Genomic DNA, 72,089 nt, shown 5'->3' on the forward strand with positions numbered 1-72,089 from the left:
CTATAACAGAAATACCGACACATAATCGTTATGAATAACAGCAGTAGATTGAAAAACATAACACAGTCATATTGTACTACATTACAGTAAGGAATTCCGGTTAGGAAACACACCAACAATTACAACAATTTCAATATGATTTGGTTTTTTATTGTGGGGGGGGGGGGGGGGGGGGAGATGATTTAAAGAAAAGCACTGTTAGACAACTACAATATCTACAAAGCAAAATTATCAGGATCTGTTTATATAAAAATACCTTAGTAGGATAACCTAAAGAAAGTTATTAGATGTGTTAACAGTTGAAAGTTTATATGTATAAGAAAATAACCAGTACTCAAACTCGACTCAAATTTCTTTTCAAAATCGAGTACTTGCTCAGCTTTAGAATACAGAATATGATCTGTAAAACATTCATACAAAATTGTTAAAATATTATTATTCTTCTTGTAATTACTTTTCTAAACAATTCTATTTTAATGCAGGTTTGTTTTTTGTTTTTGTTCATCAATACTCTTAATTTTATCATAATATATTAAAATATGTAACCATCTATCACCAACACAGCATTGCGCTTAAGAGAGGTGGATATAATATTGCGATCATTTTAACATACATCATGTCAAATTATATTTCGTCTAATTAATTACAAGTATAATGATAAAGTAACAAGTAAGCATAAATCATTACCTGGTTTAGCTGTAGGAGTACTATCATCTTCATTATCTTCAGCAACCTTTTCTACGATTGTCAGATCATTGTCGGCATTGACAGCTTCTTCTACAACATTATCCAAAGGTTTATTGTTGTCACTAATTCTGACACCATTGTCTTGAACTATAATAACAAACCATAACTTTCAGTAATATCCATTTATATAAACCTAACTACCATCTAACACAGTAATACCCAATTTTTTTCTTAGATGGGAAAGATTAGTGATGTATTGCCTTCACGGACGCCACGAAAAAAATTAAAAAATATATTCAATATTTTATTAGGTCTTATATTGTACCAAATTTGTACTATATTTATAGAAAATTCTATATTATATTCTAATATTATTAAGATCTTATCTTAGATTTACCAGAATTAAGATATTTGTAAACTTCAATAGGGACATAAAAGTTATTATTTAGTATGACTAATACAGTTGAGAAGCTGAAATTATATTTTACTGAAAAATTTTGGATAAAAAAACAAAAATATAATAGAGATTGTCGACATTTCTACTTTTTATATAGAGCAAAAATAATTTTTTTATTGAATAAAGTAGAAAATATGTTTTCTCCTGTGTTGAGAAATAGTCCTTGTTGTTTAAAGAGTTCAACATTATAAGGTACTATGAATCAAAGCACCAAGGAAAATTTGCAAATTAAAAAGCACCTTGGTTTTACAATATTTACATAATAATAGTTTATTAGTTATAACTTATAACTTACCTAATGTGTCATCATCGTCTTCTTCCAAATCAAAATCTTTCTTTTTTCTTTTGTTCTTTTTTGAAATTTTTCCTGTTGAAATTTTTGTCAGTTTATCATTAGTGACTTCTTCAATGGGTGGTATTGAAACCATACTAGGCAAGGTGTTAACGTCTTCATCATCATTTAATATTTTCAATCTTCATTAACGTCTTCATCATCATTATCAATATCAATATCATCAATATCAATATCATTATCATCATCGACTAAAAAATTATTATAAAAATTATGAAATAATTAACTAAACGAATATGAATTACAATTTTAAATATGCTTAACTTAATTTAAAAAATATTTTGTTTTGTTTTTTTTTAAATAATAAAAACATAACAGTATTCAATTACATAATCATAAGCAGTTTCATAATTTTTGATAGAAATTATAAATAAAAAGTAGTTCTAATACCTAAATATTAAAAATAACATAAAAAGGTATTAAAACCATATAGCTAAATGTCACTTAATATTACTTCAGTGTTTAGATTAACTTACTAATGGATATAAATCTTTCAAAAAATGATCCTATAGTAAACTTCCAACTCTAATTTGAATTTATATTCAAATGTTTTAAATGCTACTGGTGTTTTAAATGATTTTGATACTGTGACTTTTAAGACTAGTATATGATTTCTATAGTATATTTAAAAAAAAAAAATTTTCTAACTAATATTTTATAAAATATTTTTTTTACACTGCTCCTCTATACATTATGCTTATTTAACCAACATTGTCTACAACTAGTTATTTTTCATTAACTTAAAAACTAAGATTTGTTATTTATGTACTAATATTGATGAAGTTTGTTTATCAGTTTCTGTCAACGGTGATAAAGTTAACTAATCGCTAATACACAATCACATAATATATGTGTACTGATCATAAATAAAACACAATATTTTTTATTTCCTGTGATATTTTACGCAATAAATATAGTTCTCAATAACCCAAAAATTAATAGAATAGTTAAACTATTAAATAATACTACAGGCTAAAATTTATTAATTTTAATAATACCTAAGATTTTTAAGTTCATTTTAAAACATATAAAAAGATCGCACCACTGTTAACATCATTACGAGGACGTGGCACCCAAATGTGATATCTGTGTGTTATGAGTGCATAACATACATGGTAGTACGATCAAATTGTAGAAAATAATCAAAATATTTTAAATAAATCAATTTTTTTTTTAGAAGAATTAATTTTTTAATCTTTGTCAGAGACATGGTTATCTAAGTGGGTTTAACAACGGGTTTAAGTGCCATTTGAGTATTTAACAGTTTCCAAAGGCAAACCATTCCATTAAGATTATAATTAATACAATGAACCAATGTACGATACTATAACCATAATGTACATGTGCTATGACGTAATGTTTCATTTATATTGTAATAATATCTTATATAAGAGCACAGACAGACCAGACGTCAAAATAAATTGAAATTTGTAATTTTATTTATAATTTTTATTAATTTATTTGTATTGTGTAATTCATTTTAAAATTATAATTAGTTTAATAATCTGATAGTGTTTGATACCTTTAATATCAACAACACTTCAATTTTGTACGCGGAAAAAAGTGTATCTAAATGTATTGATACAAATGATACTGATACCATTGTTAATATACCCGCACAAAGCAATGGGTTTCTAAAATTAAAAAAATAGTAGCTACAAATAGTTCAATTATTTATGTACTTATTACATATTCATACTTGGTGCCTCAGCTAGAATAAAGTAGGAGTATCAAAAGGGTTGAAGTGTCTGAAAATGTGTGTCTACGCTAATGGATAAGGTAAAAATTTCTCTCTCAACTCAACGGATGCCGCCTATGGTAACATAGCAAATTGTACCCTCAATAAATCATGTTTATCTCCTACTCAAATATGTTGAGTGTGATATTGCATTTAAATACATCATTTAAAAATTAATTAAAATGATGAACTAGGTGTTATAGATCTTAATTATTTCTTAATGTGTTTCTATCAGCAGCACTATTGAGTAGCAATGTGTGAAAAGGCCCTAGAGAAATGATATCAAGTAATATAATAACAACAATTAGGCCCTTATACCTGCAGAGTCTTCTTCCAAATCTTGTTGTTGATTCTTATTCTTTTTCTTGTTCTTTTTGGATATCTTATTTCCACGAATTGGTTGTGGAATTTCTTCAACATTGTCATCATCATCATCATTTAATTTTGTGTCCGCCAAAAGATCAACTAAATCTATACATTAACAACAACAAAAGTACTATTATAAATCAATGTATTATATATTATAATAGATACCACCTATTCATTATAAAATAAATACATTTTTGTAATTTGTTAATTCAAAAATTATTCAACACAAATTGAGCTAAATCGAGTTTCTTAAATTATTAAAAAATATCATAGTTGGCGAATTTTGATTTAGTACACAACTATAGAATCAATTTCATTTTAACATTGATTTTAAAAATCTAAACTTATTAATGTAACCTTTACTCAAAAAAAAAAACTTTTCAGTTACACTGTTTGTGTTATTTAAAGTTTTTTTATATGAACAGTTTTAGATAATATATTATTAATCTTGTAAACTAAATGAAAAAAAATACATAAGCAATAGTAATTATTTGGTCGATAAAACCGCATTTAGTTCACTGATAGGCTTTAAATTACTATATCTTTAAGTAAAACTGTAATAAGTTGATTACTTAATCAATATATTTACCTTCTGATTCATCATCCCAATCTTGGTTTTTATTTTTCTTTTTGTTTTTTTTAGAAACTTTATTCCCACGGTTAGGTTGTGAAGGTTCATTAACAGTTGCTACATCATTTACTGCTGAGGCGGCTACAATATCTACCAAATCTAAAAATGTAAGAATAATATAATGACTTTAGTAACATTTTATTAACTACAAATATACGACTAGGTACATATATGTAAACATAGACAAGACTTCAGGCAAAGTATCAAACTACATATTAAAACATATTATTTACATTCTAGACAAAATGTATCATCAGGGCAAGGATGTTGTTGCGTTCGCAACTATTCTTCTACTGTTTTAACTTAATTGATAGTTTTAAATGCATTTTTTGTAAATACAAATTAAAATAGTACAGTATTTTTAGTTGAATTTAATGAATTTTGTTGAATTTACTCATTCATAAATCTATTTTTCAAATTTGTTCACATGATTTTTCATTGGTTTTTACTTAATGGCTGCAAATTGAGAAAAATAAAAAATATGAAACAAACACTTTTGAGGTCCTATTTAATTATGTTAAGGTAATTTAGAATTAAGATTGTAAAATCAAATCAAATTTTAATTTAGAAATATGAAAAAAGAAAATAGTTGAAAAATTATTTTTATTAAATATTTATTTTATTAAGTATAGTGTGAATTGTGGGATAAGTAAAAAAGAATTAATTGATTAATAACCATGAATTAAATTTTTAAGTGCAATTTTCGGTATTTTTTTGTGCAATCCTGCAATCAATTTCAGTTTTTTACTACTAGGTACAACATCTGTTCCATATTATATACAAACACAGCCCCTACATTTATTTAAAATAAACTTTTAATAGTGATGAACCATATAGGTGCTTTGTGCCTAAACTAGAATACGCCTACAGATATATTTAATAAATGTATGAGCTTTAAAATATAAGGTATAAAATTAGGTTACATGAAGTAGTCTTAGAAATATTTGGGTAGTCAAGATAACCCAGAAAGATCCCATTTTGTAGTGTTCCAAACATTATAACATAAAATATTGTACCTTCAGATTCATCTTCCCAATCTTGATTTTTGTTCTTTTTCTTGTTTTTTTTAGAAGTTTTATTTCCACGGTTAGGTTGCACAGGTTCTTCAGCTGTTACATCATCATTTGCTTTGACAGCAGCCAATATATCCACTAAATCCAAACATCAATAAAAATTGTTGATAATTTGTAAAAGAAAATTTTTTAAATAAATTACACAAACATTTTAATTTCAATCTAGTAATTTTACAAGTGGGTAGGTATAGGCACACTTGTAACTTGGTAATTAATTACTTTCAATTGGAGGCGTAAAGTGTGAATTAATTTTAAATTATAATTAGTTCAATAGTTCAATAATCGCTAATGTTTGATGTCTTTAATATAAACAACACCTCAACTTTGTACATAGAAAAAATTGTATCTAAATATATTGATACAAACGATACCAATACCATCATCAATATATTTGAACAAAGCAATGAATTTATAATATAAAAATAAAAATAATTTTGTAGCTATTATTTATATTCCTATCACTTATACATAATTGGTGCCTCAGCTAGAATAAAGTGGGAGTAGCCACTAGCTAAGGGGTTGAAGTGCCTAAAAATGTGTGTTTACCCTAATGGATAAAGTAAAAATGTTAAGCCCCTCCACGAATGTGAATAATTATCACTATGAAAAAAATATACAATATACAAGATAAAAAGTCATTCATGAAGAAACATACAAGATAGAAGTTGAAAATAAAAGTAATTACATTAACCCTAATAAATGTAATATCTATAAAATACTAAAATATCTAATATACCAAAATCAATGAAATAAATTAGTTTTCTGTTTAATATTATATACCATAATAACAGTAGAAACAATTCAACATATTAATAGGATGTTGTTGAACTATATGTTTTCTCTCTCTGGTCCACACGCAACATAGAAAAGTGAAATTTGGCAATGCCAATCTTGTGTTGTTAGCATTAATATTAGAGTGAATATTGACTTATTAAAAACTAAAATAAGAATATGTTCAAGTGCACCTCATAGGTGTTTATTGATATTTTACTTTTAAAGTAAGTTCCAAAGCAACTATGTAACATATAACGATCCCTGGCATCATCTTATATAGCAATAATATAGGTATTCAATATAACATTTGAATGAAAAAGTTATTATTTTGAACTGAACTTTCACTCCATAATACATCGTAGAGGGGCATATACTCGCAACTTAAATAAATATAGTTAAATATTTGCTACCTACTAATTATAACACGAGTTATAAAACTACTTAGGTATTTGTATTTTTTGCAGGACATTATGTGTTTTGAAAAATGTACTTATATACATTACACAGATAGTAAATTCTACAATAATTGGCAAGTGCTTCAAAATTCAATTTTATTGAAAACAAAAAAAAATTAGTGCCATTGAACGCATACAACGTTCAGAGCAAAAGTGATCCTCTACGCAGTATGTAATGGATCGACCCTCATACCATAGTCCCTAACTGTTTTGGCCATACTGACTCAGTGACGGGCAGCGTCTACGGTGATATTGTTTCAGAACATAGCTGTGGGAAACACAAAAGGTATGCGAATGCGACTGACTCACCAACCGAATCGTCGTCGTCGCCGGCCCAATCCTGGTTGTTCTTGTTTGATTTCTTCGATTTCTTTGGCGGCATGACTAGGTACGAATAGAAACGACTGCCAGGAACGGACGAAAAGTCGGAAACTCGACAGGAATCACCACGGCAACCGGAGAAGTCGCGCACAGCGGAGTAGCGAAAGCTTTCCACTCTAATCGGCACGTGAAATCGAAAACACGTTACGTCGTCGCCCGAGATAAGGTGACAAGTGATAACGCCGACGAGAGATTACAACTAGTGATGGGAATAATCGAATGATTTCGATAATCGAGTAATTAGTAATCGAGATATTACTATAATCGAGATATTCACTCGATTAAAATAATCGAAATATTATTTCGTCATGGTCGAGATATTCATTCGATTAAAATAATCAAAACATTAAACATTATTGATTAAAAATCAACCAATATTCAACTTATTAATACAAAATTAAAAACATGGTTAATACGAATTCATTATTACACTTATTTTTTTTTTTTTTTTATTGATCAAGAAAAAAACTCGGCAGTTACATGGCCATTAGTTAGGGTATGGTTACAGGATTTAAGATTTTAACAGCATTTTTTCTTTTTTAAGATATTACAATATTAGAGATATTAATATGGTTTCTAAGCATTAACTGATGAGTAGAATAAAATAATACTCGAATTACTAGTATTTTATTAGTAACTAGTAACTACTAATAAATAGTAATTATTAATTAGTAATTACTGTTATCATTCGATTATTTTTCCTAATAATCGAGTTACTCGATTATTTTCTCTCGATTATTCCCATCACTAATTACAACGGTGGTGACTGATAATATGGTGCTACCGCCGCGGCCTGTCCGTCGGCGAAATATTCAGTGCGTCATCGGCGTAGGTGGTTGTCACACACTCACACTGCAGCGGTTGCATCGCACCATAACCGCCATGTTATTGTTGTTTCCATTATCTATTATCAACTTATCACCGCGACGCAGCCTCCTACTCGCACACACAAACTCTGTTTATCATCATCATAACAATCCGGACAGTCGCAATTATTAAGACCGGGAATTGCGTTTCCGTTGGTGAAACTTGAGGAATATAATATTACAAAAGTTTGACCGTCGAGTGCAGCGCAAACAGCCCTTCGTACGCGGTCGTCACCGTCAACGTACGTAACGATGTCGTCGCGTTCAGGCTCATCCCTGGGAGGTGGCGGTGGCGGCGGTCTATCCGCCGGCCATCACAAGCTAGCCGAGAAGCTGAGCTTGATCAACGACCGGGGCGTGGGCATGCTCACGCGCATCTACAATATCAAAAAGGTACGTTGCCGTTGTTTGTGTTCGGCCCTGTGGGTTTGCTGTTGTTTTGATTTTGCAATTACCGCCTCGTTCGACATAGATTCATCCTTCTAATGAAGGCGGTGGCTGTGTAGCTATGATGGCAGTGTTGGTCCCAGGGTAGTTAGGGATGCCTTAATATCATGATGACGATAAAAGAATAGGTAGTGTTTTTGTGGATAGTATGTCCGATTACAAAAAAAAAGTAGGCTTTCTACAGTTCTCAAAATATGTGTTTATTTCCATACACTTATTATCTTGTCATCTTGTCAAATACATAAACTAAAAAACATTTATTGGTAGGTATTCTTTTGAACTGAGAAATTAAAATTGTGAGCTTAGAGATGTGTCAAATTTAATAGATATTTTAGGTGATAGATATAATGTTTTTTTTTTTATTGCTTTAAATAATAACATGGTACTTAATAACAAAATAAGTTCCTATTAGAAGTAGTTTAAATGTTAAAACCACTCTAACAATATTATTATTTTTTATATTAAAAAAAACTTCTCTTACAAATTTTTTAATTAATGCAATTTAAACACAAAAATAACTACTTATTTTTCAAATATCTTAGACCATAGGTAGATAGCTCGGTAGGTAGCATATTTTTACCTTCTATTTATTTAGAACTTGTTGATAGATTATTATTTTGAAATATTTCTATAAGTATATACCTACCTATATATTAAATTTGCTTTTATTAACAAAAAAAAAAAAATTCTTCTCTGTACATTATAGTTAATCCTCAAACATTTTATTTGAAACTTATCATTTGTGTAGATCAAATACAAATATTTTTAATCAAAATTTTTGTCTAAACATTGATAATGTAAATGCAAAATTTTTATGTTTAGCTCAAAAGAGTAGCTATACTTACCTTAGTAATATAAATGGTAATCCTAAGACAAATAATATACTTATTTGTAGTAGAATAATATTAAGTATAATTTATACAACTATTTTATTGACAGGCATGTGGTGATGCTAAATCCAAGCCAGCGTTCCTGTCTGACAAAACACTTGAGTCTGCAATCAAATATATTGTGCGCAGGTTTCCTAATGTAGACATCAAAGGTGTAAGTACTTTTAATTTATTATAATAATATAGGTACTACTGAATAAGTACACATATTTGTTGTTTTAATATTGACTTTTTTTGTTGGGATTTTTCAAACATAAACAGCTTCAGGCCATAACACCCATTCGTAGTGATATTATAAAATCACTGTCTTTATACTATTACACGTTTGTCGATCTTCTTGATTTCAAAGATCAGGTGTGTGAACTATTAACTACCATGGACGCATGTCAAGTTAATCTGGATATTGTAAGTTGCTTAATTTAATTTTTGATTTTACAATACATTTTTACTACTATTGCTTGCATTACTAATGGTTTTTGATTATCCTTATTGTTTTAATAGACTGTAAATTATGAGCTAACGCGAGCCTACCTAGACTTAGTGGCCACATACGTAGCTCTCATGGTTTTACTATCACGTGTGGAAGATCGCAAAGCCGTGTTAGGTCTATTTAATGCTGCACATGAGATGGTACATAATCAAAGGTAATATATTTCTACTATGTATAAAAATAGAATAAATAATATTATACTCTCTCAATTCAGTAATCTAAAAGCTTCAGTATCTTTTTATAAATCTTTTAGATAAACTTTTAAATTACAATCAATTAGATAAATATCATCACAGATAATGCAGTATGTTTTTTTGAAAATTGTTGGATACGTATGTGTATTTTTGTAAATTTGTTTTTATAACTTAATTTTTGTGATTATTTTAGTTACTATTGCTGAAGAACTTAAGTCCATTTAATTAAACACAGGCCCCCCATCTGAAATATTATTAATTTTATTTTATATTTTCTAATATTTCTTATAAAACCACAACACCATTTCTGCTTATTATAAAAATACAATACTTTATAGATTGTTCAAATACTAGGTAAAAACTATAAAGATTAAGCTAAAATAAATCATCACAGTACTTATATTTCTACACCAGTCCTATTTCATAGTTCTCCACTTTTGGTTTGTTGATTTTTCCCAATATAAAAATAATTAAATAATAATATGACAGCCAATTAAAAGAGGAGAGCTACAATATAGGCTAGATTATAAAGTCAAAAATTATTTCAGCGAGGTGTGTGTATTGAAAACCCTGTGTTCATACCTTTTTTTTGTGTCATGTTTTAACATAGATAAAATATTTTCTGTGAAATTGATTTATGGTATTTTTACTGTTCTTTTTATTTCCCACTATCAGCTTACTAATAATTTGTTTTACAGTGATCTGAGCTTCCCACGTCTTGGCCAAATGATTGTAGATTATGAGCAACCAGTCCGTCGGTTAGCTGATGAATTTGTGCCACATACAAAACTTTTATCTGGAGCTCTACGTTCTCTTTGGCCAGTGTATGTGCAGCGCAACCTGACAGCAGATAAATGGAGGTGAGGATTAATTTTTTATTTTTAAATAATCTTTTTTGGCAATGCTGTCTTACCTTTTCCACCTAGACTTAAGAAGATGTTATATCTGCATGTGTTGCCTACGTCTTACATACCGTCATAACATACCAAATTTTACTCTCAGAAAATACAAACAATTTACAATTTTAAAATTCTCATAACTCACTTTAAAATTAAAATATAAAAAAAAGCACATAAGAAGTCCTCCATAATAATCTTACTTTTAATTTTAATAAGCAGTCAATTCACTCTAATTTTTAAGCTAACAGAGCTAAACATGATCTGATATATGTAAAATTTGTTATGTTACTAATATTATATTGAAGATTAATTAAATTATCATCCTAGGTCTGACCAGAAACTCAGTCTAGTAGGTAATCCTGCCCAACTACTTAAACCTTCATCTACAGATACTGTTTCTTGTGAATATCTATCCTTAGAAACAATGGAGCGTTGGATTATATGTAAGTAGACATTTTTGGTTTTCATTCTTTTGTTTCTCATTGATAAATCTAGTTCTTACTGGGAACTCCACATTTTAAATAAAAATTGACTAATGTTTTTGTTGTTTTTTTCTCCTGAACAGTTGGCTTTTTGCTGTGCCATCAAACATTGCAACAACCACCAAACCAGCAGCAACACAACCAAGACGGCAATGTAGCTCATAAATTGTGGATAGCTGCACTAGAGTCAAATTGGTCAATTGCCCTGTTTAGGGATGAGACAGTACCCATTCACTCATTTGTTCAGTCATTTTTTGATACATTGAAGGGTTATGGAAAGAGAGTATCTGAAGTTAAAGAGGCACATACACATGCTACACAAAAAGCGTTAGTATTACTACTATTTAAAATATTTTTGAATGTGTGTAATAATTTATGCAATTCTTTTTATCACATTTTAGGGTGTACCGACACCGTGAGCGTCGGAAGTACCTACGTACGGCACTTAAAGAATTGGCACTGATTCTAACCGATCAGCCAGGGTTGTTAGGACCGAAAGTCCTGTTGGTATTTATTGGACTAAGCTTAGCTCGAGACGAAGTATGCTGGTTGCTGCGACATGGTGCCCCTAATTCTGGAGGTGGTAACAGTCAAAAGGGAACGGGAACAGGTACGGGAGGTACTGGAAAATCCAGTTCTAGTGGAAAATCATCCGGTGTAGAAGACCTCTTAGTTGACAGGCAACTTCCTGAGTTACTGTTTCATATGGAGGAGCTTCGAAGTGAGTTACCAACTGTGTTATACACAGATTATTTTTTAAATGTCTGGAAAGGGTAAAAGATAATTGTTCGAATTAGTTATCTAGATGAAGATCAAATATATATAATACTTTAATTATTTAGATAAAGATAAAAAAAGATATTTTTCAATAAGTGCATTTAATACTTTAAAAGTCAAATAAATGTTTTTTCCATGGAAAATGTTGATGTTTTTTTTAAATTTAAGTTAAGCTAAGGGCAATTTTTAAAAGACCATACTATTGGTGTCAATTTGCTGTTAAAAAACAAGTTAAAAATTATTTAGAATTGAAATTATTTTTGTACATTTATATAATTTTATGATTTTCACTTGTACTTCACTGCTGAATTTTTAAATAGTAAACTGAAATAAAATCCTTATATAAGTACCTAATTAATAAGTATGGAACCTATAGTAAACATAACTGCTTACGGTATAGTATGTATTATTAGAATATAGAATATATATTTATATTATATATTTTATAATATGTCTACATCATTCACGAAGATGTTCTTTCCATGTTAAAATTAATGTAAGAATTTTTAAATGCTGATACGTGTTTTACCCAAAACCTATTTACCTATTTATTTCCAAGAAAATTTAACTTATAAACTTCATAACTCTAATAATTGAAGGAATGAAAAATATATTTAGATGTATACATCATTTATAGTACCAATATTACATGCAGGTCTTTATTAGACTAATTATTTCTAGTATTATGTACTCCTAAAACTAAATTGATTATTTTGTAATCGTAGTAAAGTATAAAATACTTAAATTAACATTTATAATAGATCTATAAATATTAAAAAATATAATTTAACTTAGTTGATTTAATTATTTATCTTAGACAGCGGCTCAGATAACATATTTTCTAATTATCTGGATAGGATAAAAGATAAAAATATATCTACACTGGTTTATCAATACATTTATTGTAACAACTTAAATAATTGGTTTTTGTCAACAGTTGTGTTTTAATTAATTTTTTATCATTATAATATTGTTCTTTTTCATAACTTTTTAGTGCTAGTGCGCAAGTACAGTCAGGTTGTACAACGTTACTATGTTCAATACCTGGTAGGGTTTGATGCTGTCCAATTAGCGCAGTCTATACAATCTGTTTATGGAAATCAGCAAGATCAACAACATTATCAGCAGGATCCTTCTTTTGTAATCCTCCAGTCTATTGTGCATACTGTGTCTGCATTGTCAGTCAAGCAAGGTACTTATCATATGATTTTTTTTATAATTATGTTAATGTTTTTATTTATTTGATACATTTTAACTAACTAAATAGTGGAGGACAATGAGCTATTTGACTTGCGTGCTCTGCGTCTTGACTGGTTCCGCGTTCAAGCTTACTGTTCGTCTGCTGGATCCAGCGGTGGTGGTGGTGGATACAACAGCAACAATTCAAAACTGAACCTTTTTGACCATCGTCAGCTAGCTTCCCAACTGGACACTGCAGCACACCATACACGCATGGTGGACTATCTCGATGAAATGCTTGTTGACACTTCCGATCTGTCACTATTTTGGTATATTATTTATAATATGTGTAATGCTCATGCTTGGCTGCTGTTCAGATTAGCCGACTAACTAACCTACAGTTAAGAGGACATTGTACCCGCATGTGTTGTGTCTGTCTTTTAACATACGATACAGCAAGTGCTTCTTTGCTAGTTTCAATAGTGTGCTGTTAGTTTTGATATTAGAGTAAATTGACCTATTATCAAACTTTTAGGTAAACATTATCTGTGTTCTCTTGTTAGGTTTTTACGATATTTTAATGTTTAAGCGAGTTATGAATATAGAAAGTATTAATATTTTTAAATGATCATGATTCACTTAAAAATTAAAATATTTTAAAGAACTAATGAGAGAACACAGATAAAGTTCTTACCTAAAAGTTTAATATTCACTTCAATATTCAAACGAACTACACACCATAATAAACTGGTGAACAAAAATGTATTATGCCATATGTGTGTAAGATGGAAACATATGCAGGTGTGACGACCTCTTAAATTACAGATTTTATCTTATTAATAAAATATAATAATACTTACATCATAAATATTAATAATTTAATCATCGATTAACTAAGTTATCTAAGTTAACTTATTCTAGTTTAACGGAAATTGTGTTTTGCTCATTAGTCAACAGTGGTTAAATGATGCAAATTTTATCGACTCGTGTTTATATTATTCGCTACCATTGGTGGCTTATGTCCAAAATGTTGTTATTGTATTAAAGCCGTGGTTAAACTGTACATTAGCCAGTTACTCGTACTAATTAAATATTACTCATAATATATAAATGTATTTGCTTTTATCTATCTTAATATTATTTGCCTTTTGTTCCTACCCTAAACAGAGGACTCACACAAAATTTTGGAGGGGTTCACCTCAAATTTAAATATCTAATTTTATTATTAACTTCTAACATGTTTTTTTTTTGTATATGTATCTTGGCAGCTTCTACAATAAAACTTTTGAGGATCAGTTCCATATGTGTCTTGAGTTTCCAGCTCAGAATCGGTACATTATTGCATTTCCATTAGTCTGCGGGCATTTTCAGTCATGTGCCCATGAACTCTGTCCTGAAGAGGTAATGTTATAAAATATTCATTTCACTCCCATATACTAAAATTCTTGAAACATTATTGATGTTATCCAATTATTGATTGTTTTTAGCGCCACCACATTCGCGAGCGCAGTCTATCAGTGGTTAATATGTTTCTAGACGATATGGCTAAGGAAGCTAAGAACATTTTGACAACCGTGTGTGATGAACAGTGCACAATGAGTGATCGGCTTCTGCCCAAGCACTGTGCACTGCTGATTGCACAAGCAGTAAACCGAAAGAAAAAAGACAAATCTACATCTAGCAAAGGAAAAAATGCAGGAGCTTCTATGTTACTTGGGGGAGCAGGTGATGACAATGATAGACCGGGATCAGAGAGTTACCGTAAGACACGGGAGGAGTTGACCACGTTAGTTATTTACTCATTGCTATAAATAGATAATATAATTCTAAAATATTGAATAAAAATGTACTGCATTATATTATATTAAATTAGTTCTGTTTAATTCAAAATTTGAGAATAAAAAAAATAAAAAATAATGTAGTTACATTGTTACAACTTTTGATAAATTTTATTGAACATGCTTTATTCATTAATCTTTTACATGACAGGATGGACAAGCTGCATATGGCCCTTACCGAATTATGCTATGCACTGAATTACTGTTCCACAATAAATGTATGGGAATATACCTTTGCACCACGTGAATACTTGCACCAACATCTGGAAACTCGGTTCGGTCGGGCTCTGGTGGGCATGGCTATGTTTAATGCTGATACCGGTGACATTGCCAAACCGTCAGAGCTACTGGCCAGTGTTCGAGCCTACATGAGCGTTCTACAAACTGTCGAAAACTATGGTAATACACAATCACAACCAATAAATTACCACTATGTAGATTTATCTAGTTTTTTTGAAAATTAAATGTAGTCCACATCGACGTGACAAGAGTTTTCAACAATGCGTTACTGCAACAAACGCAGCATGCTGACAGCCATGGTGACAAAACTATCGCATCATCATACACTCAGTGGTAATTGGTTTTGACTTTTTAAAAATATAAGCTATAGTTGTTTCTTTTTATTTTTGGAAATATGGGTTCTTATATTTTACTGCTACAAAAATATTAGTGCTGTACATTTTAGTGCTGGTTACTGTTTGCAGGTACTCGGAAGTCTTACTACGTCGGGTGAGTGCTGGCAACATTTGTTATTCACCAAATCAACGAGCATTTGTCAGTCTTACCGCAGATGGTGCAGTCCCATTCAATGCAGAGGAGTTTAGTGACATTGGTGAGTTGCGGGCCCTTGCTGAACTTGTAGGTCCCTATGGAATGAAATTGCTCAATGAGACACTGACGTGGCATGTAGCCAGTCAGGTGCAAGAATTAAAAGTAAGTTGTAATAGCTTGTATTAACAAATAACGGGTCAGAGATGTTAGCATGTGTTATAATCAAGGAATTTATTAACTTTTTAACTTCTAGAAACTAGTAGCTGCTAATCGTGAAGTTTTGTTGGCACTTCGCACAAATTTTGACAAACCAGACGTTATGAAAACCGAATTCAAGAAGCTGCAGCGTGAGTCATCTTTCATTACAAGCTATACACATTAATAGCCGTTCTTGATTATTCAGTTAACTTTGGTTTAATTATTTTAAGATGTGGACAATGTGCTTCAGCGGATGACTATTGTGGGTGTGATCTTGAGTTTCCGACAGCTAGCACAGTCAGCGCTTCGTGATGTCCTTGAAGACCGTGTCCCCTTCTTGTTGGCCAGTGTCCAGGATTATCACCAGCAGCACCAGCTGCGTGTTGGTGGTGTGATGGGTAATGGTGGCGTCAATGGAGTTGGAGGAGTAGTGGTAGGAGGTACTGGAAGTGTCAATGGAGTGGGCGCAACTGCTGATACTATGGTGACTAATGAAAAAAAAACACACTAACATATGTATTACATATGGATATTTTTAATTTTAAAACTAATGTGTATACCATTTTGTTGCAGCTTGTCAACGAAATGGCTTCGGCTGCAGGCTTGGAATGTGCTGTAGATCCAGCGCTGGCAGCTGCTCTGCGCAATCAAAAAACAGGTATGTTATGACTTATAACTTAAGATGTACTCAGGGCCAAACTTAGAGTCTCAATATCCCTAGGCAGTTACCAAAATAAGGCATAATAAATGTTAATTTATTAAAAAAAAAACAATTATATTTATTTCTATATTTATTTAGTAAAATAAATAAACTTATAATTACATTATTAATAATCAGTAAAAACTTTTATAGCAATCTAAAGAGCTTTCTCTTGTGCAAATAATAATAATAATAATAATAACTTTGCTGTAGTCCACGAATTGTATTTCCAATTATGTTAAGCACGTACAGTGAATTAAGCCTGTTTCCTTCTGTGGTAGTCCTTGAACAATTTTTAACTCTTAAGTTCCAAAAAATACTGTTCTGCTGATTAGTTGATATTGATGCACTGAAGTGCTATTCCCATATATGAATAAATATCTATAAAACCTTTTTTCAATTTGTATTCATATTGTTCCATTGATGACATTTACTCTCCTATAAAAACCCTATAGGTGATTGACCATATTAGGTTAATTCTGGCTCAATTATTTTTTTTTATCAATGTAGTTGGACATGATGTAGAGGACTTGTCCTCGTTTAAATTGTAATTTTACTTCATTCTTTGACCTGCGTCTTTGCAGTCATTGTATCCTTTGTCGCTAGATACAAGACCCAACATTTTAAACTTCTCGCAAGGTTAAATTGTGGGTTTCACCATTAGGTAATAATTGACTGATGATGCAAGGGACAGACATCTGGCCGTGTCTATGTCATATTCGTTACACTCTATATATATATATATATATTATACACCAAACACACACTATAGAATTGACCAATACAAAATATACACACTCAACACTTCCACTCGTCCAAATTATTACCTTTTATTAAAAATGACTCACGGCAGTTAGTGTGACAGGAACCATCAACAAGAGTAAACCTCCTATATACTTATTCACAGCAATCTTCTAAGACAGTAAAGTAGTACTTTAAGTATAATAATAACTATGTATTTATAAAGCAAAAGTGCCTTTTTATTGACAAAAACATACACAGTGCGCTAACCCTCAGCTATGGAAAACTTATCCATAAAGAATAGAAAACCTTTGCTAAATAACTAATATTGTAACAAAGTTGGAGATACTATGACGTTGCATCTGCATACATTTTTTTATGATTAAAAACTAAATTTGTTAATTTTGAGTTTTCTATCAGAAGACCCCTCGAAATTTGAGGCACTACTTTGTTTGCCTGGATGGAAATCCAATCCTGAATGTGCTAGTAATTAGTACTTGAAAACAATGTATTTCATTTTTACAGCTGACGAGCATGATGAACATCTAACCGCATGTTTGCTAATGGTTTTTGTTGCTGTCTCGGTGCCCAAGTTGGCGCGGTCTGAACATTCATTTTACCGTGCTTCACTGGAAGGACATGCCAACAATGTACACTGTGTAGCAGCTGCTGTGAATGCTGTGTTTGGGGCACTATTTACTGTTTGTTCTGCTGGTGCAGGATCGGGGGCTGGTGCTGGAGCTGATCCAACTTCAGTTGCCGCAGCAGGAAGCGATATTGAAGATCGTATGAAAGAGTTCCTGGCTGTAAGTTGTATAAATCCAACAACCTTACCTTTCTATCTATTATAATAATTGTGTTATCTACCTCCATCACCCACACTAACCAACGGTGAAAGTGCTAAATATATTTTACCGGAAAAATGTAATTTAAAATGTATGTGCTTTGTGAAATTTAGCTTGCCTCATCCAGTCTTCTACGTCTTGGCCAAGAAGCTGACCGTGACACCGTGCGTAACCGCGAGTCTGTTTACCTTTTACTAGATCAGGTACATATCAGGATCCGATTCATCATTGCTAATCTTCATGTTATTATACGATTTTAATACCGAGACCATTACACATTTATTGTTTGTATTGACAGATTGTTCAAGAATCACCATTTCTCACCATGGATCTCCTAGAGTCATGTTTCCCGTATGCCCTGATAAGAAATGCGTACCACGCTGTCTACAAGATTGAGCATCATCAGCATGGTGGTCATTCATCGTCTTCGCATCAAATATAATCAGTTACTTTCACTGAATCACTCATATCTCATGTATTATGATTATGATTTCTTTGTCGATTATTTATCTGATTGCTTCAGTAATTTTTTATCATAAATAATATGTAAAATGTGTCATCTCACATTCCCACCTAGAACAGTTATAATAATGACAATAGCAAGGCAAGCACTATTTAATAATTTATATTATGTTATATTATTACTCTTATCGTTTAATCTCAATATTTGTATCATTATCGTATTATTTAATCCTTTAGTTTTATTTTTTTATTTATTTATTATAATTATAAAAGTGATTTTTATCTTTAAAGTTATGTGTGCCAGCCTCAGAATAATTTACGCAATGAAAATTCTTATATCATAGCAATTACTAGTGTTCGTTATTGAGTTATACACCTGAGCTATTGCCAATTAATATTTAATATTAACTATTTATCTTATTTTGTAGAATTTTCTGGACATAATTATTATTGTTTTTAGTAATAGTGCGTTTAACAAATAAATACAAAAATACATTATTATTGTTATTTTCTGAACTTCGGTAACAATACCACAAAATATTCTATGAATTGTACTTAGGTATTGAAAAAAAATGTATCATATATAATTTATTTTGAATATTTAAATTGTATAAGAAAATATTATATTATCTGTACATATGCAAAATACCTGTTAGATTTATTTGTATAAAATCATAAAGAATACATATCTCTATGATTAATTAGTTAATATGACAATATTTCATCTCATTTCATACTGTTTCAATAATTTAACAAATGATTGAGTATTGTCGTTTTGTTTAAATTAAAATTGAAAATTTCTTATGAAATTCTCATATTTTGTGTTCAGATTTTATACAATTTCTACTAGTAGATTGTATTTCAGTAAAATTAAATAACAATATTGTTTAAATTGTAGGGAAAAAATTATTTTTTAAATATTTTATGTATTGGTCCTATTGTAATATATTACATAATAGTCTTTAGACTTTTGTATGAATGGTGAAGTACATATCAAGTAAATGATCAGAAGTACTAAAAATATGTTAATGTTTATATTTTAGTGAAATAGTCTAAGCACACTAAACCAAAATGTCCTAATGCACTATTCATTAGAGAACATTATTTATTAATTCAGTACAATATTATTTGATTCAGTATTTCTATTTTTTGTTTTCATCAGTCATTAGTTGAGAAAAATCTTTTGTTTTTGATAGCATTTCATAACACAACCAGTGTAATTATTTGTTACATTTATGTTTCAATTTTGAACAGGTGATACAACATTAAAAAATTTAATTTTTTTTGTATTTTTATATTAAATATTTATAAATTACTTGGAGTATAATATAATATATGATAGTTACTATTTAAAAAAATAATTAATTGGAAAGTGATCAACCGAAATAAATATATGTACCAATATAATATGTGTTTGTAAGTATACATGGCTAAATGTATATTATGTTAAAATATTATCCAACTATTTAAATTTATCTATTATCCCTTTGTTTAAATTATATTTTCATTTCTAATATAATTTGAAGTTAGGTAGTTTTCATTTGTTTGATATAATTATATCATTTTTAAATTATGTAAAAGTAAAAGATTAAACTCATTTAATACTTTTGTATCTTACTAACTATAAAATACCTAGTAGGTATCTGTTTAATAATATATTTTGTGATTTTGTATTACATAATAAATATACAGTAATACTCTATTACAAATGCTTACACATACAGATATAATATCTCTTTGAAAGACAACTAAAAAAAATTTTGAAATATTATACTCAAGTTTGTAGGGGAAGGGAGCATCTTTAGTTAAGCGCCTTGTTAGGTTACGTGTCTGAACGAAGTACAGTAGTTGCCAGATAAATTGATCAGGCGGTGGCGGCGCTATGACAAAAGACCAGAGGTTCTCCGTACTTAAACTATAAATGTTATTTATTTATTTATATAAAATCAACGTGCAATATATTTAATATGAAAACAATAGACAAGTGATAATAATAAAAGTAAAAATAGTAAGAAATACAAAAAAAAAATTTTAGTATATAAAACATAACTATTAAATAAATATTTAGGTACTATGATTTAAAAATAACAAAGTTATAGATTTAAATACTTGACGAGTCAAAACGAAAAAATCCAAGACTGAAGATTATATTGGCGTTAATATAGGCTCTTGCAAAAATGAATTTTTTCCACTATTAGTATTAAAATTAGGTGTATGGAACAAATCAGAATTACGTGTAAACCTACTAGGGATTCTAAATCCAATTAAATTTAAAATAGCTGGGCAGTTTATACTATTATATAAAATATCATAGACAAACATTATATCAATTAAATCACGCCTGATGTCAAGAGAGTCAATATGTATAGAGTTTTGAACCAAAAGGAAAGAGTCCCTGGATGTAGTACAATGAGTAATAAAGTCGACTCTTTTCAGAAATGTATACTGCATATTATTAAGCTCGTTTGAGTAAGTAGAATAATTATTAGACCAAATTAAAGAGCCAAATTCTAGGTTTGATCTAACTAAAGAAGTATACAAATGTTTTAAACGCATAGGATTTTTAAAGTCCTTTGTTTTTCTGTTAATAAAACCCAACATTTTATACGCGTTATTAATGATTTTTTTATGATTAATTTTGAAAGACAGATCAGATTCAAAACAATCTAAAGGACAATCTAAAACAACCTAAGTCTGTAATAGAAAAACATCTTTCAAGAATATGGTTATTAATAAGATAATTATGAAAAACAGGACTTTTAATGCATGAGAAAGTTATAATTTTACATTTATCATAGTTTAAGGATAGATAGTTTCTTTTACTCCATAACACAAGTTAGTTTAAATTGGATTGTAACAAATTTTGGTCAACAACATTTTTGATTTTACAGTAAATTTTAACATCGTCAGCAAACATCAAAATGTTTACTGAAATATCTAAAATAAGAGGAAGATCATTAATAAAAATAAGGAAAATAAGTGGTCCCAAATGAGATCCTTGTGGAACTCCAGAGGTAACTGTATATTCACTGGAATAGTGGAAAGAAATTTTAACTACTTGAGTTCTATTACAAAGGTGAGAAGATAACCAGCTTAAAAAGATTCCATCAAATCCAAAATGTTTTAAGTTTAAAAACAATAAAAAGTGGTTTACTTTATCAACCGCCTTTTCAAAATCAGTATAGTACATTGAATTAACCTGATAACCTTGATCAAGACTTTTATAAGAACATTTTGATAAACTAATAAATTATTATTTATGGAGTGCTTGGGTAAAAAACCATGCTGGAATAAGCTAATACTATTAAATATATTAAATAATAAATTAGAATTTTTTTTAGAAATAATAGCTTCGAAAACTTTCGGTATAATTGATAATTTCGAAATTGGTCTATAATTTCTAACATTATATTTGTTACCTGCTTTGAGAATAGGAGATATAAATGATTTTTTCCAATATTCGGGGAAAATTCCATTCGAGAGGGATAAATTAAATAGATAACATAAAGGCTTAGCAATTATATAACGACACATTTTTAAAAATAACGGTGTAATACCGCCAGGCCCTGCACTAGTATTTTCACTTAGTGAACCAAGAAAATCCATAATTTCATTTTCTGATATAATACAATTGTTCAAGAAAAAATGTTGAGAGTGAGTGTTGGGCATATCAATTAAATCGGTATCAATATAGTTATTAGTATCATATACTGAAGAGAAATAACTGGCAAATATATTAGTAATATCGTTCATGTTATCCTCAGTAAAATTATCATAAATGACCGAGAGTTTGATATTATTACGATTTGACCTTAAAGTATTTATATACTTCCAAAACGAATTCAAATTTATAGTGACTAGTTTGAGCTACACTTACTGAAAAGTACTGCCGCAGGATCAATTTCACCCTGTCATGCGCAGACCGACCAAAAATCAGTATGTTGTGGTCATAACCTATATTATCTTACTTCGTCATTTAACCAGTTGTTAAAAACGTGCTTGAAGAAAACCTGGCGAGGTGCGTTGAACATCCGCTGTTCCGTAGTGTTTTTTATTGCCGATTGGTTTTTAAATAAAATAAGTGCACAGTCTTAACGAGGAAGGAAACTTATTGTTTGTCTTTAGTTCCTAATAGTGAAAATATACAATATCCAGAAGTGTGATTCGAGTGTTGCGTCACACGCGTGTGACGGTACTTATAAGTTGTTAATTAGGGATTAACACGTCCGTACGAATTCGTTAAGAAGTCCTTTCGTCGAGTATTGTGCTGTGCTCTCTGCGTCTATTCGGAATCGTTGCATCCGCCAAATCGTGGTTCGTGTGTTAAACGTCAACAGAGTTACGAGCGCGCATAACTACTATCTACTTGTTAGGGTTACCCAGGTTGGTAACGCTATACCGCCACAGTTGACACCTGTGGTATCAAAGTAATAAGATTACTATATTTATAACTGTTGTTCTTGGATTGACGATGGACGGTGAAAATTTCAACAAGGGTAAAAATTGTATGACCACCCGAGCTCCATCTTACGATGAGCTGATAACCCTCGTCGATCAGTTAACTACGCAGCTGCAGAATAAGGCTGAGGAGGATACCACTTTGCTTGACGGACTCACAGAGTTGAAAACGCTGATTAACACGAAAGCTGAGGCGGAGAGATGTCAGTCTCGACGCAGTGAATCTGTAGAGATCCGCATGGTGTCTGATCTGGCCAATGCCGTTGAAAAGTTTAACGGACGAGAGCCTTCAATCGCGGCTGAAGATTGGCTGATAACCGTGAAAGGATTAATGTCTGTTAACGCCTGGTCATTTGATTATACATTGCAATACCTGCGAAGGCATTTTAAAGGCGCAGCTAAGGACTGGATTTCAGGTCGCCACTTTGAAGACTGGGGCGATTTTGAAAAAAAGTTTAGAGCAACATTCGTTCGAATATCAAGTTTGTCTGATAAACTAGACATCTTAGAAGATCGCAAACAAATTGACACAGAACCTTTAATGAATTATTTCCAAGCGAAAATGCGGATGTGTCGGGACCTGTCTTTGTCTTTTAAAGATTCCAAAGAACATCTAATCCGTGGCTTGTATAGGCAAGATTTATCGTCGTACGTTGTTGATCGGCCCCACGTCGATGAAGATGCGCTACTGAAGGACATGCTTCGTTGGGACAAGATGTATGGACTTCACAAACCCTCGACAGGTTGCGAACCTAAGAACGATGCTCCGAAGACACATCTGACTGCCGTCAAAAATACGACTTCGTTGGCTTCTCAGGTCACAGCCGAGCAAGTACAACTGCAGGAAGCCGAACCTAGTACGTCATCAGGAAATTCTGACAATAGTACCATGGCGTGCTGGTATTGCAAAACAGCCGGACATTTTTTGAAAGACTGTCCTAGGCGACGGAAGTCGGTCGCCTGTCATGGTTGTGGCGTCGTGAGTCACATTCAGGCGAATTGTCCAGAACGGGGCCGGTCCAGCGCGGCTCAACCGGTAAGTGTGTCGAGATTTCAAAACTACCGGAAAATTGGGCAAATCAATGGCCAACGATTTGACGTTTTGATTGACGCCAGTTCCCACTGTAACCTGATCAAGGCGAGCGTGGCTATAAGTTGCGGTCTCTCGGTAAAGCCACTGTACATGCTGGGTCATACCATTTTTCCCTCCATGCATGCTGTCGGTGTGACTTATGCTGAAATCGTCGTAGATGGCTTGTGTCCCGGACAAGTGTGCTTGTGGGTGGTGCCCGACACCGTGCAACAGCCTGATGTGATTGTAGGCCGCGAGTGGCTGGATATGCCCAAAGTTCAGGGGTATATCAAGGCTGGCTATCAGCTGCATATAATATAATCCTCTGGTCAGAACAAGACCTTAAACATTTTTTTTTTCACTGCTCTTACATTTACCTCACCTTTGTTTACATCAATATTAGTATAAATATTCATATACTTGTACATTATTATCTATAAAAAATAAAATGTATATCACACAAATTGTATTTCCGATTAATATTTTAATATTTGTTACAGTCATTAAGGAATGAATAATAATCAAAGGATAAACTTTAAAAAAAAAAATACTATATTTTATTGTCATAAACTGTAATGGTTTTTTTAGCTTTAAGAAAAACAATAAGAATAAATGTACAATGAAATACATAAATAAATAATGATAAATAAACTTGATTTTTATTTACAATGCCTGTTATGTATTTATTTTAGTAGTACGTTAAATTCAATTTTGTTGAAAAATTATATTTGAAAAATGTCATGATTTTTTTTTTAAACATAAGAATATTTGGAATAATATGTTACATTCTGTACATATGTGTACAATAATCAATAATTAGGAGAGAAAAAGAAAATTTAAGAGTGAATAATGATATGGAACATAATCTCTTGTATAGTTGTATAAAATATTATATTATATTTTTAAAGTTTCAAGAGTAATATTTTTAAATTACAACAAAATGGGTAACTAAAACTGTTATTTTTAGTTTTAATATGTAGTTTCATAAAAATGTAAATGTCTATATTAAAAACTGTATTTATAATTTTTTTTACATATTTTGGTTATAGTTGGAACTATCTACTTATGAGAAACATTGATTTCAATTTTCAATCCTTATAAAAAATCCCTATAACAATTGAACATTTTATACATTTTATTAAGCTGAAAATTAATTTTCCAAATTATTGTTGGTTGTGGTATTCATATGTGAAGTGTTGGGGCCTGTATCGTTTTGACATTGCTGGTTATATTGTCTCGAGGTTTCTGGTTATAGCATCCTTAGTCTCATACACTGATATGTTATTGCTTCCCATCACTGGATCACTAACAGTGTTCAAAACTCGGATCAGAAGTTCTGAGACCATAGACCACGCTTGATTAGTTTACCATATGGTTATTTTTGATGAACACTAAATTAATATATTTAATTATTATTTATTGCAAAATAACTTAAGGTACTTAGCCAATCATTCATGTTTATAAGACCTCGGTTTCAGAGGTAAATTAAATGTGTGTTTCTTTCTTCGCAACGAAAGAAACATGTTGTGTTTGAAAAAGTAATCAAAAAAAAGTTAATATTTATTTGAAATTTTTACCAAATATTTATATTAGTATTAAATAGACATTATGTAATTAGGAGTAGTATTGTTGAAACAGAGCCTCCTCTTTTGTTTCCTAAACAAGGAAAAAGAAAAATCTAATTATTTAAATATATTATAATCATAAATAATTAAATATACTATATATTATATTACAACTAATTTTTTTAACTCTTTAAACTCACTTAGTTCAGATAAATTTAAAGCTAAAAGTTTCTTTTATTTTATTAGAAAAATATAACATTTCTATAAATTATGTATACATACATTAATATTAATATTGCATTGAAAAAAATGTGTTTAATTTTTCAATAATGTAATTAATACCCATTATCTTATATTCTATGATCTATGAATACGCGATTGCAATTGCACTAATATTATATACAACTATTTTTTTACTTTTAACTAATTAGTTATAACTATAAATTGTAGGTATATCTAAGTGTAGGTAGATAATAATATAATAATAATACATCATTATTTATAGGCAACTATTATAGTTTAGTTTCTCGTTTCACATAATATTATATTCTGCATAAATAGAATATAATATTTATTAAGTAATTACTTATTTTGATCACTAGCCATAGAAAGAAATCCCCAGAAATAATGCAAAACTCTTCGACAGTATAATTTAGCTTGTATGACCATTAAAAATAAATAATATAACATCAATAATTTTAAATCATAATTGATATTTCCGATTAAATTTTTTTTTAATTTTACAAAACAAAATACGTTTAAAAACTATTATAGGGTTTTATTATATAAAAAATGATTAACTTAAAATGACAATAAAATTAGTTAACTCATAAATTAAGGCACCAAAAAGAAATTACAAGCATAGAAAACTGTTGTAGATTCAACACCGATTTGAGTAAATCTCATACACATTTGAACATTAGATTCAGACTAAGGTTGATTTGGTGTTGAGACAACATATGTATGATTACATATGTAGTTGGATTTACATCATATTAGTTGTTAAATCTACACCAATACAATTTGTGTTCTATGTTTTATTTTGCTATGGGGAAATGCTAAAAAGTCAAACCTGAATAAGATTCAAGCTTTCCAAAATATGGCCTTAAGGAAAGTATTTAACGCACCTCCATATATATCAAACCATACCCTACATTTAGATTGCAACTTAAATACTATTCACGAAGAAGCTAAACGTTTTTATAAAAAATTTCATAATCGTCTATCCTCTCATTCAAATCCACTCATTAAAAACTTATCTTCCCTCACTATCCCAGGTAGCCCTCCAAGGCGACTTAAACGGAAATGGTGCAGAGATTTTTTATTTAACTAATAATAATAAGATATAACTAAATATATTATATTTATTATATAATATAAATACTAACATATAACTAAATCGCATATGATTAAACCTAGACGAAAGTGTCATCAGTGGGTGGCTTCTTTCCTCAAATTTATGTATATCACCCTATTCTTGTTTCCCTTATCGCACATATACTTATTATGTCTAAGATATAGATTGTATATTTTCTTCAAAAAAAAAAAAAAATAAAAAAAAAAAAATGTTTTATTTTAAGAAATTAACAAACATTTTAAAACAAAACCAATCTAATGTTATGCAGGAAATATGTTTTCTAATGATAATAAATATTTTGGGGGAAGAGCAGGCACCATGTAGACAACACATCCAGTTATATGAACACCGGAATGAGAACGAAGAGTTTTACCCATTTCAGCACCATAATAGTATAATAATATGGGGGAAACTATTTTATCTTAGAAGTTTTTTATAATATTTTTCCATGTAGTGCTATTTAAAAATGACGAATTATTCGAGTTGTTCAAAGATGTAATTGTATATTGATGGGCCAAATCAAATATTCCAGGCAATTTGAAAACATTTTTTAGATTTTCTTTTATTACAAAATAAATGTCCTTGTACTTGAACTATAATCTGTTGCTCTACACCATCTACGACTTCCTTTTCTTGAGTGAATCTAACAACAATATTGTTATGGGTTTAAATTATAAGTTATTTGATTCAAGCTCATTTTATAAAATAATAATTAATTAACAAGATGTCAAAGAATTTTAAAAAAATTGTTTGAGAAAGAAAATAATATTAAACGATAAATTAACATTTGTACATATTTAATACTAGTACTTAAATACTAATTTAATCAATTTTTACTGAGCAAGCAGTAGACGATTGGAAGTTTGTGCATTAAGTCTATTAAAGGTTTCCTTAAAGTTTTTAGTTAGGTTTTAGTTAAAAGTTGAGGAGGTCCCTCTATTCTTGGTAAATATAAACCTCCTTGACATTTTCCCCTTTTGAACGTCCTCTTATCATGCTCATGTTGGTTAAATAAATTTCTTCTTCTTTTTCAATAGCTTAACGGTCCATTAAGGACCTGTGCTACCACTAGTAAGCCTTTCCATTTTTCTCTGTCCAAAGTCCAGTCTAACGTTGCTTGCTCATCTATTAGTTTCATATCCTTTTCTACGGTGTCTTTCCATCTTGTTCTTGGTCTTCCAATTGGGCGGTTTTTATTTATTTTTCTTATCAGAACATTTTTCAATGCATCTCCATCAGCTCTCCATACATGTCCCAGCCACTCAAGACGTTTACACGTTATATATGTGAGTATATTTGGTTTTTCATACAGGCCATACAGCTCTTCATTGTGCTTCTTTTCATAAATTCCCAGGTTGTCGTTGTACACCGGTCCATATATATTTCTTAATATTTTAATTTCCCATATAGCAAGTTTTCTATTGTTATCTTTTGTCGTAGACCAAGTCTCCTCACCCGTAGGTTACTATTGGCCTAAGATAGCTTGTGTACAGTGTGGTTTTTGACTTCCTAGATAGCAGTTTTGATCTCAAAAGTTTGTTTATGCTAAAGTAACATCTATTTCCATTCGATATTCTTTCTTTTATTTCCCTACACATGTTGTTACTGCTGTTTATATTAACACCTAAGTATTTGAAATAATCCACATCAATTTATCCAAATAAATTTATAAAAATAAATTTCACAAAACAATATAATCAATATAATATATTCAACAAATTTAATGTTGAATATTCAAATTACCTCCATTCAAATCTAAAAAATCCATTTGTTGGAGAAGTTCTCGGGCATGTTTATCTTCTGCAGTAGATGGTTTTCTCATGTCAATTAAATGTTGGAAAACTTTTCCCAGGAATTTTTAAAATCTTCATGAAGAGTATTAGTTTTTTGGTAACCAATTTTAAAATCTTCCAGAATCTAATGATAATGATATAATTTATTATTAGATAGTTTTCAACTATTATAAGGCCCTGAATTATTGGCCTTGCTTTAAATACACCAGTTAAAGAAGTTAATTTAAATATATTAAAATTAAGGAAATTAAAAAGAAGCCATTTTTTTACCTTCAGAACTTCATCTAAAAAAAATATAAAATTATTATTTTCTAAATATTTAGGTATTGAAAGTAATTTAAAATTTACCCGGCAAATGTATAGACTGGGATTAGGAATTTACAGCTTTAACTGGTTTTATTCTATCAAACGAAATAGCAACAATACATCTAGGTCTTCGTGCAACATTCTTCCATCTCTCAATTAATTTGCCTTTTGCACGGGCTTGATGACTGCCTTCAGTTTTGGCTGGGATAATATAAACACACTGAAAATAATAAATTGCAGTAATATTAGTATAAAATGTATTTAACAGTATTGTTATTAAATATTACATTAATTTCCATTAAATTCTCTAATTTTAAATATTGTGTAAATGATAGATACCTAGATAGTTCCTATAGATAAGAAGATACTATGATATATTAGTACTAATAATCAATATAGGTACGAGGTTGGTAACTAACATGTTATAATACACACTTTAATGTATGTGTTTGTTTCTTAACTTTTGTTCGTTCGGAAGTTCTACTACAAGGTCTGCAATTTTTCTGAAAAACAAATCAGTACCTCTAGAAAACAAAATTCAAATATGAAAAAATAATTTTAATAATTTAAAACAACATCAAAGAGTTTGCAATCAGAAATATTTGTATGCAGGAATCTACCTATAACTAATTACTGGGTTAATAATATAGTGATGATACTATTTAGGGTTACCATTTATAAAAACCTAAACATAGTAACCTACTTTTGATGGTCTTGTAAAATATGGTTTATCAAGAGTAGATAGTTTTTGTGCATCATCAGAGAAATGTCCATTATTTTTCACACTATCTTCAAGAATACACCTGCCATCGTTTGTTGTGTGCAAAAGATTTAACATAGGTAGTCTATGAAGACAATTATACTGTTCATTTTATCATAAATAGTTACAACAATGTCTTGAGTGATAACTTTACTTCAATTGTCCATGACATTGGTTTGTATGACCCAGGTTTAGTGTTGTTAGCATAGGACGATTTCTCTAATGAGTTTTCAAAATTTAAACTCGGTGTTTCTGAACTTGCAGGATATGATATGCCTTGGAAAATCGAATTTGCACAATCTGGTATATTATTCATATTAAAAATTTCAGTAGCAGTACTTAGTGATAGAAAATATTAAAGTTACATGATAGGTAAAGATTTAAATACAATATTTACAAATGACAAAATTCAATATATTAGATAGGTAGTTCTAAATATTTTATAAGATTATAAGTTGTATTTGTACACCTACATACCTATTCACAATTTATTTTAAACATAATATTATAGATTAACACTTTAAAATGTAAGGAATCTAGGTCACAAACATTTTAAAGTGTTGGTACTGTACGTCACACACATACTACGACATATAAATCATAATTGAATAATTTCTTACCTACCTCGATGGATTCTTCCAACTTATTAATTTTATTTTAACAACACTTTACAACACTTGTTTAATCAAAATTGTAATTGTATTAATTAACTAAAAAAACATATAAGTATATGCTCTACACGAGTATGAGTACCTACCCTGGCTACCCTACTCATTAAGGCTATTATAATATTTTTAATCATGGAAAAGCAAACGAGTTTATTCACATATTGGTAGGTACCGATTTTGTGGTTTTATTTAGCTAAAAATATGTATTAACACTTCTCAACAATCATTGTTAACATCAGCTCCTGATTAAAACAACACAACTCAAGTTGAAATTACAACAGTGTATTGCTAAGTTCAACTCAAATCGCTGTCAAAATGAACATTTTATTAAATAGTTAAAACGAACTAAATGTAATTGCTAAGGCAATGTTATTTGCAATGTATTCAACTATAAAGGTTTTATACTAACGAGATTTAATCCAAATTAACTATATTAATAAGTTGAAACCATGATATGCAAATAACCACAATACGGGTTGAGTACCTATACCCTCTCGGGGTTATTTCAAATACTATATTTTATAATTTGACAACTACACTGTCATAATAATATTGTTAAATCAGTACTGCCATTTCTATATATGTGTGTATAGTGTATAACACCAATAGCACAGGAAATGGACGCAGTGATTTTATTTTAATTTTTCAAAATAATTTGAAATAATGTTTTTTTTTGATTAATTATTAAAAATGTAAAAATGTTTGTTTAATTAATAAGTTATTAAATGATTTTGAAAAAAAATAAAAAAGTTATTTGAAATAAAAAAAAAATCTATCTAAAAATAAACTTATGTAAATACTTCTAGCGGGATTAATGACAAATATACAAACATACCTACTCGTGTATGTGAATAATTTATGTTTGATAAAGAATTTTATAAATCTTCTGAGTATATGACGTTTTTTGTTTTATCTCCTGTTGAAAATAAAATTATCTCATGTACCTCTAAATTGGAACTTAAAATGTCTATAACAAAAAACTGTGTTCATGTATTTCATGGATTACAATATTACTTATGAGAAACCTTGATTTCAATTTACAATCTTTATAAGTTAAACTTAAAACAATTTAACATTTTAGAATTATACAATAGCAAAATAATCTTCATATTGTCTAGATTATGATGAACTTAAAAGTATGACCTTTAAATACTTATCAAAAAAAGTCAAGCCAATTTTTCAATTAATAACTCATAATTAGCATTGATCATCAACATGACAAATGTACTGATACAAACATAATATAACCTTTAAAATATTTTGGATCATTTCTGCTATTTATTGACATTTTAAATGTTTGAATGTTTTTTTGCATTTCTGTAAGCTATAAATATTTTTTATGAAATTGATAAATTTTGAAAAATGAATACAAGATTCTATTTAAATAGTTGTTACTGAAATTTAAAAATAAGGAAAATACTTGTGATTTCATTTTTTTTATTTGCATGTAAAGTAAAAATTTGTCAAAAACAACCAGAAATGTAATTCATGAATAACTGTAAACAAAAATGCACACATTTTTAATCTTAATACTTCTGGTATGAAATTTTAAAACAAAATTACTACTATTGCTACACCGTGGGTCAGGTCTTAGGTAGTTGTTTATGAATAGTGAAGTCGTATTGCATAAACAATTGTATTTTATTTTTTTAATAACAAGACGATTCTGAACACGGACCACACAGACAATTACAATTACTGTTAAGACGTAAATACGGTTACAATTATTACGATGACAGAGTATTATGTACCTTTAGGGTAATATTAAAATAATAATATATTAATTGTACGTGACCAAATGTCTGGGTTACCCGATTGTCGAGACCAATAAGACAGAACAGATTTTTGCTCCTTGATTTAATGTAGGTAGGCCACTTAACTTACTACCCCGTGATCAGCTTGGGTAGGCAACCTGACGCGCAGAACTACGACGACGATGAGGATAGGGAGTACCGAACACGGGAGTAAGGATGGTGCAATTTAATTATGGGGAGGGGCTCTCTGTGGCCGGATCGATCTGGTGCAATGACCACAGAGCTCACATACAACTGGGACAATAACTTAAAATTAACTTAGGCTACGGAAGTCCGGTTATGAAGGTGATCAGCCGCAGACGTGGAGTGCTCTCGACGACCTGGGCGGCCTCTCACACAACGCTCAGTTGCTGGCGGACTTACGCAACGGACGACTCGTTCGCTGGTGAAGAATCTCGACGACCTGGGCGGCCTCTCACACAAAGTTCAGTTGCTGGTGGACTTACGCAACGGAACTACGGAAGACTAGCTCGGTGATTCAGAAGTGACCCGCAGCAATGATAGTGCGACACCCAACGTTCGGTAGACACTGGCCAATAGAAAATGAATCGGGTGGTTCTGGGCCTTCCCAATGAAGGTACGAAAAACAAGTATTGTGTGTGTTGCAATTTATTACACATATGCGCTTAATGCGACTTACAATAAAAACATCAAAACGAAATATAATTGAACTACGGTATGAAGGCGCTGCAATAGCAGGAGAATAAAAAACTTACGTATAAATTTGCTGTCGCTTTATTAGCGAGCAACAACGTCGACATAAAACAAATACGACAACAACAACAAAAACGGCAGACAGTTCGACGCCAATAATAATAAAACAAAAACAATAAAAGGGCGTTGGCCGAAGAATAATAACAATGATAATAATAAAAAGATAACTTATGATAAATAAATTACGGCAAAACCGACCAATAATTAATTAATATAATAATATTAGGAACAAAGAGAATAAATATACATAGATAGTATAGTAATACTATAATAATTACACAATTTAAAAACATAAAGGACGGAGTGGAGTGCGGGAGAGAAGTGGACAGACAGATAAGATGCTCCTCGTCGCCGCGCTCTGTGCTCATTAGCATATCGCAATATACATATTTTCAGCGTCAACATTAATATTGTTAGATATAAAATGTAGTTAATAAAATAAGAAATATTGCTATCATCGATCATACACGAGATTACATTTTATATTTATTTTGTATACATTTTTCGGTAAATAATTGTATGTTTCTTAAAAAAAAACCAACTTTTAGTAACAATAATTACACTGTACGCACGAATTCGTAATACAATAAAGGCAATGAACATGACGCACATTTTATGTCTTTAAAATATTTATATTGTCGAGTTTAAAATTTAAATTAAACTCCGTACTTACAGAAGTGAACACGGAACAAGTATTAAGATATTACCGATTATTATAATTTATACAGAATTAATAAAATGTAATCAAATTATCAAACCCATGCATCTAAGACAATTCGCTATTATTGATTAGTAGATTATTAGATATTATTATTGTTACACATTAATTACATACATACATAATATACATATAATATGTGTATTGTTTATTGCTAAACTTGAAGTATACCGTGCATACCAATATACATTTTTTTTTTGTACCATTCTAATATTTAGGTAGGTAGGTAGGTACTTATATAATAATTAGTATTTACCTATACGCACGAGTTCGACATGACTTTATCGCTATTTCCGATCGAATAGCAATAAAATATTTCACGGAAATCGCGTTATTTTCGTTTTATGATACAAACGATGTAAAGTCTAATCATATTTCTTATTAACAACTATTCAAATGCCTAGTCAATAATCGGTTAGATTTTTGCACGCTTGAAATACAATAACGATATCGTGTTAACTGTAAAGCGATTTGTGGAAATACATTTATTGGATCAACGACACCTACAACAGTAGGCGTATAGAACCTATATAGTATTCTTGAGTGCAATTTGATATTTTTCGAGTGAACGCATGGCTGGGCAGTCTCTCGGGCAGTAGTAATATTCTCGTCAACCGTCCAACGACTTACACACACTATACAAATAAGGCTCGGCAAGTCAACTCATTTTTTTAACACGTTAAGTTAAGTTTAAAGTTAAAAGTTAATTTTATTTAAAGTTAGAAATACATAATATTATTGGGTACTATAATATAATATGTAAATAAATGATGTATACTACATTAATAATGCGTTGATACAAACGTGTTTAATTTCTCAACAATGCGATTCATATCCATTATCTTATGCATTGTGTTATATGAATATACAATATCGCAATTTCAGCTATATTTTACAATAGGCACTATTTTTACTTTTAATTAATTAGTTATAATTATTAACCGTAAACAGGCGCGGACTGCTAAAAAAGGGCGAGGGATGCTACATAATTTAAAGGGCAAATAAAACAAATTTTAAATAATAGGTTATTTATAAAATATTTAAACATTTTCTTTTGTTTTAATAAAATATTGTAAATACGTTAAAAATGTAAATAGGTGCCAAATTACAACAGCAAGGCAAGGTTAAGCAACGGCAAACTTAAGGGTCAGTAAATTGTGATTAATTTTTGCATATTGAGTCATTGAGATACTGAATTGGATGTGTTATCAAATGATAGACGGATCATGTGTGAACATATTTTGTAAAAAAAAATATTTTATTTTACCACTGTAAATAATCAGTACGGAAGAGATGCATCATACTGGTAGCTTAAAAACAGTTTTTTCTTGTTTTCTCAGAATTACCCGTTATGGACTTATGTCATATCTCAATTTATAGTAGGCGGTTCACATAATAAAACATTATAATTTTAAATAATATTTGATATTTCAGATTAAATTTTTAATCGATTATAGGGTTTTATATCAAAAGAATAATTAGTTTAAAGTGACAATACAATTAATCGACTCATAAGTTAAGGCATGAAAAAAAACAGTTTTTTACAAGGTTCCTCATAAGCAATTACAGTAGCAGTTAAGATATTTTAAAAATCTTTATTAAAAAAATACATGTTACATTGCTTCGAAAGTGAGAATAATATTTTAAACATTTTACAAAACGCTTATTTCAGTACTTCCTATGGGATCACCCAAAAACTCATTTAAATAATAGAACATCCAGCTGATATATTTGGACGGCGTTACCTACTTGAAATCCTAATCACCTATTTATATAATACGCCTAGTCATGCAGCCTATGTAGGTACTTATATGTTTTCATATTTTATTATCTTGGGATAATAATATTGGTCTTTGATCCATTTCAGAAGCCCCAACAACTTGGAAAGGAATCTGACCATCGTCGCCGGCAGAATGGTATCCTCGTTCCTGGCTATAGCTCTGTCCATATTGTACTTGAACTACAGCTGCAACGCGAGTAAGACTGTAAAATAAGTATAGGTTAGATACGTAATGGTAGGTAGTAACTATACATTACTAATTAAGCATAAATAGTGATAATCGATTAATTTATTGATAGCTGGCACGGGGTATATTTGCATTGTACATGACGTCATGACACATTTAAGTGCGCCAATACTTTTAAAATTCGCCAGCATTCGCTATGGGCATTTATGTTACCGTGATAGTATGGTAATTGGTAATCGATACGAAGTCGCAGTACCGAGAAAATATATTGCCCCTTAGATTGTCGATTAAAATATTGTAATACCTAATATTTTACGTGATGTCATCATAATATCATTATAGAAGATAAGTATTACAGTTCATTATATATTTGATAATCAACTACAGTAAAACCTCGCTAAAACGGAACTTCGGTAAGACGGAAACCCCGGTATTACGGAAAAATTTTTTGGTAACGTTTCAAATTGCATATAATTTTATCCCGCTAAGACGGAAACCTCGCCAAGCCGGAAACGGACACGTTTTTGTAATGAAAGTTGATGAAAACCCTCGCTAAGACGGAAATATAACACGATTTTCGTGTAATAAATTTATTTTCGTACTGTCGTTACCCATAGATTATCGATATACGAGCGCGTACGATGACATTAAAAACTAATAAAATTGATACGTACCTATACACTATACAAGTATACAACATTATCTGAGTTGCTTGGTTCAGTATCAAATCATATATCGTTACGTTCGTGTCGCTGCGTTTTTAAAAAATATTAAAATAAAATATTAATGTACAATAAATATGTATGTAATAAATAAATATAAATGAATAAATATAAATGAATAAGTATAAATATAAAATTATAATAAATATAAGTATAAATTGTATGTAATATGTACCAACTGGTTTAAAATAAATATGTATGTAATCTTTAATTATATTAAATTAACTTTTTTAAACCCCGTCAAGACGGAAACCCCGTCAAGACGGAAAAATGTCATGGTCCCATGCGATTCCGTCTTATCGAGGTTTTACTGTATATTAAGTGTAGTAACTCATACGGTGTATTTACAATAATATCATTACTTATCGATACTATTGTATTATAATTTATAACCAAAAATGTAATGCATAAAAAACACATTGTATCATTTGTATCTATATTAATATAGTAGCCATAGGCGTAAAGCCCAGGCCTATTTCGCATGAGCCAAATAAGCACCCTATGTCTCAATTTTATTACCCATATATTTATCAAAAATATTTAAATATACCTAAAATATAAAATTAAATTAAATGTATCACCACACCATCCAACTATTCCAACTACGTACTTCAGTTCTCTTTAATTTAAAATATAATATTATACATAATACCAATACGGAAATATTTTCATTGGTCATGTGAAATATAGTCACGTTGTGTTTATGCTTATTTAACTAATTTATTAAAAATAATATCGAAATAAGACCCAATTGGACATTATAGTAATCTATCTTTCTCAATGGAGTAAATGTTTCTCACAATACCGCATTCAGTAATAATTGTAGATTATATGAAAAAAAAATATTTAATGAAATCTAACTAAACTGTAATTGCTACGATTTTATTTAGTTATTGTTTTATAATATTTTAAAAATATGATCGGTTCCCAAGTAATTTAAATTACAATTACAACGCGTCAAGTCGACGGTATCCACTATCCAGCATACCCACATGACGTGTGTTGCTCGCAAATATTTCAATGATTACAATATTATGCCACATATAAATTACGTATAGTGACAATTTAACTAGATTTTACAATTATAATTAACATTAAATTCTGTAATTTCCACAGAGAGTCTTCAATCGATATCAGCTGAAAAAAATGGGTCGGTCGCCCATCCAATGAGTCCGTGTCAGACTGGTGAACAAAATGAATTTAACAATTTTTGTCTCAGTGCCGGCTGTGTGACAGCTGGTAATCATCCTTCACTTGATATGTGACTCGATTTATTTTTATATACATAATTTATTGATATTTGAGGTACTTGCGGGATGTGACATTTTTTATTAGTTGTTTTTTAATACTAAAAATAAAAGATTTAAAATCTAATATACATTTTTTTGAAAAATTCAAAATATCCAATTTTTTTAAATTTTGTTTTTAGAAAAATATTGACTATAAAAACATTTATTTTAGTCGTGAAGTTTATTTGTCTAAAGGAACACCTGTTTAATGCAGACACCTCTTTTAACAGTCAAAATAATAGGTATTGTCCTAGTTGCGGTCGCAATAGACGAATTGCGGTCTTAATAATATTGAAGCTAAAATTAACGTCTTAATAGTATCCGGTTATCGATTATCTGATGCTCTTATCCAATTTTCACGTCAATAATTTCACGATCTAACGGTGAAGCAGTATTTAGTAACTATATCAGTATCCTTTTTTAGCAAAATTTTGTAATTTATTATTTTCACGTATTATTACACCAATTATTGTGATACGAGGCGCCAGCTTTATCCACAATGTTATCGTACGTCAACGTAAGTCAACGTTATATCGTTTAGTCTATTGCAAGACGTTTTTGTATCAACAGGTGCCACAACTATCTGTAATGTATAGTGAAAAAGGGAAAATTTTGCTTGTATTAAATAATTTTAAATTTAGAGAGTACCGTATTCTTAAGACAGGAGAAATGTCTTGGAGTTGCACTAATACAAATTGTGAAATGTGTATCATACAAATATGAGTAACTAACACAAATAACTGTAACTATAAACTAACTAACTATAAATTTGTAGTTTGACGTAACGTATTTTGATCTTTTAATTTTTGTATTCAGCATAATAATATGTAACTTAGTCAATATTTAAAACATAATAATTATTAATCACATTTTTTTACCGCAACTAGGATTTTTACTTATTTTGATATTTTACCTGTTTTGATCCCGACCGCAACTCAGATTTTTTTTTTTACTTGCTATAATCTCGACCGCAACTCGGTATCAACCAAATAATAAGGTACCGGCAAAAGGATAGGCATTCCATGCAATGTATTTCGACCTGTCTATAACGGACTCTTTTTATTACAGACATGGACAGGGGCGCAAGCAGAAAGTCAGCTTACTGCTTAGTGGGTGCAAAATTAAATTTATATAATACATACGTAATCACATATGTACATTATTACACACCAAATTTTTTGGTTCATCAAAAAAATCCCAGTGGGTGCAATGGCACCCACTGGCCCCTCTCTGCGGGCGCCCCTGGACATGGACACTAATATTTTTGACGATGAACAGCTATCTAGGTTCAAAATCAAGTACCTATATACATATATGTATACATTATATGAATACGAGCATATTACTTAACCATACTATTAAGTATTAACAGCGTTACTGGCCAATTTTAATACCGATTAAAATCGCCTATCACCGGTCATAAAGATAATATATAACAAGTATAAAACGTTAATAGTATTCAGTATGGCGTATGCTGATCCAGTATCGCTTGGATATTGTATGCTGTAAATTTTTCTCTGTTCGTTAATTCATACATACATTTTAATACATTACATTTTAATTGTAACATTTTTTTTTTGTTACATTTTAATTGTATTCTGTTACGTATACACCTGTACAAAACGGACACTTTTCATGGTCCCGTAAGTGTCGCTATTATAGGCAGGATTCATCGTATTTCGAATTGTTGAACATCTCATTATTTTTGTTAAATATAAAATTGGTCCACTCGTAAAAAACATTTTTAATTCAAAATGTGTAACCCATATACATTTTTTTATGAGAAATTTGAAGTAGGTACCTGCTTCTTAAAATCTAAATTTTTTTGAACAAAGTTATTACTTTTAAAATAAATGAGTTACTTCAAAAAACGTATGTTAAGTTTTTATTTTTAGTATTAAAAAAATAAATTTAAAAATGTTATATTTTACAAATAGCTCAAATTGTCAATAAATTATGAATAAGAAAAAATAAAAAAATATTGATTAGAACAAAAGATATTTAATTTGTCAGGTCTCACAATATATCTCATGACTTATATCTTATCTTTATATATATGTATGTTTTATATCATGATATTAAAACTGGTTAATATGCTAGCGGCTTCCATAATCAACAGCATGGATCAATCAGTAGATCCATGTGATGATTTCTATCAGTTTGCATGTGGCAATTATCTAGAAAACACATTTCTCAATTATGACGAATGGGAACGATCCCGATTCTCAGTGATGGCAAAAATAATTAGGAACAAGCTGCACATGATTGTCGCAGAACCCATTCAACCGGATGAACTGAGACCGTTCAAAATGCTGAAAACCTTTTTTAAATCCTGTATGGACCTAGGTATAATGATCTATAAATTATAATATAATAATATTATAATAATAATATATAAATTATTATATTATTAAATATTATTATATTGGTTATTGTAATAATACGCATTCACATAATATAAAATATTTTATTCGGAAGTATTTTTCGTTACATGTTCGAACTGCGAGAGTAAAATTTTGAAACAGATTTTAGTCTGGTTTTCCAATCTGCACATATTGCTATAGTCTTATGGAAAAACATATATAGCTAGAAATTTTTACTATAACTTGGGTATTCCCATTGTTGTGTTTGGATTAGTTATAGGAGATTAGATATGATTGTAATTTGATACATTTGTATAATAGTATAAAAAATATAATATACTATAATAATATACCTTGTTTTTTTTTTCTTCATATTTTCAATATATCCCTATAACTTCTCGGAACAATTCTTATCTACACGACGGCCAAAAAGAATAGGTTGTAGCCTTGCGAGTAGCTGAAAACCAGCGGGCCGCTATGAGCCTGTGTCGTGCAGCACAGTATACGTATTGGCGATGAATATTTATAATTGTTAGTTACTCAACTAAAACGCAACATTTTTTAAAATCCTTTCTTATTACTCGGTAAAAATATGAGAAGAACCTCTAATAAAAATTTCAAGTTCATACGTTGCTTAATTTTTGAGTTACAGCGATCAGTAACCAAGTGGTATTTGGATTTTATATGTGTTATAGATACAATAATAACTAAAAATTAGGTAATCTGTTTTGTCTCAAAAATACCACTCAAACAATCAAACATGATTTTAGCACATAATTAGGAAACCCTGTCATTATCATATTATAAACTTTATGTTGATAGAACAAATCCAAAAGATAGGCTTGCGATCGATCAAGGAAATGTTGAAAAGCATCGGGGGTTGGCCGGTTCTGGAAGCCGAGAAATGGAACGAATCGAAGTTCACATGGATGGACATCATGCAAAAGTTAAGAGTGCCTAACAAGATGATCAACTACTTCATCTCAATGGTTGTCTATATTAATCCAAAAAACAACACGCAATCATTTATATATGTGAGCTATCCTACATTAATACAATATCATTCTATTCAACATAATAGTACATAAAACAAAAGCAATTACCTACTGTCGTTACGTGCAGAGTTTGAATAGTAAACATTTTTATATTCAGACTATGTGTAATATGTATGCATGACTTTGAGGGTTTAAAAATAAATGTGAGAGATTCAAATCAAACTGATTTCATAGACCAAATTGTATTTGGAATATCAATGCATGTGTGAAGATTTAAGACATATTTCGTTAGTATAAAGTATATAATTTGAATATTTCATACATTCTCAAAAAATAATAAAAGATAACTATTCCCTCTTCACAGTATAAACGAGAATTAATATTAGGTCAATCAACAATTTATTTGAAATTAGTAAGATAAAAAAAATAGGTAGGGACGTTGTTTAAATACATATTATAAAATCTATATAAAATGTAGAACCGAACGTATGTCTGTTTGTTTGTCCTTTATGCATTCATAGTTCATACCCTGCATGTTCATCCTATCACTATGAAAAGTTGGAAAGTTTGTGAATACACTCCCATAAAGGTGTTTGAAATATTATTAAGAAACAAAAACATACTTTTATACAGATTACAGAATGTTTTAGGGATAATTTATTATTATTATTATTAAATAAATACTTAAACTGTAAAAAATAAGAATTTTACATCAAATTTATATATAAATTTGTTTTTGTTTGAAAAGGTTAGGTTAGATTCGGTTATTGTGAGTATTCTAATTAGTAGGTATAATAATGAGAATTTTTAATTATTTTAATGAGTTATTAAATATAAAAAAGGTTTTGGGGTGTGGGGGCAAAGCCCCCACGGGTTTGTTTGTTACCAACTATTTGAGCCCCCTCAATATTTCGAAGGATCTCCGCCTATGAACCTACTAGAATTTAAGTAGAACTAACCTAATCTAATTTACTGCACCTTGTATAGCTATATACTTAATACTTATACCCACGTAGTTTCCGTCCGTCTGTCCAGCTATACATGTACATGGTTTTAGATTTGTTTTACGTATATTAAGATATACTTTAATTACAATAGTACTGATTGTTTTTATTAAGCCTCATAACTTTTAAATTCAAAGTAAATTTATACAGCCCATATTAAACGATTTCAAAATATGAGTTCTCTATTCATTAAGGATTAATACTTTAGTAAATAATAAAAAAATATATAATTATTATAAACGTTACCAAATTAATTTTAAATGAGTAGTATAATATGGAGTTATAATTCATTGCGTTGCATTGGAATATGTTTGGAAGCTGGGAATTTAATAAGTTCGACGAGTGAGCCTACCCAAGTAGATGAATTATATTATTTTACCATATACGCAGGATTTATGTTTAAATCCATAATTTTCTATTCATAATCATCTGATGATCACTTGTCATTAGCTACTCAAAAATTACTGCACCGGCTTCAATACAAATTATACCAATAGATTTCTTGAGGCTTGGAGGATGTTTTTAGAGGACTTATTCAACCACTATTTATAATGTAGCCAAATGTTCGATTACTTGCTCACCCATTAATAAAGATTTCGACTTCTGAAATATGAATACATTTTTTTTATATGTAGGGTTTATTCATTGGTTATATTTTAAATATTTACTTGAATGATTTGTAGAAATATTGCATATTTATTAATTTTAATTAGCATAGGCCACTGGTTACTAATAGTTGTACAAGATAAAATAAAATATTTATCATTATATTTGTTTTCATGATTTTTGAATGTAACATTTTTCTTGGATTTTTTTTTATTTTTCGCTTTGCTTTTGAAATTTGTTATGTGGAAAATTGGAGCATTTTTACTACTCATCTTAAAAGTTGATGCCACAGAAAAAAACAGAAATACACATTGTAAAATCGTTACATTTTTTTGCTACGAATCAAAAAAGTGAAAGTACCTTTTTAAATATGTATATTATGATACTAAATTATTCAACATAAAATATAGTTAGAATCACAGCATCTGTGATTACAATTCACAATGTAGCAAATAGCAATACAGTTTAAGACAACGTGGTAGTTAGTAGAGTGTACGCATACTTTTCTTCAATTAAGATGATTTTGACTCAGGGGGATTACCTTATGGAGATTTTACCACCGGAATTGGTTACCATATAATAGGGAGAATTTACTACTGCCCAAATCTTAATAATGCATTTCACGGGTGTTGTTGCACCCGACCAAAATTTCAGTTGGCCCCAGCAACCTTGAGACTTGAACAAGCGCACCTGGTCAATGACAAAGACAACATATTTCTTGAAGAGTACTACGAGTACATGGTGGACACCGCGGTGCTGTTCGGCGCTGACCCACACAGTGCTATGAATGAGATGAAGGAGTCGTTAGAGTTTGAGATAGAATTGGCCAAGATAAAAGAGCGATTGGGCGAGATCCCATTACAAGATTATCAATCTATGAACATCCTCGATCTACAACAAATTTTCCCTAACACACCATGGCAAGAGTTCTTCAACCAACTGTTCGTACATCAGGATTACATTATAGCTTGTCAGTTGAAATACTTGGAGCACTTGGAAATTCTTCTCAGCAAAACCCCCAAAAGGTTTTTGGTCACTTTTTTACATATTATATGCAAGTATTGCTCACAGCTTTAGGTCATGTTATTGTTATTATTTTGGAACTGTATTAGGTATATGTATTTATGACATTATTTAATTTATCTCCAAATGTTATGGAAACACTCAGAGAAACGTGATCACTGGTCACTATTTAAAATTATAAAATGAATACAAACTATGTATTATTAAATTTAAAAACGGTTTTATATTATTTTCTTCCAAATTTTACCTTCATTTGATTTGTAATAAAAGCCTACAATCTACGTCAACATAATATAAATTAATTTTCCAGTAATTAATTTTCGTTATTACACATTGAATGATTTGATAAAATTCATCTCAACATATCATTGAAATAATCTATATAATTCTCTTCAAAACGTAGGTGAAGCTAATTTGATTTTTCCATCAGGGTCCAAGCGAATTATGTGATTTGGAGATCTGTTATGGATTCCGTAAGTTATCTAAATGACGAGCTCAGAACAAAACAGCAATATTACAAGAAAGAGCAGATAAAACCCCGATGGGAGAAATGCATGGATATCAGTAATGAATTATTTACACTGGCCGTTGGGTCATTGTACGTTCGACGGGTTCACAATGAAAACACTAAACAGTATGTTTTAGAAATGGTAAACGGTATCATGGAGGATTTGTACAAAATTTTATCGTACAATGAGTGGATGGACGATGAAACAAGGTAAAGTTTGACTTTCAGTTAATTCAGCACCTAGTACAAGTAGATACAGAGAGTTGACATTTAAAATCATTATGTCATTATTACTATTATCGTTTTTTTTATGTAGGAAACAGGCGATAGACAAAGCAAAGTCGATGACCAATGTAATTGCATACCCTAATGAATTATTGGACGTGTGATGTTATTACTATTATCACTATTATAATTAGTACTATTATCATTATTACTATTATCATTATTGCTATTATTATTATTACTCATGTTAGAGGTTATGTGGTATTGTAGTTGTTGTCGTGTGCGAACGTGGGACGCACGTCGTTCCGAATGGTTTTGCATTTTTGTGAATGTATTTTAAAGTTATTTTTTTTGAAAGTAATATATGTTGTAACTTGTAAGTGAAAGTTGTAGTTATTTCTTAAATCAGAAGTGGGATAAAGAACGAATGTTAATTATGAATGGCCAGATGAATGTGGATGAAAATGTCGACGGCAAGACGCAGTACTCTGCGGATGAAGTGAATCGTGTGATCTTCGGCCAGAGTTCTCAGAACACTCAGAGCCATGTAAAGGAAGACGGGAACACGATTTTGATGCAGACATTACTCAAACAGAACGAGTTACTAATGAGGATGTTAGCGATAAAGGAGAAACCGCCTGAGGAGGTATACGCTCCACCGGACTTGTCGAAAGTACTACCAACGTTTGATGGTAAGTGTAAGCCCCACGAAGCAGCGGATTGGTTGAGCACGCTCTGTGGAGTGGCGTCATTACATCGTTGGTCGGATGCACTCAAGTTGGAGGCGGCGAGAGTAAACGTGGATGGTCCAGCCCGTCAATGGTATATTGGGCGAAGATTCAATTCATGGTCAGAATTTGAACAGCAGTTTAAAGCAACGTTCTTCAGAAAGGTTAACACGGGCAGTCGATGGAAGGCATTGGCAGCGCGGGTACAAGGTAAAAACGAAAGTATTCTAGACTACTTCCACGAAAAGGTTCGACTTTGTCGAGATTTGGAATTAGATTTGTTTGATACCAAGGAACAGTTATTAGACGGTATCCAGTTGAAAGAATTATTTCAATATTTGTTAAGCCGTACTCATAATGACGAAAATGAGTTACTATTTGACATTATGGACTATATGCGGTTAGTGGAGCACAGAAATGTTCGATTTCAAAATAAAATAGTTTTGTCCAATTCAAATGAGAAGCAGTGGCCCAGAGGAGAAAGTCCTAAGCCCAAAGCGGAAAGTTCGAGTAGGAGTCAGAAGGGTGTTGAGACAGCAACAAGCCGGATATGTTACAACTGTGGATCCAGAACATACATTGCGCCAAGTTGTCCCAGTCCAGTAAGACCAAAAGGAGCATGCTACGGTTGCGGTTCAACAGCACATCAGCGGTCAGCGTGTCCGGAACGTGATCAGAAAAATAGGAATGACACAAATGAAGAATCTCGACGACAGAACGAGCGGCAACATAGTGGATCAGCAGGAGAGATCAGGCTGTTAGAGCCAGCATATAATGTAAGGGTAAGTATAATATTATGTAAGGAGACTGTTACTGTTAATGCATTGGTAGATAGTGGTAGCCCAATTTCTTTGATTAAGTCTCATCTTATCCGGACTAGTGAACGAAAACCGTTTAATAATGATATTTTTATTTCGGGTATCAACGGGTCTCAATTGAATATTGAAGCGGTTACTGATGCTACGGTTCTATTAGTTGATTATGATTTAAGTAAGAAACAAATGTTTTATGTGGTAGATGATCAGACTATGTCATCCGAATGTTTATTGGGTAGAGATTTCATTAAGGGGATGAATATTTGGTTTGGTGAAGATGGTAGGATTATGGTAAATTCGAAGCAAGAACAGTGTAATGGTAATGACTTCTTGGTTGACTTAGGGTTAATAGAGTATGAGTTGGAAGATGAGGTGGAGTTGAACATAGGTGAGGTATCATTTAGTGATAGATGTAAGTTAAAAAAAATATATGATAACTGTTACTCAAAGGTGTTAAAGCCAGAGACTCCTGAGATAAACTACGAAGTCAATATAAGTTTGAAAGACCACACTCCTTTTAATTATCAACCTCGTCGATTATCATATGTAGAGAGGAACGCAGTGAAGGATATAATTTGTGAGTTGTTAGATAAAGGTATTATAAAGGAAAGTAAATCTGAATTTTGTTCTCCCATAGTATTAGTCAAAAAGAAAGATAATACATATCGAATGTGTGCGGATTTGAGAGAATTAAATAAAAGAGTTGTGAAAGAACATTACCCGATTCCACATATAGATGATCTATTAGATAATTTAAGAGGGAAGATCTTCTTCACAAAGTTAGATTTAAAGAATGCCTATTTCCATGTGAAAGTATCGGAACAGTCGTCCAGATATCTCTCTTTTTCAACATTTTTGGGGCAATATGAGTATGTCCGATTGCCTTTTGGGTACTGCAATAGTCCCTCAGCATTCATGAGATATATTGAAACAGTATTTAGGGAATTAATAAGGTCTGGAAAGTTATTAGTTTATTTAGATGATTTGTTGATAGCCACAGAAACTATAGCAGAAAATTTGGAAATAATAGAATCGGTATTAATAGCATGCAATAATAACTTACTTGAATTGAGGGAAGATAAATGTTTTTTTCTGCAGTCGAGGATAACATATTTGGGTTATGTGGTGGATAAGGATGGAGTGAGACCTGATCCGGCTAATGTAGCAGCGGTGACACAATTCCCAATACCTAAATCAATAGCCAATGTACACAGCTTTGTAGGACTAGTCAGTTATTTTAGGAGATTTATTGAAAACTTTTCCATTTTGGCAGCACCACTGTATGCACTGTTAAGGAAGGGAGCTCAATTTAAGTTTGGGGAGAAGGAGTCACAGGCCTTTGAGTTGTTAAAGAATAAGTTGGTGCAAATGCCGATTTTGGCATTATATTCTCTGTCAGCTGAAACCGAGGTGCATTGTGATGCTAGTGCATTGGGTTATGGAGTGATCCTATTACAGAAACAGAAAGATGGTTTAATGCATCCTGTGTTTTATTATAGTAAGAGAACCACTGAGGTAGAAGCTAAATATCATAGTTATGAACTGGAGTGTTTGGCATTGGTGTATGCAGTGAAGCGTTTTCATGTTTATCTCAATGGTATTAAGTTCAAAGTGTTCACTGATTGTGAAAGTTTTAAGTTGACTATGAACAAGAAAGATATGAACCCTCGGATTGCAAGATGGGCGTTATTATTTCAGAATTATGATTTCAGTATTGAACATCGTGCAGGAAGTAAAATGAAACACGTTGACGCATTAAGTCGGAATACCAATATATTAATGTTGTACGAAAATACTTTTGAGCAAACGTTGTCGATTAAACAAATTGAGGATAAAGAGATTAACAAGTTAAAAGAGCGGTTGAAGAAATGTGAGGATAAGTACTTTGAAATGAGAAATGGTTTAGTATATAGGAAGTATAAAAGTGAGTTGTTGTTTTACGTCCCTAGCAGCATGGAGGATAATGTGATAAGATCGGTGCATGAAGAATATGGTCATTTGGGTGTAGAAAAAACCAGTGAAGTAGTGTTGAGAACATTTTGGTTTCCCAACTTGAGAGAAAAAGTAAAAAATTTTATTTCAAATTGCTTGAAATGTATCTCATATTCGCCAGTATATGGTAAGAAGGAAGGTGAGTTGCACCCTATACCTAAGACTCCTATACCGTTTGATACAATCCATATTGACCACTACGGTCCACTAGAGAAGACAGGTAAAAAAAATAAATATTTGTTTGTAATTGTTGATGCATTCACTAAATTTGTTAGGTTATATCCTTGTAAAACAACTAACACGGTAGAAGTAATTAAGCATATGAATGACTACTTCAGGTGTTATAGTATACCTAGGAGGGTAATATCTGACAGAGGTTCAACGTTCACATCTAATGCATTTAAAGAATTCTTAGCCCAGAAAAAAATAGATTTGGTATTAGTGGCAACGGCAACACCCCGGGCAAATGGTCAGGTTGAGAGAGTAAACCGTTGTATAACAGCAATGCTGGCAAAAAAGACAGTAGATTTAAATAGGTGGGACAGGGTATTGCATGAGGTCGAGTACGCATTGAACAATATGTTATGTGCTTCGACGGGTGAAGCCCCATCTAAGTTATTATTTGGTGTATATCAACATGGTACGGTGGAAGGTGAGTTTAGGAGGTTATTGGTGGAAGTGGAGAAGGACAGGGACTTGGAGGAAATAAGAAAAGAGGCTAAGGACAAGATAGTAAAAAATCAATCATATAACAAAAAATATTATGATGAGAAACATAAGAAACCTACCTTGTTTAAAAAAGGAGATTTTGTTGTAATTAAAAATACAGATGTTAGTGTGGGGGTGAATAAAAAGTTAATACCTAAGTTTAAGGGCCCATATATAATAGACAAAGTGTTACCAAATGATAGATTTATAGTCAAAGACGTTGAAGGTTTTCAGCACACTCAGGTGCCTTATGAAGGAGTCATTAGCTCAGATAACATGAGACATTGGGTTAGGAGCTTGGAAAAATGATCCTTTATTATATTTCATGTATTATGATTATGTTATTATTTATTGATGTTTATATTAAAAATGTACTGTTTACTTATTATTTATTTTTTTTTTTTGTGGTTAATTATTATTTTATGTATGATGTACTATTATGAATGTAATATCCTATTATGTATTGTTATAATATTGTTTAGATGTTATTAGAAATTATGATGTTAAGTTAAAGATATTGTGTAATAATCCCAGAGACTGGGATAGGTCAGGATGGCCGAGCTGTGATGTTATTACTATTATCACTATTATAATTAGTACTATTATCATTATTACTATTATCATTATTACTATTATTATTATTACTCATGTTAGAGGTTATGTGGTATTGTAGTTGTTGTCGTGTGCGAACGTGGGACGCACGTCGTTCCGAATGGTTTTGCATTTTTGTGAATGTATTTTAAAGTTATTTTTTTTGAAAGTAATATATGTTGTAACTTGTAAGTGAAAGTTGTAGTTATTTCTTACAGACGATAGCAAGTTGAATGCGTATTATGAACATGTAATTAATTCCATACGTCCAAACTAGAGCGCATAGGAAATTAGAATACGATTCTTGATTAAAACATTTTAAAAACTGTTACCGTTATGACTTATGAGTATTTAGTTAGTAATTATGTGTTTTTTTTAGTTGGAAGTCAACGACCAAGACTTTTATACATCAGCATTGAATATAACTGCACTTGAAATTGGGAAACAGTCTTTGAAACTAAAACAACTTGTTCATACATTTGATTGGATTTTTTACAGTGACTACACAAACGATGTAAATGCGTTCTATTTTCAATTTGCGAATAGTTTCAGTGAGTAATATCGGAAAAAGATATAGTACATGGCATATAATTATACGTATCGGTACCTGATTATTAATTATTCAGTAGCCAATAGTGTTGTACAATAGTTAAAAGATAAAATTCATCTTTAAAATAAAAGTCAGGCAACCAACCAAAATGGCAATTTAAAAAATTCAAATAAATCAACACAATTTAGAAGTCATTGAATAGTAATTTTCATGGCTAATCCACAATATTTCGGGTGAAGTATTAGTAGCAGAGTAAATCAAAAATATAAAATAGAACTCTAGGAAGTTCATTCACTTTATTCTCCCACTTAACTCAATACTTAATGTATTCGAAATTAAAAAATACATTTTTTATATTATTTAATGCTAAACTTTTTAAAAACAAGTTGAATTATTGATACTTTATTGAACACATTTAAAATGGAATTTTCGCAAGGTTAGGTTGCAATTATTTATACATTTGAACACTTTTCCTATATATAACAACTACCTAAACATAGCCATTATTAAAACTGTGTTTAATATGATATTATAAAGGATTTTAATTTTCCAGTGATTTCCACTGGTATCTTGCAAAATGGGTTCTTCTCCAACGATCGTCCTCAATATATGATTTACAGTGCCGTTGGATGGTTAATAGGTCATGAGATGACTCATGGTTTTGATAACACTGGCAGAATGTATGATTTGCATGGCAACATGGTAGACTGGTGGTCAGAGGAGATGAATAAACGATTTTTGGAAAAGGAGAAGTGCTTCATTAGACAGTATGAAAATTACACTGTTCATGAAATCGGTCTCAGGGTATGTGTAATAAAATAAATGTTTGAGATAAAGTTGTTGCGAGGTATAATTTCGAGGTTGAATTATCATTTATTGAAAATGTAATTTTTCCCGAATTTCGTAATCTACAGATCTCTAAAATTCTAATAATGATGTTACGTAACATGTCGTTATCACTAATATTATTTCTATCCCTATAATCGTTATCATTAATTGTGTGTAATGTAAAAAATGCTGTGAATTTGTTTTTTTTTTCATGTCATGCATGATACACATTTATCTTTTCACAATTGAATACGGTCAAAATACTATGAATAAGAACAACAAGATGTTATTTTTTAACGTCAACATTTATGGTCCAAATGGGGCGGGTCGTTTTTAGTTCATTCCATGCATGTACTTCTACGCTCAGTAAAGAGCGTTCGCGTCATTAAGTGCTTTCGCGAAGTTTCGTTCTTGTGACTTAGTCATGACATAACTTAGCTGTAAGCACGTGCAACCATACATAATGGATATACTATTTCTTATAAAAGAAAATTAATAGAGAAGAAGCACAAGTCAAACACACTTGAAGTGCTGAATACTGAGTGGTCTAACTACAGGTGTCGTTGAGAGGTTTTTAAATGAACTTGCAAATTGTTGATTGTGGTATAATTTATCGTAATATTTTCAAAAAACATGACACTTGAAATTTAAACTGATAAACTATTACTTAACAATTTTCAGTACTTGTCAGATTTGTTCACAATCACATAGCATTTACCAGAGTGAAGTCAGCACGGGTCATCCGATTTGTCACAAATGTAGTCCAGTGATACGGTTGTCACTAAATGTAATGGAGAGCTAACATCGAATCACTCTATAAATGTATACTGTTAACCTTGGTGTTTATGGTGTTTAATGATGGGATGAGAGCTTGTATGAGTTGAGCGAAAAGCAGAGGACTGCAAAATTCCAATCGCGGAATGGAAATCTTCTTTAAGGAAGCTACTCTGGTTTTAGACACCAGTAAGGTGGACGTTAAAACAGTGGACTTGGTGAAAACATAAATAACAGCTTCACAAGCTTTTTCAGAGCTATAACAAAAGTCAAGTCATATAGAGTTATATAAGAGTCAGATAAGTGGCCACCTCATCCTCAGAAGTTGTCTAAAAGTGCGAATGGCTTGATACGGTGACGTCACCAACACATATGCTACTGTATTTAAACTGTATGGTATAATTAGTTCAATTGGCTCATCTCGCCAAAGTATGCATTGATATGGACAATGCGTTGGATGTATGAGCATCTGTAGAAACATTTGCTTTATATCGGTACTAAAGACATATCTAGAAAGCCGGAAATCAATTAAAACACTTATAATATCTTTTTGGAATGTTGGTTCTTTGAGTAGATAGTCATTCAGTGTCAGATCACTGTCCATGACGCTTGATCCATCAAAAACTACTCTAAGTTCTATCGTGCTACTAGTTGGTTGGCAAATGTTCACTGGTTGGTGTTCGTCATGTAGTAGTACCTTTTCTATGTGATTTGAATCTTGGTATTCTCGCATAAGCTTTTTGTACAGAATACTAATGTCTGAGTGTTTGGACAAAAAAAAACTCCACTTGGTGTGAACGTCTAAGTGAATTACAGTATGAGTTATGGTCACTAAGTATATGTTTCTTAAATGGCGACTGTGGTACATATCGTCCACTATCGTCTCTTGAATGTGTGTTCTAATTGTGGTCTTTACACATTTTATCTTCAACTGACACTGTAGATACTCGTTTTCCCCAAAATGACTTAATGTTTTGTCCAATTATAGACACAACAAAAAAAAGCTTATACTTTCTTCAACAGCATCTTTTCTGGTAAGAAAGTTAATCTAATTAGCACTTTGGCGGTCAAAAGTAAAAAAAAAATTTAATTGTTTTCAAACGCGGCTGGAAAAACAACCAAAAAATTAAAGAAAAACGGGAATTTGTACGGAAAACCCGTTTAAAAAAAAATCGATTTTGGTATTTATTGAACTCTAAAAAAAAATTCCGTAAACACATGAAATATTCACTGAATGTTTATATTCACATTTAAAAATATTTTGACTCGTTTTGAACTGTTTATAGCCTTATAGACATTTTTTATAGCATTTTCTATTATTATAATTTTTCTTTAAACATGTCGATAAAAAATGTTGTTTCACTCGGTCAAAAGCTTGGAAATTATAATACAAGATTCCTGATATACCTATTATGCCAACAGCAGTTGAAAAATATTAAAAATGCTCAAGTACGATCTTGTTTTTAAAAGCATTTAAAGTCAAATTTTGAAAAAAATTATCAAATTAAAAATTAACAAATTATATTCTAGTTGAATATTTACAAAATGTTCAAATGTTATAGCTAATGATTTAAAATTAAAAACAAGTTCAATAAGCACACAAGTACTTAATTCTGAAACCAAAAAATCAAAAATATATATTATGTATATATCATATAAAATATAGGCGTAGGGAAAGTGGCACAGTACAACAGTGCATTGCAATAGCCCTTCCCTGGCCTTAACTGGCTGAGGAAGTCTGGTCCTTCAGGTTAGGGGTTTAGCACAGGGTTGACAACCCTGTCTTAGAAAAATTTTATTGTCATGTTACCAACACAAAATAAGCCTCGGACACAGAGAAATGGTTTTAATTTTGGACACGGAAATCGGATGGTTGATTTTAAGATAGCGACTTGGAATATATTAAGCCTCTATAGGAGTGGTGCATGTCAGAACCTGGTGGAGGTGTTAGGGTCATATAAAGTTAAAATAGCAGCTTTATAGGAAATAAGGTGGAAGGGAACAGGATAAGTAACAGTAAAAGATTATGAAATATACTTCTCAGGAATGGTAGACAGACACAGTTTTGGGAGCGGCTTCGCTGTGCACAAGTCAGTTGTACCACATATTAAAGAATTCAGGCCAATTTCGGAAAGGATAGCAGTGATGAGAATAAAAAGCAGACCGATGGATCTTATATTAATATGTGTACATGCCCCACGGACACAAATGAAGATCACATTAAGGATTCTTTCTAAGAAGATCTAGATACAACATATGAAAGGCTGCCAGGAAACGTTATAAAAATTTTGCTAGGAGATCTGAACGCCAAATGTGGAAGGAAAAACACTTTCTACCAATTATAGGAAGTGAAAGCGTTCATGACACTTGCAATGACAATGGGCTGAGAGTTATATCATTTGCAGCATCCAAGGACATGATTATAAGTAGTACAACCTTTCCTCACAAAGATATACACAAGATAACTTGGAAGTCACCAGGTGGTAAGACAGCTAATCAGATTGACCATGTACTAATACAAAAGTGCTTCAGGTCCTGTATCATTGATGTAAGAAGCTTTAGAGGGGCTGACTGGGATACTGATCATTTCCTGGTCCTACCAACTCTAAGAATTAACTTATTGAGTCATAAAAACTGAGGGAAAAAAGAAAGACAAACCTCAACGTAGAGGCAATTAAAGAACCAGAAGTTCAAAGAAATTTTATGAAAAAAATGGATAAAAATATTAAAGACCTCAACCTCAACTTACAAGATATAGACGAGGACTGGAACAAAGTCAATAAAATTCTTATGGAGACTGCAGAACAAGAAATTGGTTCAATGAAGAAAAAAATAATGAATGGTTTAATGAGGTGTGTAGGAAAGCGGTTTAACAGCGGAAATTATCGAGAGTGAGTTTTCTGATGTTGCAATATCAAGACACAAAGGAGAAATACGAAATAGAACGTAGAAAATGCAAACATATAATTCAAAGGGAAAAAAGAAATTTCTTAATGGAATGTTAGAAGAAGCAGAAAGAAATTGTTCCCATGACAAAGTAAGAAATTTCTTCAGGATCGTCAAAAAAACATCAACACTTCAACCCAAGTCTAAAAGCGGTTAAAAGTGCAGGGGGTTGTATTATTATGGAACATGGAAAAAAGGCTGAGAGATGGAGAGAATATTTTATAGAGTTACTCAATAGCAATATACCAGCAAACCCTATAGGAAAGACAGCATTTCAAAAAGCCGAACCTTTGGATATAACCCAGGAGGAAACTGATAAAGCAATTATAGACGCCTCAAAAATTGGAAGGCTCCCGGACCAGACAACATCCAAGCAGAACTGATAAAATATAGTGGGAAAGAAATGCGGTATTTCATATTTAAAGCTTGTCAGAAGACGTGGCGTGAAGCACAGATGCCTATAAGTTGGAAGGAGGCCATAATCATACCTCTACATAAGAAGGGTGACAAAACAGATTGTTCTAAGAGGTTTATCCCTGTTAAATACAGCATACAATGTTTTTTTCAAGATGTTACTGAGCCGATTAACACCATATGCAGAAGAGTGCCTAGGACAGTACCAATGCGGGTTCCGCAAAGGAAAATCGACAATGGAACAGCTTTCAATAATTGGACAAATTATTGAGAAGAATATGAATATCGTCAGAATTTTCGGCAGATTTTTGTGGATTTTAGAAAAGCATATGACAGCCCATAAGGAGAGCCTGTACAATATTATGGAAGAATTTGGAATACCTAACAAGCTTATATCACTCACCAAAATGTGCATGGAAGGGACAAAATACCAAGTAAGGGTCGATATAGCATACTATCTGACGCCTTCACAGCAGAAACTGGCCTTAAACAAGGTGATGCACTATCCCCGCTACTGTTTAACTTAGCACTTGAAAAGGCGGTAAGAATTATGCAAATGCAGAAAGTGGGTTAGCGATCAATGAACATCGAGTGCAGATTTTAGGTTTTTGTTGATGATCTGAACATCCTCGATGAATCACTAGAGGATGCTTTAAATCTAACTTAGCTCTCGAAAACGCTGCAGCAAAAGTAGGGTTACAGATTAATGTGGAAAAAACAAAAGTTCTAGAAATTCTCGACAGCGTCCCACCACAAGACGTATTTAAATCAATAGCTTTTGAAAAAGTGGAAGAATTCTTATATTTAGTTGCGCTTTTTAGTACAAAATAATGATTGGTCACGGGGGATAAGTGCGAGGATATCAAAGGCAGAAAGAGCCTCTTTTGCACTATCAAAATTCTTTAAGTCAAAAGCGCTGTCTAAGAAGACAAAAGTAAGGTTAAACACTGCAATAATAAGGCCTCTCTCACTTATGGGTGTGAAGTATGGACAACAACAAGCGTGACGAAAAGAAGACTTAGAACCTTCGAAAACAAAATATGGAGAAAGATATGTGGACCAGTTCGCGACGCAAGAACAAATGAGTGGAGAAGGAAGTTCAATAAGGAATTACAGGAAGAACTGGGCCAAGCACCAATCACTAGCTACATAAAGGGACAAAGATTATAATGGTTTGGGCACATAATGAGAAGAAGCGAAGAAGAAATCATTAGGGCAGTGATAGAATGGCAACCAGAAGTTTAGAGGCCTCAAGGCAGACCAAGGCTCTTCATGTGGCTTGACATAATAGAAGAGGATCTTAAAACTGTGGGAGTAAAAGAATGGAAGGAAATTATACAAGATCGAGAGAAATGGAGGGACATAGTTTTGGCTATAATAGAGTTATAAAAGCCAGTTATGATGATGACGATTATATAATATATAATATGGCCTGGTTACACCAACGTTTTTCTAGATTCAAATTGTTATACCACGTGTGATATCGGACAATTTCATACTTGGTACACTGTTCGTTATCAAGTTTAATCAATGGGTAATTTCATAAATTAAACAAGCAAAATGACTTAAATAACTCTTAAATTCAAACCAGCTATATTCAACCTACCATATTCTACTATATTCTAATACCTTCTTAATAAATTAATTTACAATTAATAATTCCTTAAAGTACAATTTCGGTTTAATCATATTGTAATATAAAAAAATGCATAGTATATAATACATAGATACCTAAAAATTAAAAATCAAGAAAGTTCACAGGGCGATCTTTGACTTGGAAAGTTTCTATAGTTATTTTATGTTCAAATTTTCATGAAATTATATATTGTTAAATAACCAAAAATAATGATTTGAGTGATTTATTCGTAATTTAAAAATAATATTCGTGGGTACCTACTCGACATTTTTTGAATTTAGAGTATATTATTATATTTTACACACACAATGACTTTTTAAACGTATTTTTTTTTGCAAAAATGAATTTAATCTACTGTAGTACTAATGCTTAGGAATTTAAATTCCTATAATTACAATAATATCATGAAATAAACTTAATTACTAAATAATATTTTAGTCTATCAGACAGCTCAGAATCAAATTTAACACCATCCATTAAAGTGACCCACTTGTAAGTTGTAACCTACTGTCAGAGATGGGAAAAATACTAAAAAATGTAAGTATCGCGATACTAGATACTTGGATTTAGAGTATCGAGATACTAGATACTCGATACTCAATACATCTGAAAACATTAGTCATATCCCACACATCCACAGAATTTTATTAAAATGTTATTTATGCACAATTAAGTAGGTTGTTAATCTAGACAAACGCATTTAACTATAAATTTCCAAATATTAGTTAATAGTGTAATTATGTAATAATAATAAGTCAACCGTTAAATTAAATAAATAATAATAAAAATAAATTATAGACATCATCATATCGAATACTGAATAGTATACATGACACGACAAAAAACATACGGTAAAGACATTAAGCCCCATTAAACGTGTATGTGTGGTGCATCACAGTACATAGACATAAATTTATATGGCTAATAAGTTGAAAAATAATTTCGTACAAGTTGTACTGCAATTAAATTATGGATTTATAAATTTAAATGCATCTCTCATGTTATTTTACACATATTATAGTAGTATACTAAAACATAGTCAAACAGTTACGGTTGCATGGTAGATAGGCGAGTAAAAATAATCCTAAAAAATTAATTTTTTTAAGTATCGCATTAGTATCGAGTATTTTTTGACAAAATTGTTTTGTCAAATACTCGATACGTTGTCTAAAAATGTATCGCGATACAAGATACTCGGTACTTTAAATAATTATATCAAGATACAAGATACAATTGTATCTAAGATACGTATCTTAGATACTTGTAACGAAGATACTGCCTAACCCTGCCTACTGTTAGATATTACTGTGGTGTCCACTTGCCGCTTTTTTATGATTAATATTAATTTTGTTTTACTAAAATTATTTAATCTAAACAGTATTAAATTAGTGCATAGTATTACCATAGTAGTGTATGTATAAACTATTATTTACTTTATGTTCACGTATACAAAAAAGTAAATTTGTTTTTTCAATATAATAAAAAATAGTTGTATCTACATTTATCTATATTAGATAAAAATGTGAAATGCATTTATCTTTATCTGTATCTAGATAAATGCGGATAAAATTAAGTGTATTTTATCTAGATGAAATTTGTGTTATCTATTCTTAAGTCTTAACACTGTAATGAGGTGTAATTGATATTTTAAAAAACACCGATCAATTATATTTAAAAAAATGTATAAATATATTTTGCTTATCTACAATTTATGCCGAATACTCATATAACCACCCCCTCTCAAACCTATATTTTCTTATATTTAAACCATCCCAACCAAGGACTAAGACCTAGCCCAATGGCTTATTTTCCGCAGGTGAACGGCACCCTAACGCTGGGTGATAATATCGCTGACAATGGAGGCTTGTCTCTGACGTACCACGCGTACAGAGAGTGGGCCAAGGGACAAGACGAACCACTGTTGCCCGGGCTCCAAAAGTACACGCCGCAGCAGATATTCTGGTTGAACGCCGCCAATATGTGGTGCTCAAAGGAAAGTCAGGAGTTGAAGGAGATAATTATCTCCAGCAGCAAACATTCTCCCAACCGTTTCCGAGTCATCGGCTCGTTCTCCAACATGAAAGAATTCAGTGACGACTTCCAATGTGCTCTAGGATCCAACATGAACCCAGTCAAGAAGTGCCAGGTGTGGTGAAACCACTCTCTGATCATGCATATTTCATTATTGTAATTGTTAATATTTGTTTATAACAAATAGTGTGAGTGAAACCATTAACAACCAGCAACGCATTATCATAATCATATAACGTGTGCTTTTTACATAATACTTACATATATTTTTTTTAACGTAATGTAAAGATGAATTTTATCTATAACATATGCGACAAAAAAAAAATGTATAATTAAGAAATGTTTTACTATTTTAATACTTACTTTTATTAAATTATACTTAGATACTATTTTATCCTTAATAAACGTTAAAAACAATTCTACTGCATATAATAATTATTTTAAACACTTTTCAGTCGATTTCTACTGCGTGTATAGCTGGAAACACTCCGATAGCTCTTTTCAGCTCACATTCTATCCACCACTCACCAGTTTTCGGATTTGTTGCTGTTGTTGTGTATAACGTAGCCTAAATAATTATTAATAGCATACCACTACAGCATACTGCATACACTTATCCCCAATCATGCCCAGTGCCCACCGACAGATTACATCAAGGAAAATTGTAATGTTCTACTGACTAGCTTAGTTTTAATCTTTATTTGTCATTTAATTTAGCTGAATATTGTCATAGAACTTATTTGAACGAGGACTGTTTATGTTTTTTTTGTGGCATCGTCTTCATCTCTAGAAAAATCATCTATGAAATGGTTTTCATATATAATGTTCATATACTATTTTTGAATAAGATGATAAGTTGTATTGTTTTAGATATTAATAATAATAATATTAGTATGATTTATATTTAAATGTCCCAAATACTATACAAAAACTTTATAAAAAAGAAGCAAAAATTCCCATTACAATAATACCATCATTTTTTTTTTTATATAGACACTCAATTATGCAACCGATTAGAAAACGAGCATCATTTAACTTTTGCCATTTTTGACGATTCTTTATCTTAACTTAACTAACAATTAAGTATGGATATAAATATATAATAAAAAACCAATGCACTCAAACAATAATAAATAATAACTGGTTCGTATCATCTATAATATATATTATAATATATTATATCATAATTTATAATAGGATTATATTATTAATTATTATACATGCGTGTACGTAAGTACAGTAGTTGCGACGCTGCAGTAGAACGCTACTTCATTTTGTAGTTATTAACTTAGTGCCGCTAAATACACCTTACCTATGTAGCGAAGTACTTAAGTGAGCTAGTGTTTGTTGGTTAGTGTGGCGAAAATTAATACTATTTTGCCACTACCTTCAACCTATTTGGTGATAGTTAAAGTATAACAATTATATTTATTTATACATATATTATATGTATAATGATGCACTCATCGACTCATCATATTAGTGCATTTGTTGGTTTTAATCCAAGATTAACTCACGTAGTTAAATCTCGTTCAGTGACCAAATGTTAAATCAGTACAAACTATGAGCTACCAATTTTAAATTAGAACATTTAAAAAAAATGTAGCGTACAATTAGAACAGTGGTAAATTCAAACAACAACGTTGGAACTTAGTATGATTAATTACATTTAAAAGAAGTAGCGATAGCAATATCGAAAATATAATAACATGAATGTACAGAATGTAAGTTACTTAGTTATACAAAATCAGAACATTTTTTATATACCTAGATGGTAATGACTTCAGACTTATTTATATTGAAATGTATACATTATACATAGGCGTAGGACGTTTGCACATCGTTATTGTTTAAAAAGACATAAGATGTAATGCCATCTTTATCATTATGAATAACAATTATTGCACTTTTTGAGCATCAGGATTTTTATAAATTACATAATTACGTACATTATTGTGGTATAAATAGTCAATTTCAAAACAATAAATTATGTTTATAATAGAATTGTAAAATATTTAAATTCGAAATAAATTACAAAACTATTATTTACATTCACAAAAAAAAAAAAAAATAGGACCGGTCCAATGTGTCATCTACCGATAAATGTTTGGTCATATTCATAATTTTTCACATCACATTCACTAACCATAATATTGTTAATCGTTAATTTATTAATGCTGTGGTGCGTAATGATATTTTTGTCAATAGTTTGGTACATCGTTGCGACTAATGTAATTAATAATTATTATCATTTAAGTATACTAATAAACAATTGTTATAAAATTTGTTTGTGATAATACCTGAAAATATAATATTATGTAATCATAATAATATTTAAGTAATGGCCAGTCATGGATATTGTATTGTATTAGTAAATGCTAAAATCGTATATACTTACAGTAAAAACTAACATAGTTTACGTAAAGCGATCGTCAACAATAACATAAATTGAACCGGGTAGAATATAATTTTTATTTGTAATCGTCTTCTTTTTTAATATTTATTATAATACTTTTTAGAAGTCAACAATATCAAAGGGAATGACTAGTAAATAATTATATGAACTTATACGTAAATGTTCAGAAAAAAATATTGACAAAAAGTCATGATATTATAGATTCGTGCTCTTTTGGCATGCAGTTTGGAGTTGAATGTCCTATCCGTTAGGTATGTACTATCTTTGGTAAAAATGGTGTGTGAGCATATCATTAAGATTAAAACAGATATGTCAGAGAAGTAGTACCTAATACCTATAGTTGCTGCTTTGAACAACCTAGCGTTTTTGACCAGACAGTGGCTATACTATTTATTTTATAATGCATTTTTCTGTTTTAATAAAATACCCATCAATAAATATCAAATCGTTTTGATATTTTCAATATTATTGAAGTACCTTCACTTCTTTCAATAAACATAACGGTCAATAATATTGTCAATTAGGTACTTAAGATTTTGACATGGAATTATAATATAATATTATTCTATGACTGTGGCTGACATCCTCAGCCTTGTCAATCAACAATAAGGATATAGATACCTACTATCGTTGATTATAAATATTGTTTATAATTAATGATACTATGATTGCACAATGAGCAATAATATAACGGAGCCGAATGTTCTTAGTTAGCAGCAGTGGATACTGAAACGTGTACCTATACTGTATTCTATCGGAGGAGCACAGAAATGAGTATGTTTTACGGATTATATTATCTTATCATTATGATTATATGGAGGTGGGCCGTGGAGGTAGCGGAGAGACCGTACCATATTATTATGGTGCGATAATTCTAGTCGTACATTTTCGATGGCGACCTGCGATTTTGTATTGACGAGTTCGATATTTTAGCCTAATAATAGGTATTGAAACTCTGAAGGACCCTAATGGTTGTGAACTACTTGTTTTCTGTATTAATAATATAAAAATGTATATTATTATTATTATTTATTTTTATGAATGTATCTTGTAAATTAATATATAATTTTATGAGTAATGTAAGTATTATTGTTGGTCAGTGCCTCAGTGGCATGGAAGTCAAATCGTACAGTTGTAACCAATCATAGATTTTGTATTCATCTAAGATCGGTGGGCGTAAGGGACTACAGACTCAGCGTTGCCAGGTCTCCGGGAAATTCCCGTGGCGCGGGGAAATTCTGTAGAGAAATCATAAAAAGGGAATGCGGGGAATCTAGAGTATACATACATCAAATAAAGGGAAATATACACTTATCATAAATTACATTTTAAAACACAATTATACTTTTTTTTACTGTTACCACGATTTGAGATAATACTATCATAGTTCATGCTGTTACTCAACAGCATAAACAATAGGCGTGTTTTGGCGGATTAAACTGTTTAATAAATAAGTTTATGGTTATAGAATACGGTTAGAAAACGTTTACTAGAACGCCAAAACGAATTGCTTGAACATGTTTACTGAAATATTTGATAACACTTATCATAGAAATACCGGGCATACAAAAATACAAAATACAAATTTCTAAAATCAAGTCCAAGTATAATAATCTCTACTTGTGTATAAGTTTTTATTTTTTACTAGTGTAAAGACATTTGTACAATACTTTATTTTGTGAGCATGAGTTTTTCACGGAAGAAGTTGTCCCTGATTTTAATGATGATGAACGACATTGTAGAGTCTGATGATATTGTTACTAGCAATATAGTAATGACGAAACCTAAATGTAATTTTAAAAAATTAACTTTATTAAGTACAGTAATTCGGAATGAGCATTTTCGTCCAAAAGCTGATATTGAAGACTGGATCATTAAGTATAGTGCTCATGATTTCCATGTTAACTATAGGATGACCCAAGACACTTTTTATAATTTACTTAATTTCCTACAACAAGTTTCCTGTTCGTCTCTGATAAAATCAATGAAATCGTAATTAGTACTTTCCATAATTAAAATTATTAAAATGTACTTGTGTATTATATAGGCAAATCTACTATTGGTTTGAATTATGTAAAATTACTTAAAGTAAATTTATTAAATTAATATTTTATTGTTATCACGTTTTTATCATAAACTTTTTAGTAACCAAATCTCAGTAAACCCTCTTACCAGGTCGAAATCGACGGTTACAAAATTCACTAAACTCGTTCACGAAATTAGTTACCCGGTTACAGTAACCGTAATCGCGAAAACGATATCAGTAAACAGTTAACTAGCGGTTAGCGCCGGTTACACCGCCAAAACACGCCTANCTAATTGTTATTAATTTTCTTTATTATTATTATTATATTATAATAATATGTGGTTTATTTTCCTAATTTAAATTTTTTAAATGTTAATCAAAGTCTGATTTGTTAATTTGTAAATCTTTATTTAATTCTAATTGTTATTAATTTTCTTTATTATTATTATTATATTATAATAATATGTGGTTTATTTTCCTAATTTAAATTTTTTAAATGTTAATCAAAGTCTGATTTGTTAATTTGTAAATCTTTATTTAATTCTAATTGTTATTAATTTTCTTTATTATTATTATTATATTATAATAATATGTGGTTTATTTTCCTAATTTAAATTTTTTAAATGTTAATCAAAGTCTGATTTGTTAATTTGTAAATCTTTATTTAATTCTAATTGTTATTAATTTTCTTTATTATTATTATTATATTATAATAATATGTGGTTTATTTTCCTAATTTAAATTTTTTAAATGTTAATCAAAGTCTGATTTGTTAATTTGTAAATCTTTATTTAATTCTAATTGTTATTAATTTTCTTTATTATTATTATTATATTATAATAATATGTGGTTTATTTTCCTAATTTAAATTTTTTAAATGTTAATCAAAGTCTGATTTGTTAATTTGTAAATCTTTATTTAATTCTAATTGTTATTAATTTTCTTTATTATTATTATTATATTATAATAATATGTGGTTTATTTTCCTAATTTAAATTTTTTAAATGTTAATCAAAGTCTGATTTGTTAATTTGTAAATCTTTATTTAATTCTAATTGTTATTAATTTTCTTTATTATTATTATTATATTATAATAATATGTGGTTTATTTTCCTAATTTAAATTTTTTAAATGTTAATCAAAGTCTGATTTGTTAATTTGTAAATCTTTATTTAATTCTAATTGTTATTAATTTTCTTTATTATTATTATTATATTATAATAATATGTGGTTTATTTTCCTAATTTAAATTTTTTAAATGTTAATCAAAGTCTGATTTGTTAATTTGTAAATCTTTATTTAATTCTAATTGTTATTAATTTTCTTTATTATTATTATTATATTATAATAATATGTGGTTTATTTTCCTAATTTAAATTTTTTAAATGTTAATCAAAGTCTGATTTGTTAATTTGTAAATCTTTATTTAATTCTAATTGTTATTAATTTTCTTTATTATTATTATTATATTATAATAATATGTGGTTTATTTTCCTAATTTAAATTTTTTAAATGTTAATCAAAGTCTGATTTGTTAATTTGTAAATCTTTATTTAATTCTAATTGTTATTAATTTTCTTTATTATTATTATTATATTATAATAATATGTGGTTTATTTTCCTAATTTAAATTTTTTAAATGTTAATCAAAGTCTGATTTGTTAATTTGTAAATCTTTATTTAATTCTAATTGTTATTAATTTTCTTTATTATTATTATTATATTATAATAATATGTGGTTTATTTTCCTAATTTAAATTTTTTAAATGTTAATCAAAGTCTGATTTGTTAATTTGTAAATCTTTATTTAATTCTAATTGTTATTAATTTTCTTTATTATTATTATTATATTATAATAATATGTGGTTTATTTTCCTAATTTAAATTTTTTAAATGTTAATCAAAGTCTGATTTGTTAATTTGTAAATCTTTATTTAATTCTAATTGTTATTAATTTTCTTTATTATTATTATTATATTATAATAATATGTGGTTTATTTTCCTAATTTAAATTTTTTAAATGTTAATCAAAGTCTGATTTGTTAATTTGTAAATCTTTATTTAATTCTAATTGTTATTAATTTTCTTTATTATTATTATTATATTATAATAATATGTGGTTTATTTTCCTAATTTAAATTTTTTAAATGTTAATCAAAGTCTGATTTGTTAATTTGTAAATCTTTATTTAATTCTAATTGTTATTAATTTTCTTTATTATTATTATTATATTATAATAATATGTGGTTTATTTTCCTAATTTAAATTTTTTAAATGTTAATCAAAGTCTGATTTGTTAATTTGTAAATCTTTATTTAATTCTAATTGTTATTAATTTTCTTTATTATTATTATTATATTATAATAATATGTGGTTTATTTTCCTAATTTAAATTTTTTAAATGTTAATCAAAGTCTGATTTGTTAATTTGTAAATCTTTATTTAATTCTAATTGTTATTAATTTTCTTTATTATTATTATTATATTATAATAATATGTGGTTTATTTTCCTAATTTAAATTTTTTAAATGTTAATCAAAGTCTGATTTGTTAATTTGTAAATCTTTATTTAATTCTAATTGTTATTAATTTTCTTTATTATTATTATTATATTATAATAATATGTGGTTTATTTTCCTAATTTAAATTTTTTAAATGTTAATCAAAGTCTGATTTGTTAATTTGTAAATCTTTATTTAATTCTAATTGTTATTAATTTTCTTTATTATTATTATTATATTATAATAATATGTGGTTTATTTTCCTAATTTAAATTTTTTAAATGTTAATCAAAGTCTGATTTGTTAATTTGTAAATCTTTATTTAATTCTAATTGTTATTAATTTTCTTTATTATTATTATTATATTATAATAATATGTGGTTTATTTTCCTAATTTAAATTTTTTAAATGTTAATCAAAGTCTGATTTGTTAATTTGTAAATCTTTATTTAATTCTAATTGTTATTAATTTTCTTTATTATTATTATTATATTATAATAATATGTGGTTTATTTTCCTAATTTAAATTTTTTAAATGTTAATCAAAGTCTGATTTGTTAATTTGTAAATCTTTATTTAATTCTAATTGTTATTAATTTTCTTTATTATTATTATTATATTATAATAATATGTGGTTTATTTTCCTAATTTAAATTTTTTAAATGTTAATCAAAGTCTGATTTGTTAATTTGTAAATCTTTATTTAATTCTAATTGTTATTAATTTTCTTTATTATTATTATTATATTATAATAATATGTGGTTTATTTTCCTAATTTAAATTTTTTAAATGTTAATCAAAGTCTGATTTGTTAATTTGTAAATCTTTATTTAATTCTAATTGTTATTAATTTTCTTTATTATTATTATTATATTATAATAATATGTGGTTTATTTTCCTAATTTAAATTTTTTAAATGTTAATCAAAGTCTGATTTGTTAATTTGTAAATCTTTATTTAATTCTAATTGTTATTAATTTTCTTTATTATTATTATTATATTATAATAATATGTGGTTTATTTTCCTAATTTAAATTTTTTAAATGTTAATCAAAGTCTGATTTGTTAATTTGTAAATCTTTATTTAATTCTAATTGTTATTAATTTTCTTTATTATTATTATTATATTATAATAATATGTGGTTTATTTTCCTAATTTAAATTTTTTAAATGTTAATCAAAGTCTGATTTGTTAATTTGTAAATCTTTATTTAATTCTAATTGTTATTAATTTTCTTTATTATTATTATTATATTATAATAATATGTGGTTTATTTTCCTAATTTAAATTTTTTAAATGTTAATCAAAGTCTGATTTGTTAATTTGTAAATCTTTATTTAATTCTAATTGTTATTAATTTTCTTTATTATTATTATTATATTATAATAATATGTGGTTTATTTTCCTAATTTAAATTTTTTAAATGTTAATCAAAGTCTGATTTGTTAATTTGTAAATCTTTATTTAATTCTAATTGTTATTAATTTTCTTTATTATTATTATTATATTATAATAATATGTGGTTTATTTTCCTAATTTAAATTTTTTAAATGTTAATCAAAGTCTGATTTGTTAATTTGTAAATCTTTATTTAATTCTAATTGTTATTAATTTTCTTTATTATTATTATTATATTATAATAATATGTGGTTTATTTTCCTAATTTAAATTTTTTAAATGTTAATCAAAGTCTGATTTGTTAATTTGTAAATCTTTATTTAATTCTAATTGTTATTAATTTTCTTTATTATTATTATTATATTATAATAATATGTGGTTTATTTTCCTAATTTAAATTTTTTAAATGTTAATCAAAGTCTGATTTGTTAATTTGTAAATCTTTATTTAATTCTAATTGTTATTAATTTTCTTTATTATTATTATTATATTATAATAATATGTGGTTTATTTTCCTAATTTAAATTTTTTAAATGTTAATCAAAGTCTGATTTGTTAATTTGTAAATCTTTATTTAATTCTAATTGTTATTAATTTTCTTTATTATTATTATTATATTATAATAATATGTGGTTTATTTTCCTAATTTAAATTTTTTAAATGTTAATCAAAGTCTGATTTGTTAATTTGTAAATCTTTATTTAATTCTAATTGTTATTAATTTTCTTTATTATTATTATTATATTATAATAATATGTGGTTTATTTTCCTAATTTAAATTTTTTAAATGTTAATCAAAGTCTGATTTGTTAATTTGTAAATCTTTATTTAATTCTAATTGTTATTAATTTTCTTTATTATTATTATTATATTATAATAATATGTGGTTTATTTTCCTAATTTAAATTTTTTAAATGTTAATCAAAGTCTGATTTGTTAATTTGTAAATCTTTATTTAATTCTAATTGTTATTAATTATCTTTATTATTATTATTATATTATAATAATATGTGGTTTATTTTCCTAATTTAAATTTTTTAAATGTTAATCAAAGTCTGATTCGTTGATTTGTAAATCTTTATTTAATTATAATTTGTTATTATTATTATATAAGGTTTATATTCCTAATTTAAATTTTAAAAATGTAAACCAAAGTCTGATTTGTATAATATAATAATTAAAAGATAATTCGTTAATTTTCTTTATTATCTTATCAATAATAAGTAACTTTTATTTAAAAATTGAAATAAAAAATAATTTGTAGATTTGTAAATGTTAAATCAATTATAAACTAAAATTATCGAGTTTTTCACTATACAGTTAATCAGTTAATGGCCACCAATCACCATTAACAATGTAATAAATATGTATATATATATATATATATTAGGATAATAATATAGATGACGGGAATTTTGATATCCAAAGGGAATTTTTTTGATTTTGAGTGGGAAAATAGATTTGAATGTACTGGCAACACTGCCAGTGTTGCCAGGTAGCAGGGAAATTCCCGCGGTGCGGGGAAATTTTACAACAATATAGCAAAAAGGGAATGCGGGGAAGTTAGAACAGTATACTTGGAATACAGGGAACTTTCAGATTTTAGTAAAATAGTAATTTTTTTTATCCAGTTTTGTCACAATAAACAAAAAATAATCTTTTATCACTTATCAGATAACTTAATCAGTAATAAATCACCAAATATCCAAGTTCCATCATAAAATGGTATTATCATCCATGATTGGGTACTACTATTTATTACAGGGGGCCGATTTTGATAACGCGTGTTGGACGTTGGTTGTATTGAGCATTTGAGCGTAGTGATAACGATAAACGATTACGCTCAAAACTTTTCTAGTCGTTTCCAGCGTAAATGCGTAATCGACGTAGTCACTACTCACTAGTCACGTCGATCACGCGTTAGTAGAATCGCCCCCTTGATAATCATGAGTGGTTCAGAGTGTTCAGACACGTCAGGGCCTTCAACGCCAAAAAAAACTCGTGCCATCAGAAATGAACTATCAAAATCTGAAAAAAAAAGGACAAACAGGAAGTTGTTTCGACAAGAATGGTTGACAATTGATAAATTTAAAAATTGGCTGGCTGAGGTTCCAAACGATCAAACCAAAGCTAAATGCAAAGCATGCAATATTATTGTGGCATGTGGTAAAAGTGAACTGGAGAAACATAATAAAGGAAAAAAACACAAACATAACATCCAAAGCTTAAAAGGTACATTTAAATTAGATACTCTATTCAGTGGTTCACCTCAAAACAGTCAAGTCACTAAAACCAAAAACCAGTCTAAACTAGCTGAAATAAAAATATCAGCTTTTTTTGCTGAACATAACATTGCTTTCCATTTAATAGACCACCTTACACCACTTCTGAAAGGAGTTTTTCCAGATTCTAAGGTATGTAGTGATATGGAACTTCACCGTACTAAATGTACTAGTATCATTAATAACATAATTGCACCTGTTGAAGTGTCTGATTTAGTTGATTTACTTAAAAACAACCCCTTCTCGGTTTTAGTCGATGAAAGTACTGACTTAACGTGTCATAAGTTTTTATGTTTACTTGTACGATTTGTTCATCCAATCGAAGGTACTGTACATACCAAACTACTAGAACTTGTGAGCATAGACGCTAAAGATTGTTCTGCTCAAGCAATCTTTAGTGAGTTTAAGCAATGTTTAGGTGATAAAAATATACCCTTGGAAAATATTATTGGTGTAGCTTGTGACGGTGCTAGTGTTATGGTTGGTAAACACAATTCATTTATGACACATATCACCAAAGCATCACCTGATGTGATAACAATGCGCTGTATATGCCATTCATCGGCATTAATAGCAAGTAAGGCAACCGCACAGTTACCAAGATCAGCAGAGCATATGATTAGGTCGATAGCATCATATGTATCTGGTAGTGCTAAAAGATCCGCTCAATTAAATGAGATACAAGACTACTTTGATGGACAACGTAAGCAAATATTAAAGTTAGCAGATACCCGGTGGTTGGCTATGCACCAATGCGTTGTAAGATTACTGGAATGTTGGGAAAGTCTTACTCAATATTTCCAAATTGCAAAATTTGAAGATAAATTGAAATCTGCAGAAAACATTCATTCAGAACTTCTAAACCCATTTACCAAATGTTATTTTCATTTTTTAAAATTTGTATTGGATTACTTCAACAAATTCAACAGTTTATTTCAGAGCCGTTCAATTATAATACATAAATTGTTTAGTTTATCGCTGAGTTTAATTAAATCCATAACTCAAAATTTTATCAAACCAAAACTAATAACAGACAATATTTTTAAAATTGATTTCAATAGTAAATTAAATCAATTACCAATACTTGAAGTTTTTGTTGGGACTGAATGTCAAAATGTATTAAATTTACAACCCGAAAACCAAATAATTCTTTTTAAAGAAAAATGTTTGAACTTTTATATTACTGCTGCTCAAGAAATTGTGAAAAGATTGCCTCTCGATAATGCCCTTATTCATGAACTAACTCTCATTGACCCTAATATAGCTCTGAATTTAGAAAACCGAACAGATATGAATAATTTTCCTTTTTTAATATCAAAGTTTCGAAAATATATTAATGAAGATAAAGTTATTGAGGAATGGCGCCAACTTCCGTGTGCATTTAATTTAAAAGAAATAGAACACCTAAAATCTTTAAATATAGCGGAAATGTGGCATGAATTATCTCTACTAAAAGAATATGTTGATAATAGCCCAAGATTTTTTAACATTTGCAAACTTGCAAAACTGGTACTGGCATTGCCTCATTCCAATGCAGAGGCCGAAAGGGTATTTTCAATAGTGACTGATGTCAAAACAAAAAAAAGAAATAGGATTGGAGATAAGTCCTTGAATTCAGTAGCTGTGATAAGATCTTCTTTTCAAGACAAAAATATAAACTGCATCTCATATAAAGTAGTAAGCAAACACCTCGAACTCCATAACTATAAAAATTTGTATGAAAAAAAATGAAGACTGCTCTAAATTATCATTTGTTAAAAAAATTTAAATAATTAATAGTTCTATACTTTTATTTGTACCTACTTTACTTTCTCATGTTATTGTTTTTATATTAGTTTAAGTAAAATTTAAATCAAGGCTGATTTGTTAAAAAAAGTTTAAATAATTAATAGTTCTATACTTTTATTTGTACTTTACTTTCTCATGTTATTGTTTTTACCTTAGTTTAAGAAAATTTAAATCAAGGCTGATTTAGTGATTTTTATAAGTAAACATTGTTCACATTATATTCTGTTTTTCTTAGTTAACAATAAATTGTTAAATGTAATATCAAAAGTATTATTATATTACGTATTACGTTATTATTATAATTCCTCATACTAGTATTATTAAATATTATTTATTGAATTTTTTTTAACCAATAAATTATATGTTAATATTGGGTTGACATTTTATTTTATTTTTCATTTAATAGTTCACAGTAATACCATAGAACAAAACAGTGTGGTATAGTGTATGGTAATTGGTAGTACAGTTCACTGTTCAAATTAATGTTATATTTTATGCTTTTTTTTTTTTGGTTGGTTGGTTTTGGCGCAGGGAAATTTTGAATACAATTGGGAAGTTTTAAGGTTATAAGTGGGAAATTCATTCTCAAAGTACTGGCAACACTGACTACAGTCCCTTCAAAAAAAAAATTAGCTCACTACCATGTCAAACTATCACTAATCGCCACTGGTTAGTAGTTACACTTACCAATACATGTTATTATGTATAGTAAACATACGAAAAAAGTCACGTCACACTAGCTAGCGCTGCTTAATGGGTAGATTGGAAAGAGTAGCTCTAGAAAGCGCTGATCAGACTCGAATTTGTATCAAATTTAATAAAGAACATTCGGCGCCACTCATGGTCTCAACCAAAACGAAAACTGCTAGCTTTCATTCAATAAGTGGCATTATTTTGGTAAAATATTATTTCATGAATATTATAATCTTGATTTTATTCAATTGTGTTTAGAAAAAATGTAAACAGCCAATTTTTTGATCTATTTATTCTACACATACCTAATATTGATTTATGGCGATAAGCAACGAGTCATCGGATGGG

General features: G+C 29.6%; 3 protein-coding genes and 1 pseudogene across 4 annotated transcripts in view; 3 read left to right on the forward strand and 1 right to left on the reverse strand.

Moving 5' to 3' along the window:
- The window catches only part of LOC111036330 (ATP-binding cassette sub-family F member 1), a 10,806-nt gene extending 3,712 nt beyond the window's left edge, over positions 1-7,094 (reverse strand). The window contains exons 1-7 of one of the 2 annotated variants that reach the window (XM_022318328.1): positions 6,846-7,094; positions 5,251-5,385; positions 4,193-4,333; positions 3,553-3,705; positions 1,643-1,687; positions 1,440-1,604; positions 688-777 (exon numbers count right to left, since the gene is read on the reverse strand). In XM_022318328.1, coding sequence (XP_022174020.1) covers positions 688-777; positions 1,440-1,604; positions 1,643-1,687; positions 3,553-3,705; positions 4,193-4,333; positions 5,251-5,385; positions 6,846-6,918 — 802 coding nt within the window. In that variant the 5' untranslated portion in view covers positions 6,919-7,094. Of the gene's footprint in view, positions 1-687; positions 835-1,439; positions 1,605-1,642; positions 1,688-3,552; positions 3,706-4,192; positions 4,334-5,250; positions 5,386-6,845 lie in introns of both variants that reach the window. The other variant, XM_022318327.1, reaches the window with a different exon arrangement.
- A 647-nt stretch (positions 7,095-7,741) lies between these two features.
- On the forward strand, positions 7,742-19,095 carry LOC111036329 (membrane-associated protein Hem). The gene is made up of 21 exons (XM_022318325.1): positions 7,742-8,176; positions 9,170-9,274; positions 9,382-9,525; positions 9,622-9,764; positions 10,503-10,664; positions 11,031-11,146; positions 11,269-11,512; positions 11,587-11,906; positions 12,957-13,154; positions 13,230-13,470; positions 14,410-14,542; positions 14,629-14,927; positions 15,131-15,378; positions 15,450-15,552; positions 15,684-15,912; positions 16,004-16,097; positions 16,179-16,432; positions 16,522-16,606; positions 17,915-18,195; positions 18,348-18,437; positions 18,533-19,095. The coding sequence occupies exons 1-21, from the start codon at positions 8,036-8,038 to the stop codon at positions 18,674-18,676; spliced, it is 3,774 nt and encodes a 1,257-aa protein (XP_022174017.1). The 5' UTR covers positions 7,742-8,035; the 3' UTR covers positions 18,677-19,095.
- Positions 19,096-35,765: 16,670 nt separating this feature from the next.
- Positions 35,766-58,820, forward strand: LOC111036333 (annotated as a pseudogene).
- A 10,104-nt stretch (positions 58,821-68,924) lies between these two features.
- Positions 68,925-72,089, forward strand: part of LOC111036325 (protein FAM200B-like) — a 3,926-nt gene continuing 761 nt past the window's right edge. The window contains exon 1 of the mRNA XM_022318324.1: positions 68,925-70,937. Coding sequence (XP_022174016.1) covers positions 68,925-70,937 — 2,013 coding nt within the window. The remainder of the gene's footprint in view (positions 70,938-72,089) is intronic.

Source organism: Myzus persicae, unplaced genomic scaffold (assembly GCF_001856785.1).
Source record: "Myzus persicae strain clone G006 unplaced genomic scaffold, MPER_G0061.0, whole genome shotgun sequence".
In the NCBI taxonomy this organism is placed as follows: Eukaryota; Metazoa; Arthropoda; class Insecta; order Hemiptera; family Aphididae; genus Myzus; species Myzus persicae.

Excerpts from the sequence above, each read along its gene's own strand:
- LOC111036329 (XM_022318325.1), top strand. The coding sequence starts at position 8,036 with ATGTCGTCGCGTTCAGGCTCATCCCTGGGAGGTGGCGGTGGCGGCGGT. Across the intron at positions 9,275-9,381 it reads CTAATGTAGACATCAAAGGT|CTTCAGGCCATAACACCCAT; the intron begins GTAAGTACTTTT and ends AAACATAAACAG. Across the intron at positions 11,147-11,268 it reads AATGGAGCGTTGGATTATAT|TTGGCTTTTTGCTGTGCCAT; the intron begins GTAAGTAGACAT and ends TCTCCTGAACAG.